The sequence below is a fragment of the Squalius cephalus genome, assembly GCF_949319135.1.
Source record: "Squalius cephalus genome assembly, chromosome: 24".
Classification (NCBI taxonomy): domain Eukaryota; kingdom Metazoa; phylum Chordata; class Actinopteri; order Cypriniformes; family Leuciscidae; genus Squalius; species Squalius cephalus.
Window position 1 is genome coordinate 26,690,914 of NC_137145.1, and position 72,089 is coordinate 26,763,002.

Here is a 72,089-nt window from a genome sequence, read left to right on the forward strand (position 1 = left end):
GTGGAAAGAGAGCATGATTGCGTAAAGAAAGACCTTAACAACTGCTAGATCTGCTTATTTTTCGACTCTCTTTGAATAAACCAAACAGAACCCTAGGTATTTATTTGATACAGAGGCTAAATTAACAAGAAATTAAGCTTCAACTTCTGAAGTTTCCAAACAGCAGAGCAGTAATGGCTTTATGAACTTCTTTACTCGCAAGATTGATAATATTAGGGAGAAAATTATAACTATGCAACCGTCTACCACAGTATCGCATCAGACAGTGCATTGTAGTTTTCCATTCATTCGTTGCTATAGGAGAGGAAGAATTGTCTAAACTCGTTAAATCATCTAAATCAGGGATGGGCAACTTCAGAAAACCCTGAAAAAATTGCCTGCCTGTAATTTTCTAGTAATCCTGAGGACCTTGATTAGCTTGTTCAGGTGTGTTTGAGTAGGATTGAAGCTAAACTCTGTAGGACAGTGGCCCTCCAGGACCGAAGTTGCCCATCCCTGATCTAAATCAACAACATGTATGTTAGACCCTATACCGACTAAGCTACTGAAAGAGATGCTTCCAAAGGTCACAGATCCTCTTCTTAATATCATTAATTAATCTTTGTCATTAGGATATGTACTGAAAACTTTTAAGCTGGCTATTATTAAACCTCTTACTAAAAAACGCATCTTGATCCTAGAGAATTAATCAATTGCAGGCCGATCTCAAATCTACCCTTTCTGTCAAACATACTAGACAAGTATCCTCACAACTATGTTCCTTTTTTAGAAAGAAATGATACCTGCAAGGATTTCCAGTCAGTATTTAGATGGTATCATAGTACTGAGACTGCTCTCATTAGAGTCACAAATGATTTGCTCTTATCGTCGTGGTTGTTTCTCTCTATTATTGTTACTATATCTTAGTGCTGCATTTAATACAACTGACAACAACATTCTTTTGAATAGACTCGAAAATTATGTTGGCATTAGTGGAATTGCATTAGCATGGTTTAAATCATACTTATCTGACCGTTATCAGTTTGTAGAAGTAAATGAAGAGATGTCATATCGATCACAAGTTCAGTATGGAGTACCGCAAGGCTCAGTACTAGGACCGCTGGTGTTCACTCTCTACATTCTACCCTTCGGAGATATCATTAGAAAGCATGGCGTTAGTTTTCACTGTTATGCTGACGATACTCAGCTCTATATTTCTTCGCGCCCGAGGAAACTTACCAATTCACAAAATAAAACTCAGTGAATAGCTGATATTATTGGACAAAAAAAACATACTTACTTATTACGCACACAATAACCCATAATACTGTCTAAGACTTGATGGCTGTTCTGTCAAGTCTTCGTTGTCAGTTAGGAACCTGGGTGTGCTCTTTGATACCAATCTTTTATTTGAAAGCCGCATTTCTAGCATCTGTAAAACAGCATTCTTCCACCTTAAAAATACACGAGATTGCCAAATGTTTTGGAATGCCTGCCTTTACATGAACATGAAATTTGATGACATCCCATTCTTAATCCGTAGGGTTTAATATGGAGTTGGCCCACCCTTTGTAAAGCTTCAACTCTTCTGGGAAGGCTCCACAAGGTTTAGGAATGTGTTTATGGGAATTTTTGACCATTCTTCTAGAAATGCATTTGTGAGGTCAGGCACTGATGTTGGACGAGAAGGTCTGGCTCGCAGTCTCAACTCTAATTCATTCCAAAGGTGTTCTATCGGGTTGAGGTCAGGACCCTGTACAGGCCAGTCAAGTTCCTCCACACCAAACTCGCTCATCCATGTCTTAATGGACCTTGCTTTGTGCACTGGTGCGCAGTCATGTTGAAACAGGAACGGGCCATCCCCCAAACTGTTCCCACAAAGTTGGGAGCATGAAATTGTTCAAAATGTCTTGGTATGCTGAAGCATTAAGAGTTCCTTTCACTGGAACTAAGGGGCCAAGCCCAACCCCTGAAAGACAACCCCACACCATAATCCCCCCTCCACCAAACTTCACACTTGGCACAATGCAGTCAGGCAAGTACCATTCTACTGGCAACCTGACCAACCCCAGACTCGTCCATTGGATTGCCAGACAGATAAGCATGATTCATCACTCCAGAGAACACGTCTCCACCACTCTAGAGTCCAGTGACGGTGTGCTATACACCACTACATCCGACGCTTTGCATTGCACTTGGTGATGTAAGGCTTGGATGCAGCTGCTCGGCCATGGAAACCCATTCCATGAGGCTCTCTACACACTGTTCTTGAGCTAATCTGAAGGCCACGCGAAGTTTGAAGGTCTGTAGCTATTGACTCTGCAGAAAGTTAGCGACTTTGGCGCACTGTGCGTCTCAGCATGTGCTGACCCCGCTCTGTGATTTTACGTGGCCTACCACTTCATGGCTGAGTTGCTGTTGTTCCCAATTGCTTCCACTTTGTTATAATACCACTAACAGTTGACCATGGAATATTTAATAGTGAGGAAATTTCACAAACGGACTTATTGCACAGGTAGCAACCTGAAGTTGAGCTCCTGAGAGCAACCCATTCTTTCACAAATGTTTGTGGAAGTAGTCTGCATGCCTGTGTGCTTAACTGTGGCCATAGAAGGTATTGGAACACCTGAATTCAATGATTTGGAGGGGTGTCCCAATACCTTTGCCAATATAGTGTATATCTAAATTACGACATATGCTCTAAATGCCAAATGTGGAAAAGTTAGTTCATGCGTTCATGACCTCAACGCTGGTTTATTGTAATGCTCTACTGGGCCCTGCACGCTTAATAAACAAACTACAGTTGCTCCAAAACGCAACAGACAGAGTTCAGTCAGGACCACTTTGAGAATGAAATTTATTGACAATCTTTGGATTTGGCAAGAAGCTTAGGCTCTAAGGTGCTCGAGCTGCCATACTAGATAGCTTTGAGATACATCCTTGAGACACAAATCCCCCGAGCCTTTTAATAACCAAATGTTTCTTAGCATATGTTTACAGAAGGAGATACAATGATTACGTACATAGTTTCTATACAGAATCCAATGCTCTATTATGAAGATGCTAGGAGGTGAAGGGGTGGAGGTGGGTGTAAATGTCTGTGCGACAGACTGCAGAGCATTTGTTGAATGAGCTTAAATACTATAGTTGATAAGAGTAGGTGGAGTAACTAATCAGCTGAGCGTCCGCTGATATTGTTTAGCGATCAGTGGTCTGCCTGAACTACGCTTAAATTCCATTCGATCACTCAAGCTCAATTTCTTACTAGAACCAGGAAATATGACCATATTAGCCTGGTTCTGTCAACACTGCATTGGCTCCCTATTAAACATCATATACATTTTTAAATCTTGCTGATTACTTACAAAGCACTGAATGGTTTAGCTTCCCAGTACCCCAGTATGATAATACCTAGAATATCATAATCAACTGCAGGACTGAACTCAGAAAAGGACTGAAATCAGAACTCCTTCTCCTAAGCCCCTTTCACAGTGAGATTCCGGAAAATACACGGATAAAGTGACCTGGGACTTGACCCGGGTTCTTTTGATTTTGGTTCATTCACACTGCCAGTGTTTTTCCAGAATCACAGAGTGCGTTCACACACAACCCGTAAAAATCCCGTAAAGACACGTGACATCGATGTGACTTTAATGTCTCAGCAGCGTCTTAAGTTTGCTTATGAGCTGCGATTTCTCTCTCTCGCTTAAACTACGCTTGTGCATTTTTTTCTCTGATTCGATCATAAACTTGCGCATTACATACCGTTTCACAGCTGGCGAACGATCCTGGCTTCAGCGTCATCACTACGACACGGCATTATTACGGCTTTTGTTCACACAGCGCGCGTTCCGGGACTGAACATGACAATGTTACTAGGTCCCCAACCCGGCATCGATCCCGGAATAAATCCCGGGTCGTGTTTGCGTTCACACAGAAGGCACTCTGGCAATTTGCCGGCAATTTCCCGGGTTCAAAGTGCTGTGTGAAAGGGGCTCTATTTAGCAGCTAAACTCTGGAACAGTTTTCTTAGCATTGTTCGAGAAGCAGACACACTCGGCCAGTTTAAATCTAGACTAAAAACACATCTCTTTAACCTGGCACACACATAGAACATAATCAATTTCTATGGTTCAAATCAGTTAAATGTTTGTTAGGTTACATAAGCTAGGTCAGCCAGAACCGGGAACACTTCCTATAACATTAAATGTATCTACGCTAATATTAGTCTCTCTGTTTATTCCGAGGTTTACTGTAGTCAGCCGGATCCGAGCCGTATCCAGATCAGATGGCTGACCTGCGCCTAGACACGACCACAACACATGATGTAGTCAGCTGGATCCAGGCCGTATCCAGATCAGATGGTGGACCTGCGCCTAGACACGACCACAACGCATGATGTAGTCAGCCGTATCCAGGCCGTATCCAGATCAGATGGTGGACCTGCGCCTAGACACGACCACAACGCATTATGTAGTCAGCCGGATCCGGGCCATATCCAGATCGGATGGTGGACCTGCGCCTAGACACGACCACAACGCATGATGTAGTCAGCTGGATCCAGGCCGTATCCAGATCAGATGGTGGACCTGCGCCTAGACACGACCACAACGCATGATGTAGTCAGCCGTATCCAGGCCGTATCCAGATCAGATGGTGGACCTGCGCCTAGACACGACCACAACGCATTATGTAGTCAGCCGGATCCGGGCCATATCCAGATCGGATGGTGGACCTGCGCCTAGACACGACCACAACGCATGATGTAGTCAGCCGGATCCGGGCCGTATCCAGATCGGATGGTGGACCTGCGCCTAGACACGACCACAACGCATGATGTAGTCAGCCGGATCCGGGCCGTATCCAGATCGGATGGTGGACCTGCGCCTAGACACGACCACAACGCATGATGTAGTCAGCAGGATCCGGGCCGTATCCAGATCGGATGGTGGACCTGCGCCTAGACACGACCACAACGCATGATGTAGTCAGCCGGATCTGGGCCGTATCCAGATCAGATGGTGGACCTGCGCCTACACACGACCACAACGCATGATGTAGTCAGCCGGATCCAGGCCGTATCCAGATCTGACTTCTGACCTGTAATGCTGCCTGAATCATAAACACACACTACTCGTTCGTTGGCCAGAGGAGAACTGGCCCCCGACTGAGCCTGGTTTCTCCCAAGGTTTTTTCTCCATTCTGTCACCTGATGGAGTTTTTGTTCTTTGCCACTTTTGCCTTTGGCTTGCTTAGTTGGGGACCCTTAATATTCAACAATATTATTGATCTGCCTGCATTGACACCATTATATGAGAACTGAACTCAGCCGGACGATGACATCACTGTTTTCGCCAGAGCGGCTGTGTAGATAAATTAACTAAATTAATAACTTTAAATTAACTGTCACTCAACTTATGACACTATTTTCATCTAGATCTGCTGTACAGCCAAAACAAACTTTGTTGCATTATTTTTGTTATCATTGTGGAGCTGCTTTGAAATAATCTGTATTGTAAAAAGCGCTGTATAAAGTTTCAGTGTCTTGACAAATTTAACTCTTTTATTTTATTCTAATTAAATCCTTTTACATTTTTGTTATGAGGATGAAGGATGAACCCAATAGCAGACAGTTTGCAGGACACACAAGGTTTATTATATACAAAAAGGGAAAACAAAACCCACGAGGGGGCAAAACAAGACAAGACTACGAGTGACTAAACTAGACTGACTTGACAAAACTAGACTACAAATAAACAGCTAATACAGAAACAGAACTCTCTTGACAGGGTACTCACAATGAACAAAGTCTCACAATGAATGATAGCAGATGACATGGAACACTCAGGTAGGAATCACAATGATTAACAATGAACCGGCACAGGACAGCAAACACAAGGGGATTAAATAGGGAGAAACTAATGAGGGAAACCGGTGACAAGGGTAAAGCAATGATGACAAAACGAGGATAACAAGGGGGGCGGGGCAGGGAACGAGACAACACAAGCACATGGCCCAAACAAATGGCCATGTGCTTGCACATAAAACATGGGCCTGTCATGATCCTGCCTCAAGACCAGGGAAAATCAGAGACAAGGCAGAATCATGACAGAACCCCTCCCTTAAGGAGCGGCTTCCAGACGCTCCCTAAGGGAACACTAAACACGTGACATGACAGACTGAGACAAGGACACAAAACAACAAAACATGACAAACAACAACAACGGCAAACATGAATAAACAATGACAGGATTAGGGTGAAAAATCAAAAACAATAAACAAGGCAAAGGAGGTGGAGGAAACACAAAGTCCTTGGGGGGCAGTCCAGGGTGAACAGGCGGACTAGGGGTCTTGGGTGGACAGGACGAGGGCTGACGGCGAGGGGTCCGGGCAGACATGGATGGGGACACACGAGGGGATGACTTGGGGGAAACAGTCCGAGGCTGGGAACTCACAGGGGTGCTAGGGGAAACACTAGGCAGTCTGACAGGGGTGGAATCTGACACATGAACAGAAACAGAAGGTGGCAGGACAGGACTCTTGATGGGGGACACAGGAGGCGACACACCAGGAAACAAGACAGGGGATGCTGTAGGTGACTGTGGAGCAGAAGCAAGAACAGAGCTCCCCGCAGACGACTCTGAATCGTCGCTCCCCATCTCTGAACCGGAGAGATCGTCGTCGGCAGCTGACTGGGGTACGGCGCTCACGGCAGCTGACTGGGGTACGGCGCTCACGGCAGCTGACTGGGGTACGGCGCTCACGGCAGCTGACTGGGGTACGGCGCTCACGGCAGCTGACTGGGGTACGGCGCTCACGGCAGCTGACTGGGGTACGGCGCTCACTGACTCAGTGGACTCAGGACAAGACATGACTGACTTGACAGGGACTTCAAGAATTTGGACAAGACGTTTTAAGTATTCAGACATTGTCTCGGCAGCGACGAGGACAGGCATCTTCTGATGAGCAGAAACCGACCGCAAGACAGCTTCAGCAGCTGAATCGGCCGCTGCTCTCTCTGCAGCACTCACGACTGCAGGCTCTGGGACAGCGCTTGCAGTAGCGGGCCCTGGGACAGCGCATGCAGTAGCGGGCCCTGGGACAGCGCATGCAGTAGCGGGCCCTGGGACAGCGCATGCAGTAGCGGGCCCTGGAACAGCGCATGCAGTAGCGGGCCCTGGAACAGCGCATGCAGTAGCGGGCCCTGGAACAGCGCATGCAGTAGCGGGCCCTGGAACAGCGCATGCAGTAGCGGGCCCTGGAACAGCGCATGCAGTAGCGGGCCCTGGAACAGCGCATGCAGTAGCGGGCTCTGGAACAGTGCATGCAGTAGCGGGCTCTGGAACAGCGCCTGGAACAGCGCTTGCAGTAGCGGGCTCTGGAACAGCCTGAGATGAAGTACGAGAGGCTCCCTTTCTCCTCTTCTTTCTCCTTGGCCGCGGAGCAGATGCCATGGACGGACTGGTGACAGGAGAGGGAGGTGAAGCAGGAATCGTTACAGGAACTGGGGAGCCCAGCACAGGCGAGGAGGACTCCGGGCAGGAAGACTCCGAAGCTGACTCCCACGACGGGTGCCTTCCACGCTTACCATGAAGACTTATGGACGTGGAAGGTGTCTCAGGAGTCGCGGCAGGACTGGGTTGGTCCCCAAGTGTAGCGACGGCTAGCAAACGACCCTCAGGGATCACAGGAAGCTTGGCAGAAGGTGGCGAGGACAACCACCATTGTTCCCGGAGCTCCAACTGCCACTTGAGAAGAGACACACTGTCTGCTGGGTTCGGTTTTGGCCGGTTCATTCTGTTATGAGGATGAAGGATGAACCCAATAGCAGACAGTTTGCAGGACACACAAGGTTTATTATATACAAAAAGGGAAAACAAAACCCACGAGGGGGCAAAACAAGACAAGACTACGAGTGACTAAACTAGACTGACTTGACAAAACTAGACTACAAATAAACAGCTAATACAGAAACAGAACTCTCTCTTGACAGGGTACTCACAATGAACAAAGTCTCACAATGAATGATAGCAGATGACATGGAACACTCAGGTAGGAATCACAATGATTAACAATGAACCGGCACAGGACAGCAAACACAAGGGGATTAAATAGGGAGAAACTAATGAGGGAAACAGGTGACAAGGGTAAAGCAATGATGACAAAACGAGGATAACAAGGGGGGCGGGGCAGGGAACGAGACAACACAAGCACATGGCCCAAACAAATGGCCATGTGCTTGCACATAAAACATGGGCCTGTCATGATCCTGCATGACCAGGGAAAATCAGAGACAAGGCAGAATCATGACAATTTTGTTACTTTCACAAGAGTTTTATTCTTTCAAAAGAGTTTTATTCTTGACAAGTTCATCTTGTGTGTTTATTGATTTTATTATAAGTAAATTTATACAGGAGAAGTACTTCATTTAGTGACATCAGAGGGGCCTAACTTCAACATCTGTACATAGTTAATGAATCTGGAGCGCTGTCTTACTTAATTACAAGAAAGACAGGTAGGGGGCGCTACAGTTATATTGTCATTTTCTGCTGTACGGCACTTTGCAACAACCAACCTTGTTTCTGTAGCAACTTTCAGCATGTTTTCTTAACCCCTTAAGTGGGCCCACAGCCATTACATATTTAAAACAGTAATATCCTATACTAAACCTAAACTAATCTTGACAAACTATATATCATTTGAATGCTTTTCAAAATAAATTACAGAGGAGCCGTAATTTATCAATTTGCAACAAGAATATTTTCATACTCCTAAGGCGTGTTCAGACCTTTATTTTAAAATAGTAATGAACATGAAAAATCATGAAAGAATGGTAGAAACCTCAGTTTGTTTTCATGCCAAGATTTTTCATTTCCATTCCATTTTTTTTTTCTCATTTAATACGCTTAATGTGGCTTAAGAAAGTGATATTGAAGCACCAAATTTAGTACACAATATAGGCCTACCTTATTAATAAAGCATACTGTAGAGGCAAACAGATTATGAACAAAACCAATAGAACCACAAAGAAAACTGGAAGTACTTGGAAAGAAGTAGAATAAATGAACAGAATGTGTTTTTCCCCTTTTTGCTTATTACAACATCTATTCTGTTTACTTGATTAATAATAATAATAATGATGATGTATATAGCACCTTCTGAACTGATACGTGTAAATAAAGAATACTAATCTTGTTACTGATGATGGTAATGATGAACCAATAACAGCCACGGAATGTGATGGATAAGGCATATTTAAACTATTTTACAGATTGTTTGGGTCGATTTCCATCCTTTGCAATCAATATTTAAACGGTTATAAATTGTAGGGTATAAAAATATCCTGAGAATAGAATTAGGTTCACAGCACCAGAGAGTAATCTTGACGGCACTCGCAAGAAAATGGACAAGTAGGCTACATAATCAAATTCACAAATATTACACCATTTAAACATTATTAAAAATGCATAGGCTACTGAGTTACTAAAACAATCTTTGACAAATATGTTACGAACCCCTGTTTTTAAAATGCTCGTTGGAAAAGGGGTAAGCAACATAAAAGGACACGCGAGGCAAAGTGCAGTTTAAATATTTATTACAAGGCTAATTAAAGCCGGGGTTCACCGGTGCGTTCCTCATTCTGTTTTACACTCTTCTTCTATACTCAACAGGAGCCATTAGAGCAATGGGGCACAGGTGCGCAGGGGCGGAGCCTAACATACAGAAGAGAAAGAAACCAATCAGAGCACATAAACAGATACACACAAAATACAAATACAATACTCATAAGGCTTAGGCCGTAACAAAGAATATACTTGTTTGTTCACAGTTTAAACATTCTTGTTTCTATTTGTTTAATTTCAAGATCTGAGGTGAATTATCCATTGTTGCTTTTACAGCTACAAAGCTGGAGCACTAATTGGTATTCAAAGTCACATGGCATGCTTTTAACATTAAATAAAGCACATAAACAGTACCTGAGATTATCATTGCCACACTTTGTGCTTGTTGTTTCAGCGCGATGTCGCAGAAAAGTAGAAACCGTTTCTAAAATAGAATCGTTGCGTGTCGCCGTCGTGGCTGGTTAGGACAAAAACTCTGATTAACATGGAAAAGATACCTTTTATCACGCGTTGCGGCATCGCGTGTAGTTAGGACACGGTGTAATATGACTCGGGACTACTGAGTTGTCTCAGAGAGTGATTTGTTCATTTTGTGTTGACCGTGCATGCACAGCATCCAATACGTTCTGTACTGGAAACAAAAATGATTAGTTCATCTCTCGAGTCTTCAGGTTCGGGTCCGAGTCTTTCGTTCTTCCTGTCAGTCCCATAGAGGCTTTGCTGTCGGTACCGGAAAGAGAAATGATTAGTTCACCTCTCGAGTCTTCGGGTCTGATTATTCTGAGTCATTCATTCTTCTGTCATGTGATGAACGAATGACTTGAACCCGAAGTCGATAGACTCGAAACATGAACTTATCAATTCTGTATCTGGTACAGACTGCAAAGCTCAGTTTATGAGGATGTCACGGGATGAACAAACAGCTTCGGGAGGTGAGGTAAATTAACAGACTGCATTGCCTGAAGACCAAGATCAATGAATTAATCGTGTCTGTTTCTCATAATTTGGCCTTTTCCTTGCATTGCAATTTTATTCTTATTCTAAATGCGATCAACATTTGATGTGTTTGGGGAATTTGGCTAACATGTAACATTTTAAATCAGACTGATCTCATGAAATGGCGTATGTATGACACGCCAATTCGTATTTCCATTTTTGGCGTGTTATCAACACGCATAATCGCTTTTCAGCGTGTTTATCAACGCCGTTGATTTACGTTACATTACTGTATATAAATATATATGACCTACCCCAACCGCGTCCCTAAACCTACCCATCACTCGGGTTAATACCATTTATGAGTGTTCCCCTACCATCCTAGGAAAAAAAAAAATTGCTCCCCAGATACATTTTCCTCCGTTTCGCTCGGACATTTAACGGCGTACACATACACGCGGAATCACTCTGACGTTTAACGGCGTACACATACACGCGCGTGGACATACACGCGGAAAGCTCAAAATGCGGATAAATAACACGCCACTTGACTTGAAAGTGGCGTGTATGTTTACGCAAAGTCATGATGTCATGTTGTTTTAAATACATTCTGCTGAAATGAACGAAATTACTCGAAAAAAGATTAGTTCATTTTGATGAACGAGATTCAAAGATCCGAGTTAGTAAAATGATCCGAACTTCCCACTACTACACGAAATAAGGATGCGTTACCTCGCGTAAGAAATTGTAGTCTGCCTCGACCCAGATTCCACTCCAAAATATATTTTAGAATGAGCTCATCCCCAAAATGGCTTAATTATCATAGAGATGAAGGAAGTCAAGTTATATTGTTTCTTCACCATTTGGGCTGATCACATCCTGAGTAAATGGTCATCATCAATTGTAGAATGGAAATGGGTGTGGGACACAGAGAACCTTCTCAGACAATGGGGTGTCACAACTTCATTAACATACAGAGACCACAGCTGTTGCAACAAGAGCAACTTAATTTACATTAAGAACAGGATAAAAGGTTTAAGATTCGGATGTTCTGGGTTCATTCTGACGCCGGTGAACCCAAGGTGCTTCATGTACCTTGCAACTGCTATGCTGTAATAAACTTCATTTTTGAGATCTTCGATGTCCACATAATTTTTTCTTATATTGGCGAGCCAGCCAGGAGGAATTTCCAACAAAAAGTGGGGAAATGTAAGAAAAAGCTGTTCCCTTTCGTGGTCACTACGAGTTACGTCAGTGACGATGAAATGGGGTTTCGCATAGAAAGCCTATCACCTTCGAGATTTAGAAAATGAGCCAATGGCAATGGAAATGCCTTGGGTCTGCGGATTTTGGATGCGTAACTCCGCCCCACCTCGTGGGTATATAAGGAAGTACACTGGCATAGCGCCGTATGTTTTCGCTTCGGAGCCAAGAGCATCTCTTCACTCCACAAACCAATCCTGAGTTTTCATTCTCTTCCTCTTCACCTCTTCAAGACGAGCCACTCTCCGATGTTGGTGTGACGCCGATTCCAGCGAGTTCACATTGCCTACACACGTAACCGAGACGTTTTCTTTCATTTATGCTGTTTTTTGTCAGGAAACTCCCTCGTTTTAAAAAAATCTAGAAAAGAAAATTTTAAGGACAGAAGAGAATTTGGTTTATTCAGTATTAGCAAGAGGAGTTGTTAAGCCAATTCTGTACGATTTTCTTTAAGATTCTAACGGAACTGAATCAGCCCGATGTAGTGTGGTGACAGAGTTGTATTGGAATTGTTGTTTCTAAAGTAACTGAAACAAAGTGCTTAAGTGTAAAGTTTCTAAAGTAACTGAAACTTGGTGTGGAATCTTATAATTTTGTTAAGATTCTAAAGTAATTGATTCAACCCGAAGTAGTGTGGTGGCAGAGTTATATTACATTGGTTGTTTCTAAAGTAACTGAAACAAATGTGTGTTTCTAACGTACTTGAAACTGATTGTGAAGTTGTAATAATTCTGAGGAAATTCTAAAGTAATTGAATAGACCCAACGCAGTGTGGTCACAGAATTATTTCACAACTATTGTGTGCTAGAGAAGTTGATAAGCCTATTCCGTGCAATTTTGTTTAAGATTCTAACTGAACTGAATCAGCCCGAAGTAGTGTGGTGGCAGAGTTGTATTGGAATTGTTGTTTCTAAAGTAATTGAAACAAAGTGCTTAAGTGTAAAGTTTCTAACGTAACTGAAACTTGGTGATGGTCTGTTATAATTCTGTTAAGATTCTAAATTAATTGAATCAACCTGAAGTAGTGTGGTGGCAGAGTTATATTAGATTGGTTGTTTCTAAAGTAACTGAAACAAATGTGCAGGCTATGTTTTTAACGTACTTGAAACTGGTTGTAATAATTCTGAGGAAATTCTAAAGTAATTGAATAGACCAGATGCAGTATGGTCACAGAATTATTTCACAACTATTGTGTGTTCTAGTGTAGATTAGTGAGTCTGACTCGTCGTGACTCAGAAGTTTAAAACAAGAACTCAAAGCAGTGTGGTTTTGCCTGATGTACTGTGGCAGTGTTTTAAATTTGATAAATATTGTTTAAGCCCAAAGTACTGTGCTAAGTAAGTTGTTTTAAGAAAATAACATAAAACCCAATGTAGTGTGGTTTTGTCCGACATAATGTGACAGTGTTCTTTTTTCTTTTTTTTTTAAACAAAACTGTTTTGTGTAATGAAATTTAAGGCCCAATGGATTGTGGCCGAAGTTAAGTTTAGAAGCCTCGGGTAGTGTTGCTATTTTATTCATTTGAGTCCGAAGAACTGGAGCTGTGAATAATTAGACGGATATCTTAAAAGGAACTAGATAATGTGTAGTCATCTAAATCAGACTTTGTGAATAACTATTAGATCACGAGATACTTTTAAAGCCCGATAAGACTTTTGAAAATTGAAGAAATGCTTGTGAAATACATCGCTAAACATGGTTCTCAGGAAATGTTTGATGGAATAGAGAATATTGTTGATTAACCATATAAGTGGGCTATCTTTAAGTTTGAAAATTATACCAAAATGCCTAGGAACAAAAAAAGGAAAAATCGCTAATGCTCTTCAAGCTGTTTGTGCTTAGGAGGAGAGTAGATGAGTTAGAGGCTGAAAATGAGCATCTCAGTTTTGGGCTAATTAAAACAATAATAATAATAATAATAATAATAATAACTACCAGGCTAGTGAAATGATATGCAAAGAAGAAAAGATCAGGAAGTTGATCACACAAAGCAAGACAGTGCCACTTTTCACACAAAAGAAAGATGGGCTATCGTGATTTGCTTAAGAAAACAGGCAATTTAGAAACCCAGTTGGCACTTTTGAAAGGAAATAAAGTCATTTAAACCTTGTCAAACATATCACTGCACCAGCAACATGACTGTAGCTCAGTTAAAAGCAAATGCGGATTCAAATTAGAATTAGTTTTATGATAGTAACACATTTTAGAAAAAGGTTTACTATCAAAAGTGGGGTGATTCTTTATGATTTATAATAAATGTTTTAATGGCATTATGTTGAGAAATCATTTTTAAAAAACATTACCGATGTTTGATGTTTTGAGGTGAATCTTGAGACTTTAATGTTTTGAATGTGAAAAGATTCTTGTGGGGAAAAGGGGGGCAACCTCTTCTTTTGATTGTAGTTTCAGATATAAGCATCGAGATGTTTGTCTGAGATGTGTAACCTCCTGGAGAAATATGATCAGGTCGTTTGAAGGACAAGAAGGAAGTAGAACCACCAGTGGAGCCAGGGGATTTTCTCAAGAAAAATAACAGAATACAGACCTGCAAGATCCAGAATTCCTGACCTAAAAGACCTAGAAACCCTTAGACTCACCATGGGATGGATGGAACTGATGAAGAGGCACAGACTCGAACAACACCAGTGACTGCTTCTTCTAGAAGGACTTACGCTCCAAGTGGAAAAGAATGGACAATGAGAAGAGAAACAAGAGGAGATTTCAGAAACAAACCATTTCAGAGACTACGGACAGCAGTCTTTCCACATAGAGGGAATACAAGTGGATAAAGGATGTCCACACTGAGAAAATGGACACAAAACACATGACAAAATGAAAAACCACATACAAACACACACACATTATGTTGTCTATTGATTGTTGATTGTTTGAGTTATCAAAACCAAACAATATGCTAACATCACTGATACACATTGTGAGAGCCCAACAAGGCCTTCCACCAAACAGGAAGCTGATCTCTGCAGAAACGCAAAACTTCTTAAAATGGTGAGTGTGAGGCTAGCTGTTTAAAACACACTGGAGTTTCATAGCAAAGATTATCTGACTGACCATCTGATCAATACTGCACACAAAACTGGGAAAACATTTTCTTGATCTGGCAAGCTCTGTAATCTAATTTTGAGCATTTTTGAGTGTGAAACTCATGTGATTGACGCTGTTCTCACACTCTCACACCACACTGTCTGTTTTCTCATACAGTGAAAAACATTGCGGAAGTAAAGATGACACTGACAACGTGGCGACAGACAAGAAGTTGACAATATGAAAAAAATTGTATTTAAAGCAAAAGTTTAAACACCCGCTCTAAGTGTGCATGTTTTGATGTCCAAATGTTCTTGTTCTTAAATATTTCTTAAAAATAGCATTTTTTTGAACATATATATAAAATAAAATAAAAAATTTGCCCAGCTCTTTATATAAGGTTGGATATTTAAGCATGTCCATCTTTATTCGCATTCATACAGTATCAGCATAATGTATACAGCAGATCTCAACTGCTTGATTGCCTGTATTGTTGCAAAATGTAAACTATATTATCGCCCAGCTAATCTGATAAATGTGACTATCAGAGGCATGCAGAAATTCAGATATTATAAACATTATCATGATTTTCTGTAAAGCTGCTTTGAAACAATGTGTATTTGAAAAGCACTAAATTTGACTTCAGAATGACCTAAAAATATTATTTTAATATCTAAAAAAATGAAACTTTTTACAGCACAAACGATTGAGCCTATTTTGACGGCGTTTGCGTTGGGTGACTAGCACTGCAATGTGGACCAGACTTTATGCCGTTACTCTACATGAGATTACTTCTCAACTGAATCACACAACAGTAAGTTTCTCATACATCACACAGCTCCATTCGGAAAGCCTCGTTCTTCACAAGCACCCGTCCACAGTCAATGAAGAACATATTGTCAGGATGATGTCACCAGCATTGAAGAACTCCTTGTCCAACTTCATCAAGATGGCTTCGGTTAATTCTTTGTTAAGCGACAAAAACATGCCTTTGTTCAACAGGTTGGAGCATATTTCTGCCATGATATCCTTAAACATAGCACTATTAAAAATTATTTCTATCAAAAAAATACTGTTTGAGCCAAATGATTGTTTGAACAGCAGATAAACTTATTGTGTGTTATCTGAAGTTTATATTTATGAATCAATTAGAAACCTTTCTGAGCTGTTCTGACACTCCGCAATTTCCATCCTTTCCAAACTTCTCTGTTCTTCCTCCGGCCCCAGGGGCCGAGCGGAGCGTGAGGCTGCCTCCGCTACAGCTTCGGTCCCGGCCCAGCTTCCTCTTAACAAGCAAAAACGCTGTTCTCTCTATACTCCGCAACACGATGCCCATCCCACCAAACACTACAGCCTGGGAACCAACCCCAGTAGCCAACAACATCAGAACACAGATCCTCTCAGAAATTCAAGCTATTGGCACCAGAGGCAGACCCATTCCCAACCCCAGTACCTCATTATTCAGAGCTGATATTCCCATAAACCACCCACTGAAAACGCTCCATAACACCTCCCTCAACTACATTCTTCAAGCTGTCTCGCCCAGAACCTTACAATCATATTTGACTGCATTGAGATGTTTTAAGTCATTCCACCTCACTTACAGTCTGCCTTTTCCCAATTTCTCTCTCCTCACCATTACTTAATTTATATCTTATCTAAACGGCTTTAAAAACCTCCAAGCCAGCTCCATTAAGGGCTACCTAAGCGGAATACAGTTCTTCCATAAACTTATTTTCGGCTCACCATCTTCTGAAATAGCCAATTCACAAACATCTCTTTTCATCAAAGGCATCCAAAGAACCCAACCCACCCGCCAGGACACCAGGAAACCCATAACGCTAGACCTCCTCACCAAATCTCCACTCTCCGCCGAGGCTACTACTTCATCAATACAGCACGCACTCTTGATGTTATGTTCATACTGGCTTTCTTTGGTTTTTCTCAGATGTTCAGAACTCATTATCACGTCCAGCTTCAATCCAAAAATCCACCCGACAATGACAGATCTATCAGTGCTAGACGGCGACACCATCTCTTACCTCATTACACAAAGTAATACAGACAAAATGAAAAAAGGCCATTTCATTTACATCTTTAATCTGCCCGCACCAATTCAGCCATACCAAACCCTCTCAGCCTATCTACATTTAAGAAACGCAGAGGCTGAATCGCAATCACTCTTCGTCGATGCCTCCAACCGCCCTGTCACACGTTTTTGGTTCCAAAAACACCTTAAAAACATCTTGATTCAGTCCGGCATTCCAGCTGACCACTTCTCCAGTCATTTGTTCCGCATGGTGCTCTAAGTGATGTTGGGTGACGTCACTTCTTGTTGACATTTAAAGTATTGTCAAACAAAACGGAGGCTAGCTAGACCCTCCCTCCTCCTCATCCGCGCGCTAACCCCCCCACCCCCAAATCCTTCTTGTCGGTGATTGGCTGGAACAGTTTGTTATGTTTCGTGGTGCGGGTGAGCCGTTTGTTTTTCTTGCCGTTTGTGGAGCCTGGGCTGTCTACAGAGACCACGTTTTTTTACAGTGTGTTCAGGGGACAGGCAGCGGATAGTGAGGAGATGTTTGCTGTGTGTGACAAATGTTTTGGCCTAAAAAACGCATGACATCGCTTAGAGCACCTTTAAGAATACTTAAAGTTCAAGTGTATATATACACTTTATGTGGTAAGCATACTAATATTTACTAGTAGTATACTTGTAAGTGCACTATTTTTTAGTGTATAAAGTATATGTTAAAGTGTACTATAAGTGTAACAATAGTAAACTTTAAGTGCACAACTAGTTCACGTTTTTCATTTGTACTGCATCTGTAATACAAGTGAATGTACAGTATAAGTATACTAATAGTTTACTATTTTAACACTTGCAGCACATTTAAAAAATTGTTTAGTTTATGAAAGTCCACTTTGAAGTATACTCTCAGTAACTACTAGTTTAGTAGTTTTATGCTGCAAATACTCTTGCAAGTTTTCTTTAAGTGAAAAATCATACTTGTAGTTTACTATTTATATATTATTTTTGCACTAACTATATTACTATATTCCTATTTAGGTGTTAATTTTTTTTATACTTTAAGTATAACTTTAGCCGTACTCTTTCTATTTTAAAAACATTTTATTCTAGCTTCATGCATTCTTTTTGATCAACACTTGAATGTGGGTGAGTTTAATAAAAAAGCAACATCTTAAACAAAACGCTGAGAACAGTGAAAACACAGATAGCCGGAAGATTGGCAGGGAAAGAGTAGATGTGAAGTAAATTCCTATGCACACTACCAGTGGACTAACCTAAACAGAAACTCAGATACTCAGAATTAGGAACATATCTGTTTTCTTTATTTTATTTTATAAGTTTATAAGACAAAATGTAAAACTATGTGAGAAAAAAAAAAGTAATAGGCTACTCAATCAAAAGAGTAAACACAACTACAAGCCAAGTATACTTAATACTTAATCTTTTGATCAAGATATACTTAAAAGTATAATTGAGTACAAGTAAAGGCCAAATATACTTATACTTTTTTATCAGTACAAGTCAAGTGTACTTAAGCACAATTTAAAATATATTTCTGAATATTACATAGAGTATATTTCTTAGAAGAACATAAAAAGCAGACTGAAAGTATACTTTCTTATTTTTAGTTTAAAAGAAGTATATTAATAGCACACTTGAATACATTTCTTTTTCATAAGGGCATCCATGCAATAAATAAATGCAAGTCCTTGAATGAGCGATGTTTACGCGGGTTGAATTGATGCAGATCAGTGATCATAAGTGACAGGGCAGAGGCAGACTGAAACAATCTGTATTGTAAAAAGCGCTATATAAATAAATGTGACTTGACTTCATGGGCCAATCAGGTTTCAGCTGGATCCACCAGTGATATACAGTATAATATATATATAGAAAATCACATACTACTCTTGCCTGAACTTTTGTAACTTTAATAAGATTTGGTGTATATTCAAATCATGCATATTCATTTTACAATGGTTCAATTTCTCATTGCTTATAATACAACATAGTTTCTCAAAACTTTGTTGTACTAAGTAACAAACCTAGAACCTTGCCAAATTACAGGCAAAGTTACCTACAATCCTGAAGCAGGACTCAACAATCAAGAGAAGCTGCTGTTACAATGGAAATGCATCCAAGCAATATCCATAGATTGAATGTGTAAGCAAAGCCTGAGATGGAAGTAAAGGTGTCTAAAGATGGTAGATAGAAGTGATTGTTTGGTGCCACCAGTGAACCATAAGACTACAAAACATTTGAATAAAGTCATTATTTAACCTGGTATCAGTCATACAAGTGATGCAATGATATAAACATAAGTCACACAGAGATACATGGATACATTTGATAAGGCATGCAATGAAATATTTGCATTTCATAACTGACATTTCAATGTAGTGTTAGTTTTATCCTGGAGAAAATTATCACAAGGAACTTGGAAGCAAGGTTAACTCAAGCAAGGGTTGACATTCTGTAGCATGTTATTGAAAATATAAATATTTGCAATACCAGAATCCATAATACATGTCAGTAACATAATTCACCATGGCACAAAGTGTTCATTTTTCTTCTGAACAACACTGTGTCTATAGTGTGAGCAAGGAAAATTACAATCGCAACTTGAACCTTAGTAAGCTGCCAGCACCTTGCCAGCAACAGTACAATCAACAGGAAATCCATTGGTATAAAAACAGACTTTGATAAGTTTATAGCAAAACAATTTAAGGCAATGCTACAACTATGCATGTGGCTCAAAACAACAGTAACATTTCATTTCAGTTAAACAAGGAAGCAACAAATAGCAACAAACATTAGTCCACAGAAGGCACATGGCAGTGTGACGTCTTGAAGTGCAGACAGCTGCATTGGGGAGCGGTCTAGTGTTACCATACATGTCTGGCGTAAGCTTGCAATCCCATTAAAATGTGAAAGTTCATCAACAAATCCCATTCAAATTAAAGTTCATGAGTTTAGCTTTACTGAGGTCGATAGCCGCTCTGCTGCGGCATGTAACTTACACCAGAGGCAGGCGGGTCCTCCACGATGGGAGACACCTCCTCCTCCTGCACTGGACAGAAAACAAGAGAGCCTCCGTTGGGCTCGTCGCAGTCCTGAGTGAGGACGCCAGCCTCAAGTTCTCTGCCTCGTCTGAAGTAAGAGTTCCTGGAGTGGCCGCCGCTCTCGTTTAGAAGGTCCGGATGTTCCTCGCAGTCCAGAAGCGGCTGGGTGGACTCGGAGCGTGCGAACACAGGGGGCGGATGGTTGGGCGTTTGGCCCTTGTACCCGCTGGCCACCACTGAGGAGTACTGCACGGTGCTGGCCGTGGTCTGGCCCGAGTCGCTCTCGTCGCTGTCCGACACGCTGTGGCGGGGCGACGACATGCAGGACGAGCCTCCGATGCCACTGCTGTGCTCCTCAGAGAGATACTTGTCCTTCTTCAGAGGCAGCACGGTTTTGTCTTCCTCACACAAAGACTTTCCATCAAACACGTCCACTTCCACCACGCTAACGTCTTCTTTGGGCATATCGGCCTGTTGAGAGGTTTACAAGGCATTCGTTTGTTTACCAGGTAGTGCTGGGAATCGAAAATCGATTCCAATTTTGAAATCGAACACTTGCAGTCAGGAATTGGATACTTGTTATAAAACGAAAATTTAGATTCCTCTTATCGATTCCTTTGTGAGCATTTCAATATGACTTTAAACAATTCAAGCGCGCGCAGACATCCAAAGCGCACTCACAGAAAAAGTGATTTTAAACATAACTTTTAAAATTTTAAACAGACATGAACGGACACGTACTGTGCGCACAGAAAAAGTGATTTCAATGTGATTTTAAACCATTCAAGTGCGAGACGACTTGCGCGCTGTCTTCAGTGCTGTAGGCATATGTTACAAAAGACAAACAGAATATTCACTCGTTCTTGACTGAATTACTTTTGTAACTATATTTGTAATGTATATTTTATTTATAAAGTGCAGTGTTATTTTACATTTGATTACAGTTTCTGTAACCTGAAAATCTTAAAACACTGTTTATTTCAATTGTATCTTTGTTCAGTTGTATCTATTTGTTGCTATTGCTATTTTTGTTCTTTTTTAATTACTGAGTGTTTACTTGTCTTATTCTAGTTGTTTTTCTGTGGTATTTTAAAACCACTGGCAAACGTTCCTTGTGTAAGTGTTCTTTGGTCTGTTGATTTTTGTTCATGATATTCTACGTTTTTATTTTATTTTTCCTAATTGGAATCGAAATTAGGAATCAACAAGAATCGGAATCGATAAGCAGAATCGAAATTGGAATCAGAATCGTTAAAATTCAAACGATTCCCAACCCTAGTACCAGACTACTTAAGTATGTCCCCACACACCATAAATGCAGTTTTGAGCAGTATGCCATTATTTGTGTTACAATATACATGGTTTACAGACGACCTTTATATAAGGGTGAATCTCACAAAACTGAACATGAACATGACCAGGTCATAATTAACCACAAAGTCAAAAGAGGAAAAAAATGTATTTCCATTATTTAAAAAAACATATTTAACATGGTTGTACTTTGCCTTTATACTGGTATAAATGAAAATAATTGTATTAGCAGGGTTGCCAACTCTCAAGTACTTGGCATGAGAAACATGTTTTCAGGCTCTCTCACACGCTACCCAACTAAATCTCATGCCAAATAACGAGACAAAGCAAAATAAATATGCTCTCAGGACTTTCCCACAAGCACCAGGCAGTCAGAGAAAATTAAGAAACTGCTGCGAGATGGATGTTTGTGCCCCCAAACCAGGGCAGATACTGGTCTATTTTTCCCAGACCACTAAGGAGGGTTTTCAATCACTTACAGTATTGAAAAATGCATTTGTATTGCAACAGAGAAATATGCACACCAATTTCCATTAAAATAGGAATGCATTTTCATGTATCATAAAATGTACCTAATAAAAAGAAGAGTAACCGTAATGGGATCTTAAAAATGTAGTAGCTTGTCATTTATTTTTCCCGTAAATGTAGGCACTGTTTTTAGACGAGCGAATGTATTCCTATGCTACAGGTGACATGTTTATATTATCTATAATTTAGTGATTTAAAACTTCATTTCCAAGCTTTGCAGCTGTGACAAACGTTTGAAAATCAATTTTTATTGCATTTATTGCCTTAGAGGAATAGTTTACAAATTACTATAAAATCGTTTACTCACTCTCATGTTATTCCAAAACCATCAGCCTTTTTTCATCTTTGAAAGCAAATTTGAGGAAACCTGATAAATGTTTGTCCCTCCACTCAAAGTCCATGCAACCAAAATGTTGCTGCTTTAAAAAGATCATAAAGGCATGATAAAATAATCCTTATGAACAGAGAGGCTCTTTAAATCTCCTGAAGAGAGGATTGCTTTATATGATGAACAGGTCTAATTTAAACTTCTATTCCCTTATAAATATTGACCAGCAGACACACATAGAGCTCATCAAACATGCTTGTTTGAAACTGGAACCAGTGAGGTTTGTTCTCACACGTCAAGGAAGTTTGAATTTCCCTTTAACATGTTTGGTGAGCTCTATATGGGTGTTCTGGTCAGTGTTTATACGTGTGTTTATATGTCTACATTACTTTTATAACGTCTTTTTGAAGCATCAGAGTTTTGGGTAAATTGACTTTCAATAGAGCTGGTAAGTCCTGCCCATCCGTAAAACCCCAAGTGGACCTCTAGGTTGAAAAATCGTCAATGCAAGTGAATGGGAGAAAATAATTATTTTCTGATCCCGTTTGAACTGTGCCATGAATGTGAACATATGTTGTCTGTGAATTTTTAATATAATTTTTCATGTGACGAGTTTGACAGTATATTGTATGATTCTTTGGCTAGCAGTTGTGGAAAAGACATAACGAGAAAGACTACATGTCGCCTATGTGACGTCACCCCATAACACATTTCCCTCCACTTGTCAAATCACGGTGCTAATGCTGCGATAATCTATGGAGACAGATCGAGATGCCTGTGTGTTTTGTACCCAAATGTCAACATTCAAACCAAACGGGCTGTTCTTTCTTCAGATTCGCGTCGAAAGCAGCGAGAGTTGTAGTCCACAAAGTGCTCTCACACAAAGTCTAACCGTATCAAACTTCTACCAGCTAAATTGTAGCATTCTTTACACGAAAAATTATATAAAAAATTCACAGACAACATATGTTCACATTCATGGCAAAATTCAAACGGGACCAGAACATAATTATTTTCTCCCATTCACTTGCATTGACGATTTTTCAACCTAGAGGTCCAGTGGGGTTAGCGGAGGGGGCGGGACTTACCAGCTCTATAGAGGGACAGCAATGTTTAATTTAAAACATTTCCATTTATGTTTTGAAGATGATGGGTTTGAAAGGGTTTGGAATTACAAGAGAGTGAGTAAATGATAAAAATTTGTAATTTAACGTTTAACTCTTTAAATTGCATGAGATCATTTCAGACTCCACACAACAGCAGTAGTTAATCATAAAAAACTGCACAGTCAGCTCTGTGGTTTCTGCTGAGGCAGAGCGGCAATCACGTAGATTGATCTAGCAGAGGAGTTTGAGATGGGCTCTGCCCTTTCTCAGCTCTCACCCGTTGGACCCAGCCCTTTCATCCGGGAACCGGAATGCTTTGTGGTTTCTTCTGCCCCGAGGGAAGGCCCGGTGCTGACGTATCCAGCTCTAAGGAGGTGGATGTGTTCAGCATAGAGGCAGGGAAGACCAGAGACTCGCCACCTCCCTCTCCGGCCTATGAGGAGCTAGTGGAGGTTGTGACTCATGCCGTTGCCAAATTAAAAATAAGTTAGCTGGGCACCAAGGTGTCAAGGTCTTGGAGTGAACCGTTTTCTGCTCTTTTTTTTCAGCCCTTTTTTCAGTGTCTAACTAATAGTAATTATGGGGCTTAATGAACACATTTATGGGTGGAAGAGATGCTTGTGATCTACCAATCCCTTGAGGAAGCATCGTCCCTTAAATCCCTTGAGGAAGCATCGTCCCTTAAGGCCCCGACATTACACTCCAAGCTGTGTAGAACAACTTCGGATTTGGTGGGTAAAGCTTACATACATGTCTGCATACAATGTCAATATTGCAGGCATACGAGGCAGACTTCTCAGAGACTCAGATGAAGGCGAGGGGTGGGCCCAGATACTATTAAAGAGCCAGAGCTATTGGACAGACTATGGCATCCCTGGTGGCTACAGAGAGGCACCCTTGGTTAAATCTGAGAAATGGCCCACATTGCCACCTCTGATGTTTTGGGGCGAAGCGGTTACGAGCGAGTTTTGTTTTAAAAAGTGGGTGGGACGGGGGCGGGGGTAGATGAGGCCATAGATGGGGGCTAACACAATGCTAAATCATAAATCAGATGTATGTACAACAACATTACGATGTCCAGCAATCGATTTAAATAGTACATTTGGTTTAATTTGTCATTTAATGAGGTCTAATATATGTTGTTAGTGGTGAGAATGGTCCAGTGGCAGAGCTTTTGCCAAGCGTGTCAGAGGTTCTGGGTTCTAATCCGCACTCGTATGGGTTTTTTTTTCCTCATCAAAACCGATTATACTTATCAGTGGTTGTATATCAGGCAGGGACACGTTTGTGTGCATTTTGTTTTGTAACATTTCACCGGAACGAATAGAGAGTCTCCACAACGGATTGAAGCGCGCGTCCGAGTGAAGATTGTGTGTGAGCCACAAGAGAACACAGTCTCCGCGCCACTGATCGCAGCGGCAACAAGCACTTTGATCACTTGATTTAAAAAACAACACATTTCAGTGCTAGATCGCCTCTTATTTAACACACGAACTAAATGAATGCTCTGCTAGTTAACTAGAGATGTTTTATTTATTTGTATTGGTACATTTGTGCCGCGAGATGTTTCAAAAGTGGTGGGGACAATATCGAACTTAGTAAAAAGTGGTGGGGGCATGGGACATGTCCCACCCATCCCGCAAATTACGCCTATGGTCCAACATGACTCCTTTTGGCCTTCTGTACATGAGACCATTACAGTGGTGGTTCAACACCAAGGGGTTTTCCTTGACGGGCAACCTATTTCACATCATCAGGATTACGAGCAGATGCCTTCGTACTCTAGTGATGTGGAAGAAGCCTTGGTTCTTGTTTCAGGGGCCTGTGTTGGGGGTGCCTTGTCGTTGCTGAACGCTTATGGCAGACGCTTCCCTCACAGGCTGGGGAGCGATTCTAGATGGATACTCAACTCTGGGTCGGTGGAGAGGCCATCATCTTTCATGGCATATAAATTGCCTGGAGATGATGGCTGGATTTCTAACACTGAGGTACTTCCTCCCAGACCTCAGAGGCACATCCGGACAGAAAAAGACATCAGTAGTCTCATACATAAATCATCAGGGGGCTCTGTGGTCGTGCATTTTTAGCAGACCGGCACACCAAATCCTCCTGTGGCCCAGGGCAAGTTGCTCTCAGTGAGGGCAATCTACATCCCATGGCACCTAAATCAGGGAGCAGACATTCTGTCAAGACAGGAATGGAGACTCCACCCCAAGACAGTGGAGTTGATTTGGGAGAGGTCCGGACAAGCGGAAGTGGATCTGTTTGGTTTGGTTTTCTCTAATGCACTTTGGTTTTCCAAATGCATCCAGCTCCACTGGGGTTTGATGCCATGGTGCAGACATGGACCATGCATCTGTACGCATTTCCCACAATCGCTCTGCTACCGGTAATTCTAGAGAGAGCTCGCATTACAGGGTGTCTGCTGTTATTAGTATGGTTCTCTTACCTAATGTCTTTCCTCGACGGCTCCCCTTGGGAGATTCCTGTCAGGAGAGATCTCCTTTCCCAGGCAGGGGGCACAATCTTTCCCCCTCCCCCGGAGTTTTGGAAACTGTGGGTTTGGCACCTGAGGGGGACCAACTCGTGAACACTGGTCTCTCGACTGAGGTTGTTGAGACCATCTTAAACTCTAGAGCTCCCTCTATGAGGAACCTTTACACCTTTAAGTGGAGAGTCTTCACTTCATGGTGCAGAGAATGCCGGTTGGACCCAGTTAACTGCCCGGTCGGTTCAGTGTCTGAGATCCTTCAGGATTGTTTTTCTCTTGGGCCATCCCCTTCCACTCTGAAGGTGTATGTGGCTTATGAGGCACGTGGCCTTCCTTCACCTCAGTTAGGAGTATGGCGGCCTCTAAGACTTTGTTATCAGGGGTTTCCTTTCAAGAAGTGTGTGATGCAGCGAGCTGGGCCTCTCCGCACACATTTTAAAAAAATGATAGCCTGGACTTGGACTCCACACCGGGCTCTGATGTCCTAAGCTTGTGCTCACCATGATTCATACTAGGACGGGCATTTTTCAGTATGGCCAATACTTCAATATTTCGTACATCACTGTACATTTCACATAACTATTTAATGGGGCACATCTGCATATGTCATAAGACACAATGACATGGCTGCAATTTTATTTACATTTACACAGTACTTTTAACTTGGAGCCCAAGCATGAACATTTCTGAGTGAGAACTTGGTAAGGAGCAGAGTCTTTTGAGTCGTAGCATCAATGACAAACATAATAAATTACACATATGCCTATTAATGGCTAAAGGGGTTTAATGAAGTACAACTTCCGGACACATTACCCAAAAATGTGAGGGTTTAAACTCATGGCATAACTGACATGTCAATTTCATAATGAAACTAAAACTTGATGGTCTTAAAAGGTTTCATTTTCCATATGCAAAATATAATTTCTTTTCTAGACATGTTTTTGTGAGATTCACCCAAAGTTATTTTGATGCTTTATACAGTAGCTCACTGACCTTTACAGGGAAATCAGGTGACCAGTGGGCAATAGAGCTGTCAGACGGGTCTGGGACCTGTGGCCACAACAGCTGCTTAATCCTGAACAGAGGAGAAAAAAAAAAATTCAACACCACACAGCACCATTTACTTCTATTATAAGTAGGGCTAGGTGATATATCCAGAATTCACGATATATTTAGAATGATTTATGGCGATAAACAATATCATAAATGCCATCATGATATTTTTTATTTGGTGCTTTTTTAAGTTACCCAAATATCATATTATTAGACTAGTTTTACAATCCTTCTATGCGGGATTGTGGGATTTTTTGGGGTAAATAATATAACATAACATAGTCTGCAGGACACTTGCACTAAAATATACCTCTATGGCATAACTCTAAAGTCTCATTCAAGCTATCTGAATATGCACATATAAAAATTGGTGCATTGTGATCCGTTACAAGACACATACAGTCGCAATCAATCATGTATGGCATCATTAACATCAAACCTGGTGCAAACCTGACATGATTCGACTTGCCTTATTTAAATATATACAAGAATGAGAATTACGAGCTGTGCCAGAGAAGATTATAAGTGAATAACAACTTCAATTTCAGTTGTTTCCCCACATAAGTCACATGACTCAAAGAAGGTTTGGAATATATAAAATTAATAAAATGTACTAGCTTTATGGGTCCGTGCACCTTTGGATAATTTGTTTTCTCTGGGGGTTTTTTTCTTCAAAACTTTTTTCTTCATTTATCACTTATTCGACCCTTCTCATGAACATAAACTAATCTCATGTGGGTTTGTTCATATTTTTATTTTCGTTTTCAACACTTTGTTCTAATTCACCAAATGGAAACACAATAAAACCAAAATGAATAAACAGCTTGAATATTTGAACTCTACGTGGGCGGAAATGAAACGCCCCTTTCCGCTGATTGGTCAACATCAAACCGTGCCAACAGAATAATAGTACTACGGTCCGCTGCAAGTTGTACGGATTATTAAAGCATTTATTGCATCTACATTTCATCTTTCTCATTAAACAACCAGACTAACTAATGGCTTGGCACAAACTGTACCGGGGCAGAGCCTAGACAGGGCTTTCTTCTGTCTTACATAAATTCACCTACGCGCCGTGAAATATTAATTTATCTCATAAATATTAATTTACTTCGCATCTCCACACACAACTACTCCCAGCCTACATATTTGGCACACTGCCTGTTTATTTAGCTGACCAACTATAAAAGTTAGTGTTTGTGAGGCAAAGCTTACACGGCAGTGGATCGGGCAGTAAAACCAAAAAACATGGTTAACCTGTTAAGCCTCACCAGTGCGTCGGCGCACTGAAGCGTTTTTTTATATATATAGCTCAAAGTTACTATCAGATTTAATGTTATACTTCGACAAACTATACATCATTAAAAAGATATAAGACTCAAGTTTCAGTATTTGACCACTATTGTATTCTGAGAAACTTATAGCGACAGTTATTTCTTAATTTGTGTCAGGAGTTATGAAATGAAAAAATGAGTCGATACCTTTAATATGAATTATGCGCGTCAGCTGCTTTCATTCAGAAAAAACTCCCGTGCTGTCGTCATGACAGCGATACACAAAACAACGTCCCTAAGGGCTTTAGCTCAAAAATGTGCAGATTTGGAGAAATATTGATATATTCTCATAGATTCACATCATATTTCTATAGACAGGAATAATATTTATTGAATTTATACCCAAATGCGTCGATGTAATCATTATGAGCGCGTGCATACTCTGATACTGTGTTTTCAATCCATACCAACAGCCTGAGGGCGCCCTATGTGCACAATAATTGTCCATATATGGAACATGAAGAAGAGCCATGATCATGTGACATTCCAGGACGTCACTGATACACACAAAGCTACAGAGTTCGCGCTGTAAAATGCAGATACAGATGTTTTGAAGATAATAAACATGATTGCAATGATATTTGAGTTACCTGTGTTTTTCAAGACATGCCAGGTATTTTCATAATAATAGATTATATTTATAATGTAATGCTAATCTATATAGACTATCATTGTGCAGAACAGTATACAATAGTATATTTTCTGTCAGATTTTTTTATCTGAAGCCAAATTAGATCACAGAAGATTATTTAAAATACTCCACTTGCGTTATAAAAGTAAGTTTGGAGCACAAACATGGTTTTAATCTCATAAATGGTCTTGTATTGATGGTGTGCTAAGCTAACATGCTAGCTAGCCCTAGGTGCACCTGCAACCTAGAAGTTATACTTTTATGTTTTTTTGAATGCTTACTGAAAGTTTCTTTATTCAAGAATGTTCTTTATTCTTTATTTAAAATGTGAGGTGAACTTTGAGAAAAGAAATTAGGGATTGAAACCCTATGAATAGCTTGTGAATAGCCAGTCGTTAGTAACTATAATGCAGACAAAAGAAATGCATATTTCGAGCCATAACCAGGCTGGAGAGGTGTGAATGTGTGTAGGGGGAGACTGAGATTGAATGGGGCTCGTTTGCACCACAAAACAATAGAGACAATATACTGGATAGATGGTTAGAAGATGACAATAAACATCAGTAGCATGTTAGCGTCAAATCAAAATAAAGTCAACTGACATGGTCTTGAAAAACAATTAACTAAATACAGAGTTTTGGACTTATTATCTTCAGATTTTAAACATAAAATGTTTAGACATGTGGCTTTAGCTGTAGTGCATTTCTAGATTGCTCCAGTGCCAACTTCAATTTTATTTTCATGAGGATGTTTCATAAAAATTAATTTCTAATAACTTTACAAAACTTTGAAGCTATTTATAACAATTTTTGTCATTATGACAATAATTAATTCTACATTTACAATAAACTGCCAGGTGTCAGCTTTCAAATGAGACCATACTTGTGCTTTTAGTACAAAGGGTTCATGAACTGTATCTGTTTCAGTTTGGGTATGTCATTTCTGGGGATTTTTCAAAAGTGGGGTTGCAGCTTAACAGGTTAATATAGTTAAACCATGGTAACCACAAATGAACCATGGTTTTGCTACACTAACTAAAATAAACCCCAAAAAAACAAACGAGTTTTTTATGTTCATGAGAAGGGTCAAATATGTGATAAATGAACGGTTTCATCGTTTTCCTGTTTTGAAGACAAAAACGAGAAAACAAATTATCCAAAAGGTACACGGACGTGTATGGTGCTTTTTGGTGCCTTTGTCTTTTTTGAATGCCTAACAGCACTTGGTCATAATTTACTTTCATTATATAGAAAAAAAGATTTTTTTTGTCCTTTTTGGAGCTCAACAGATGAAACACTATGAACAACACGATGAACGGCCGTTGTAGTGAATAAAAGCTGCATAAAGATATTTGTTAAATGCATGAAACAACATAAGAGTCAGTAATGACATCATAAGTAATGATGGGAGTAAATAACAACATAATTTACCTTTAATAAAGATATGTTTAAATTGTATATTATTTAAACTGCACGTATTATTATATTGTGTAATATAAATAAAAATGCTAAAATATTTTCATCATTTTCTCGTTTTCATTTAGTGAAAATTTAAAATGTGTGACTTTTTTTTCTTTTTTTTTTACTGTTTTTACTTCTTGAATTAATTATATTAAATATACTTCTGAATTGTGTACAGTGTGCACAGAGTTTACAAAGACTGTTTAGGCAATTAGGCACTTTTAAGCAATCTTGTATTAGCATTTCCAGAGCAAGGGCTCTCCGAACTAAACTGAAGTGACGAGTTAAAGTTGAAGTCTTGCTTTGCGTTTCATTTTTAGTGGTGAAAAGTAGTGACTCACACTTCTCTTTTCCGAAGGCAGAGCATTATGATAAAGACGGTCAGGAACAGGAAGCTGAGACAAACCACGACTACAATCACCTCCACCTCTCCATCACCTACAGCCAAGAAACAAATGCACATCAAAGCATCAACGCATGTCACATCCTTTTGTAGCTTAAGCTTGTTTAAAATCACAATAAAACCTGGCATCATTAAGAATTTAATAAGAAATTTATAAAATGAGGCTAAAAGACATACCATACTTCGCTGTTTTGAAATTAAAGTTTGATCCATTTTTGGAGCCTGCTACTGTTGATGCCATGACGTGAACCGCATAATCCATTTCACTGGCCAGATCAGTCAGGAAATGTGAGCGGACATTAGGACCCACCGTCACAGCTGCTAAAAACATTTGATAAAATCTGCTTGTGAAATCATCACACTCATTTCATGACACACTACAAAACCATCATGTGTTGAACATACATTGCCAGTGCTCAGTGTTCCCGGCCCTATAGAATAATGTGTAGTTGGTGATGAATCCACACCGACTGACCAGGGGTATTTCCTCCCATGTCAGCTCAGCAGCATTTTTCTTTGAGAATCCTTTGAGAGTAGGGCCATCTTTTGGAGCTATAAAAAAAAAACACCACACCACAAAGCTGTTACAAGAGTGTACTTCAGTAACTTGTCCTTTATGAGAAAACGGCATTAACTTCACATTAACAACTTAACTTGACGGTGCCATTTGAATTTGTGACACATCTGAGATAGATACCTCCTTGTTGAATGTAGGCTGCTTCGGTCACTGCTCTTCCTGCTTGGATGCGCTTTACTGGTCCTGCTTGGGTGTGAAAGCGCTGCTGGTAAATTGGATACACTGATATGTTGTACCGCTCCAGTTTTACAAAACCTTTAGAAAGGGGAAAAGACTTTGGTCACCTTTAAATGCCAGCTACATTGCTCTCAAACTGCAACTATATGTGTGCGCATTGTGATATATATATATATATATATATATATATATATATAGTTGGCAATGGCACTACTATAATATTTTTATACAAACATAATATTTTGGGCATTGAGACAAGAACAGAGTCAAAACCAAAACTTGAAGTGTTTCTTCCGCAAAACTTCAGCTTAAACGGTGCTGTGAAAAATAGTTTGCCCTGACTGATTTTCTGTATTGTTGAATATCTTTCATGTATTTGAGAAATTTGTAGAGCTGCACGATTAATTGTTAAAAGATTGTGATCTTGATTCAGATCTCATTCCTAAACAACAGGGATTCGGCTGTGTCTATCAAACCTTTGACAAAATCACAGCGAACATTCAGATCTGTGCTTTAAACCGGAGAGAGTCGTTGTCATGTATAGCCTAGGTATGAAACAGCTTCACAAACAGTCTTTTCAACCACACAGTATCATTATTTCTGTGTAACAAATATTCAAATGATCACAGAATAATAATGATAATGATTGTATCAATAATGATTGTATCAATTACATCAATGTGTTAAAAATGCATTTGTGATTGAATCATTCATTCAAACTGATTTTTTTTTTTAAAATAATTCAGATTAATTAAACATTTTAAATAGACTACAGCAATTAACATTTTGTCAAAACCTCTAGTAAATCATATGTTATTTTGTTTAGTTGTCTGTTCAGAATCGTGGGAAAATCGTGATTCTGTTTGAAGCAAAAAAAACAAACAAACATGATTGTCAATGTATCCAAAACCGTGCAGCTCTAGAAGTTTTCATAACACCCCGAAACTCAGTGTGAAACAGTGACTTCCCCTTGCTTGCTGCCACCAACACTGCTGTAACAGCAATAACTGCAAGCAAACCCGCCACAGACACAAGATGCACGAAACATGTCTAATAAGTACAAAGCAAATTTACAATGTTTACTGACAATATTATATCTCACAACTTCTACACACAATATTTGCATTTTAAGGACTGAATTAATGTTGTTTAAATAAAAGGGACAAACTGAACAAAGTAATATGCACAGCTTAAGTCAACATATTTAACATTTTTATTCACCTTTTATTCTATTCATTCAGCTGTACCACCGACAATCAGTGGATTCTAATGTAAATAAATAAGCACAGATTCCATGAAGGCCAGCTTATAAGCCAGTCGAGCTTTAGAAAATATAGCGCAGGTACCGGTTAGTGTGGTGGTGTTGACGTTGCGAGGAACTCTCTTCCAGTTTGGCTGAGGCTTTTCCTCTTGCAGATTCACCCACTCCACCAGGAATTCAGAGAGATGAGCGTTGCCAGGATGAGTCCACTCCACCTGCAGCTCTTCATCACGCACCGACCAGCTCACACTCTCCACGCCAGGAAGCTCTGATGAACCACAAACACATCACACGTTACACCTTTCATATGCCCTATTCTCTTATCTAACCTTCTACAATACAGCACTATTGGATGGACAGACAGACAGACAGACAGACATATAGATAGACAGAACAATAGATAGACAGATACATATCAAATCTATATATATAAATATAAATCTCAGTGGCGGCTGCTGGTCTTTCAAAGAGGGGAAGCTCATTTTTGGCCTACATCATAAAAATTATTCATTTATTTATATGTAAATTCTACGTTCCTTTTCAAGAAAATGCTCTGTGAAAAATGAATGTAATAATATAATATAATAAAGGTATAAATAATAATATAATAAAGTATAATAATAATGCTACTAATAATAAGATGTTTTTTAAATTATTTTAATAATTATTTTTGAATTATTATAAATAATAATATAAAAAATATATAATAAGTAATAATATAATAAAGGTATAAATGTTTAATTGTGTGAAATGTATTATGAAAATTGGCTAGCAATTTCGACAAGCAAATACCAAGAAATAGGTTGCAGCAGTTTGTCTTTGAAAAATCCACGATGGGACTAAGCTCGAACAGCTTCAACATCAGTGACTTTTTATAGTATGAAATCACTGTCAATCAAAAGGAGACGCAGCCTTTCGACAGACCCTCCAATCATCACGCAGAAGCCCGGAGTCCAGGCCAGCCCACTCTTCATTCACCCCCAGAGAAGCTGAGCTTCTGTTCGAAGCAGCCCCATTGAAGTCAATGGAAGCTGGGCTTCAACAGGGAAACGCTACGGGAATGTATGGGAAGGAAATCGAGTCAGCCGACCTGCTGTAACTCGTCTTTGAAATGAACGTTTTCTAACGCATTTTTAGTCAGTAAAATGTTAATACAATAGTACATATTTGACCATTCATTTTTTGACATTATAGGGGAAGCCGAGCTTCCCTTGCAGTCTTAAAGAAATCGACACTGATATATATATATATATATATATATATATATATATATATATATATATATATATATATATATATATATATATATATATATATATATATATATATATATATATATATATATATATATATATATATATATATATATATATATGCTCTTACATTTAACCATTCTATTGTCCTATAATCGTATAATCGGTTAAAATTTTGTGTCCCTTTTCCAAATTAACTTCAGTTCTTTTGGAATTTCATATTTTCTTGTATATCTTAGAGCTAGAATTTTAATTCATGTATATCACATACACATGGCCATTATGATATCAATATGGCTGACTTTTCACATCCATCACAACAAATTAATTTATTACCATTTATATTACACTATCTTTACAAATGAAATGTTTTTTGTTTTCAGTTAAAACGGTGTTGTGTTAGCGACCCCTAAGTTAATGACTAATGATCTTTGCAATGGAAGTGAATCAATCAAAAACTAACTTTAGCTGGACAATAACTTTATTCTAGAGCTGCTGTAAACCCCCAAAAGTCACTGTCACTTTAAAGGGGTGGTATAATGCAACTTTTTACAAGATGTAAAAGAAGTCTCTGTTGTCCCCAGAGTGTGTATGTGAAGTTTTAGCTCAAAATACGCCACAGATCATTTTTTACAGCATGTTTAAATTGTGCCTTTTTGACGGTGAGCAAAAACGCATCGTTTCGTGTGTGTCCCATTAAAAGCAAATGAGCTGCTGCTCCTGGCACAGGGGGCGGGGCTTCAAGAGCTTTTATGTGTGTGTGTCTGTGTTAGCAGCTCCGATTACCTCACGCAGAAAAACACTAAAATGTCAGAAACTGTTCTGCCTTTTATGTTTAAACTGAAGACAATGATGAAGACACTAGAGAAGAAGCGACAACATGTAGAATGCAACAGGACGTTTCCGAATGGTTAGTTGACGAATTTATGTTGCTGATGTGGAGTTAACCATCTTCAAGTCTTTGATCTATTAAATTGCTTGTGTGGGAACTGTTGTAAGATGTCTACAGAGTGATATGCTATTGCATTTGTGTTATGCACTGTATTGCATGTGAAAAGACGAACGCAACAACTTGAGCAGACTCACAAATGTGCTCGAGTACAACTCTTCCTCTTCTCAACAGTGCTTGCATGTAACTTTGCAGATGTTGTTTATGCTCAAACAGCAACATTACACACTGACTAAAGTTAGAAAAGTGAAATCATGATCAACCATCCCTTTTAATTTCTTATTATCACTGTAAAGCTGCTTTGAAACAATATATATTGTTAAAAGCGCTATATAAATGAAAGTGACTTGACTATCTGGTGAAGTCCTACAGGCGTTCTGAAGGCGACAACAGAAGGGTTAAAATGTTACATGTATAATGACATTAAAAAAGTAATAAATTGTTTAAAATAACTAATGAAAAATACTGAAGTCTTTAATATACCTTGATCTGATCTTGGAATGAATAAAGTTGCATTAGGAGACTCTCCAACTGAATTGGTTGCAGTTATTTCAATGGTTGCCTCTTGTCCTGGTGGCAACTGCATCTGATGCATCTGATTATGTGCCATTTCAAGCTTCCCGTTGATATACAGGTCATATTTAATTATTACTCCGTTAGCTTTCACAGGAGGCTGTTATAGGAGACAATATTAAAATGTTTAATATTAAACTTGTCAACAGAAATTGAATATTACACTAACAGAGATTTCCACGCTGTATAAACACTATAAGATATTTTATCGTTTGCCAGGTGAAAAAAAAAAGGGATTTACCTTCCATAGTAATTTGACATTTATATTATCACGAGTGGGCTCGATGATTCTCCACAGATCTGGTGGGCTTGCTGGCTCTGAGGAAATAAGATGGTTTAAAAATTGACTGATAAATATTAATGCAGATGCAGGTTCAATAATACTTTTGAATGTTGGGAAGTAAATAAGCAGTGATTCTGCTAACTTAAATATGCATTTTAGTAGCTTGACAGCAATTCAGCTGCTTTTTTACATCACTTTTTTAATGTCATGCAGCTTGTGCATGCTTTACTGTTTGCACACACTTTACTGTCAAGCAAGTCCAGAGAATAATCAAACTCACTCTCTTATTTATTGCATTGGAAAGTCAGATTCATTCTATTGAAGTGGTTAGTCTCACATTAGTGAGTCAAGTAAAATGGTACGTTCGGATTCATTATCCGCGCATTCCTGTATTTAAAACCGCTGAGAGCGACGTTTAGATGAACGTAAATATGTGCTGCGCGCATTCCTCTCAATAACAAAATAAATACAACAAAAATGACAACGGTGAGAAAACAGCAGTTCAGAAAGCATCTGATCTTAGCGATTCATGACCTCTGCAATTCACCGGCATCATGTCGACAGATGAGTTCATTAAAATTACACTGTTCTGATAGTTTTAGATCTGGCTCTTTATGAGACTATAGTTTGAATTAATCCCTTTTCTTTGCATGACACATTGACATTACAATACAAAATGGCTCTTTCGACATTACCCTCAACATTGTATAAGCATTTGTTTCATGTGTCATAGATATCACATTTTCTGGATTCTCCCGGAAAAAACCTCCAGAGTCCTTCACATAAAAATCAGCCCACAGGATTTCATAGACAACCTAGGAAGTCGGGGAAGGTCTCCTTACAAGCCGTTCATAAATTGGCAATAAAAACACTAGTTGAAAATCGCATGAAAATTCGTAACTTTAACTACTTTACAAATCTACAGCTTCAAAGTAGCTTCCCCGCAACATTGTTCTGAAGTCATCCTCAGTGTTTAGGAATATTTATTTTATTTTGCAATTCTAGGATCCTTCCATCAGCTGTCCAAATAAAAACAACCCTTTCAGAAAAATTAAATAACTTTGGGAATAATACAGGTCATACGGGCTTCTGCAGTGCGAACTGTAGAATTGGCGCTCCAGTCACTCCAGTAGCTTGTCACTCCAACCTGATCTTCAATGCATCGCATCTGTACCACGTATTCAGTGTAAGGCTTCAGCGACTGCAGTCTAAACGACTCCGTGTGCGCTCGGGTGTAAATCTCAGGCACCTGAAAGAGGGATGTGACTTTTTTTTGATGTGAGGACTACATGGAATGCAAGATTAACATAATTCAAGCTTGAACTGCATTGTTTGAAATAAGAAACCCCCACTGAACCATAATGAAATGCTTTGGTAGGTAAATAAAATGTTTGATCGGTCAAAACTAAAGATCACATCAAATTTTCACTAACAATCACTATTCACATAAAAAAAATCATAATTTGTCTTGACCATTTTAAAATCTGAATTGCTTTTGGCTTTCTCGTACCTCGGTCCAAACATCGGAGTCTACTTGGCAGTATCTGATGACATAAGAGAGTTGCATAGTTGACTTTTCAATGGGACGTTTCCAAGTAACCATGAGAGATGTGGAGAAGTTAGCTTCAGCAAGAAGTTGGACATCCAGTGGTGGATTGGGTTTCGCTACAAAACAAATGCAAAAACAAAAAACAAAAAAATAATTACAAAGTGAAGAAGATAGCTGAAGTTACGCATCCATATAGAGTGTATAATAACTCTTTCCTAATGCAAAAGCCCATATCTTACCAAACTTCGAAGCATAGCATTGAAGTTCGTCTGACCGTACTGACCCCAACCCGTTCTTCACTTCAACCCACACAATCACATTCATGTAAAATGGAAAAGTGCTCAGGTTGACGGTGCAACTTCTTGCAAGACGCTGTATACAGCTGTTGGAAAACACTGAATCACCTCTATAAAAAGAAAAAGAAGAGGAAGTAAGTGATACTCTAGTCTTTCATCTTGAATTAAAGGTGTAACAACTGATGCAGTGTTATTAGGTACAACAGCTACTCTTACAGATACATTTTAACACGAAGAGTGTAAGTGGTGTCGAGCAGCGGATCCCGCGATCCTGGATCCCAGGAACATTGTAAGTCAGGGGAAATAGTATTGCCCTCCTGCACAGCAATGCACGTCAGATTCTCTGGTTTCAACGGAGGGTCTGGAGGTCATGAACAGAAAAACATTGAATGTAAACAGAATACCTGTACATAAATGAATAAAATACATAATGAAGTAAAAGTCAATAATACATTAGCTTTTAAATAATGAAAAAAAAAACATTTCTGGCATTTCCCACAACAGAAGGGCTGCTTTTCTCAACAAATGAATAAAAGATTCTTAAAGGGGCAGTTCGCTGAAAACTGAAAATTGTCAATATTAACCAAATGTTCTAAAGCCACACACTAGCTTTCTGTGCGAAATAATGATTCCGTTATTTGCTGAAAACATTCTAGAAATCTCATTTAATTCAAATAGGGTTTTTTGAAGTTGTGTGACCTCAACGATCATGGTCTTTGAAGAAAAAAATAGTTTATTTGAAACTGATCTGAGCGCTACTGAGATCTCATAATCTAAGGCAGGGAAAGCTTATAATGACTGAAATGTCTTTTCCTGACACAAATGTCCATGGAGTTCCATGGAAGAAACAAAGTCAGATTTTCATTTTTGGTGGAACTATCCTACGGAGCCCCTAAAGGGACAAGGTGAAGGAAAAACATATGAGACAGGAGGACAAATTATGCCATTGCTTTTGACGTTCTCTCGCAAACGTTTTTCGTTCCCTGAGAAACACTGCGTTCGCTCGCAAAACTTTTGTGTTCCTCCAAAAAACTCAAAAGTTTCTAAGGGGAAAGCAAAACATTTACGAGAGAATGCAAAAGCATTGACATATAATTTCCTACAATACGTACAACACTAAAACACAACTGGAGTGTGGAAGAATTCCAGCCTTTTAATTAGAAAGTAACACATGATGTGATTGCAGCAAGAAGACACTCACATCCTGGAAGGAGTGAGACTCCATAGGAACACGGTGGTATGTATGACAAGGACCTCCTGGAGGCTATGCACTTCAACCAGCCTTTCATGTCTCTGTTGGCGTTAACAGTAACACTGACGGCCGTGTCATTTATTTTATGATAATGCTGCTTTTCAATGCTGCTGTTATCTTTCAAAAACCATTCAATGTCATCTGAGGTGTAATCAGATCCCTCCCGCAGGTGACATGTCGCAGTGAAGTTTTTTCCCACCTCAACAGGAATACTACTGTTGGAGTCTGGAAGAATTTTTACACAGGTTGTAGTGATTCCTGTGTGGACAAAACACTAAATTGAGTATCACTAAAGAACAATTAAGAAACTGTTAATTGGGAGTAAATGACTTGTGACATGGCTTACCTATTGTACAGTGCAAAAACATCAAGAGTAAGAAGAAATGATGTGAAGCGTCCATTGTCACATCAAAACTGGATATATCTGAAAAAATAAAATATGGACATCAAAAGATATAGATATAGTGAATACAGACAGTGGTAATTCCCACTCAGAACATTTCATATCCCTGTGTAATGTATATGTCTTTAGATTAAACTACATGATTTCACTGCTGTGGGTCGAGAGGATCGCTCCCATATGCTGTAATCAAAAACGTCTACAACTGAAAACTGCCCAGTTTTTAAATAACGCTCCACAGTCAGGAAAAAACCCTGCAAAAAATGTACCTGTCACTGGACCACCAATTTTTCAATGAAGTAAAGTTTTTATCCAAGAAATTAGTAATAAAGAACACTGAAATAAATCAAGAGCAGTGAGTTTTTTTGTTTGGTTTCTTGATTAATTTTCAGGTTAATATTAAGGACATCACTAGCCGCGTTTCCATTACCCTTCAAATTGCGCAAATTGAAATTGCGAATTGAAAATACGCCCAATGGAAACACGTCAATTTCGCAAAAACTCCCATTTATCGCAAAAAAGTTTTTACGCTCGCATGAGGTGGTTTTTCAGGCAATTCGAAAAAAAGAAATATTTCGCAAAACTGCAATGGAAACAGTTTTTGCGCATTTACAGTCACCTGACGTAGATGACGCGGTGTGTTTGGACAGAAGACGAGACCGAGTTCTTCATATAAATTCATATAAGGCAAAATAATTACAGGAATAATGGATTCTAAACCTCAAATAAATGCCACAATTAAGACCTCGAAGCAGATCTGAGGGAGAAACACCCAGAAACACCTCATTTGTGCCGCTCACAAGTATAATAAGGGTCGTTCCTTACCATTAATGCTTGGAAAACACACATACATCTCCTTCCATTAATAATAATGGCTAGTGCAGTGGCTGGGATATAGTACATAAACCTACCAACGTCCGTTGACATGGTTTTTGGAATGACTTTACTTATCGCGAGAGGAAAAAATGTAGTTTTAGTCGCATAACGCCGGTTAATGGAAACGCCGTCATTTCGCAATAGTTTTTTGTCGACATTTAGAAAAAAATAAATAAAAAAAATCGCAAAAGTTTTGCGCAAATCTGTAATGGAAACGCGCCTAGTCTCAGTTAAATCACTGCTAATTCAATTTGGAAAATGTTAAACTCACTTCAGACTGTTTGTCCCGACTCGCAAACATATGCACTATTCTATGCCGTTTTGTTGTAGTGTGTTCACACTGAAAATTACAAAAAGAAAAAGACCACTTTAAATACCCGGATGATGCATGTAATTAACTGGGGGAAAACTGATATAATCTTAAACTTCAAACACTACACTGATGAGTGTACCGTGCATAAGTACATAGAGTATAAGTGTGTAGTGTGTCAGAGTCAGTCAACATTTTTGACAATCAGCTATTTTCACTTGAAGCAACTTGAGTCTCTTAAATTTTAATTACCCTTTTTATGACAATTGTTTACTCTGGCTTACAACTAAACCCACCATTATCTAAAACTTTGAATAACTTTCTTCCAGCTTATACCCGAACATCAGACTTTTCAGACCTTTTCAGGTCATCCCCTTTACTGCAAGCATCTAATCTCATCTACATTTAAAAGTTTGCCAATTTTCAACCAGCTTTGTATTGTTACAATGTTGGTAGTGTATGTAAAAACTCCAGGGCTTTTATGAAGCTCCAAATCAAACTTGCACATTTTTATATTCATTTTATCGGATCAACAGAGGAACGACACCAAAATCAAAAGTGAATTGTGTTGAAGTTTTTGGCAAAACTCTACAGTTCTTTTCTATTACTGAGGAAGCAGACAGACTGTCTGCTAGCGGCCTCGCGTCACCAAGGTCAAATAAATCCTATCACATAGAGCCTCTTTCACCTAGCTATCATCATATAGAGACTGTGTCTGTTCCCCGAATTTGGAAATCCAAAAAACGTTTAAACCCATCTAAGGTTAAAAATTTAATTGATGTTCAACAAATAAAAAACAGCTATATTACAGATGAGCAAATGCTAAAGCTTGGGTTGCTGAATATTCGATCGCTTACTTCAAAAGCACTCGTTGTTAACGATATGATTTCAGATAATAACCTAGATGTGCTGTGTTTGACAGAAACCTGGCTAAAACCAAACGATTACATTACTTTAAATGAATCAACCCCGCAAGATTACTGTTATAAACATGAGCCTTGTCCGAAACGCAAAGGGGGTGGTGTTGCTGTAATTTATAGTAATAGTTTCAAAACCACTAAGAAATCAAGTTTTAAATATAATTCTTTTGAAGCATTGGTGCTTAATGTAAAAATATATAGTGTAAACGATAAATCACGTTTGAGATTTGTGCTGGGTACTGTATACAGGCCACCAGGGCACCATACAGACTTTATCAAAGAATTTGCGGACTTTCTATCAGAATTAATATTGACTGCAGATAAAGTACTAATTGTTGGTGATTTTAATATACACATCGATAATGAAAAAGATGCATTGGGATTGGCATTTAAAGACATTGTAAATTCAATTGGAGTTAGACAACACGTGTCAGGACCTACTCATCGTCGTAATCATACTCTAGATCTAATATTATCACACGGAATAGATGTTGATGCCGTTGAAATTCTGCAGCAGAGCGATGACATCTCAGATCATTACCTAGTCTCGTGTAATTTGCATTTAGCCAAGGCTGCAAAGCCGACTCCGTGTTTCAAATATGTGAGACCTATCACTTCTGCTACTAAAGATTGCTTTATTAATAATCTTCCTAATCAGTTTCATCATCTCAGCATCTCAGATAGCTTAGAAGAACTAGATATTACAACAGAAACGTTTAACTCTCTCTTTTCCAGCACTTTAGACACAGTTGCTCCGTTGCGCTTAAAGAAGATTAAAGAAAATAGTCCAACGCCGTGGTACAATGAGCACACTCGGGCCCTTAAGAGAGCAGCTAGAAAAATGGAGCGCAACTGGAAGAAAACAAAACTAGAGGTATTTCGCATTTCATGGAAGGAGAGCTCTATTGCTTACAGAGAGGCTTTAAAAGCTGCTAGATCTGCTTATTTTTCAACCCTATTAGAAGAAAATAAACATAATCCTAGGTATTTATTTGAAAAGGTGGCTAAACTAACGAAAAATAAAGCTTCAAGCCCAGAAGTTTCCAAGCAACACAGCAGTAATGACTTTATGAACTTCTTCAATTATAAGATTCAGTTCAGTTCAGTTCAGTTCAGTTCAACTTTATTGACAGACTCAAGGTCCATTAGAAAACCATACAACATTCCAGGAACACACATATACAACACAACAACAAACAGACAATTACCAATTATAAAAGACAGTTATACCAGTGCCTCCACAGCTGTGACTGGTATCGCACAACACTTTCACTAGGATTTGCCAGTAACTTAATAATACCATTCTGAGAACCATCCAGCCGACCAATAAATTTGTACATCAGATTTCTCAATAAAGCCTGAAAAGTGTTGACTCTTGCCTTACAAAACAATTCACTTGCACTACACCACCTAGGTTTTTGAAGCAATATTCGCATACAGTCATTATAAGCCACCTGAAGATTGATAATATCAGGGACAAAATTATAACTATGCAACCGTCTACTACAGTATCGCATCAGGCAGTGCATTGTAGTCTCCCTGAGGAAAAATTTGATTCATTCGTTGCTATAGGAGAGGAAGAATTTACTAAACTCATTAAATCATCTAAATCTACAACATGTATGTTAGACCCTATACCGACTAAGCTACTGAAAGAAATACTTCCAGAGGTCATAGATCCTCTTCTTAATATCATTAATTCGTCTTTGTCTCTAGGATACGTACCAAAAAACTTTAAGCTGGCTATGATTAAACCACTTGTTAAAAAGACGCAACTTGATCCTACAGAATTAGTCAATTACAGGCCGATCTCGAATCTACCTTTTCTGTCAAAGATATTAGAAAAGGCAGTATCCTCACAACTGTGTTCCTTTCTTGAAAGAAATGATATCTGCGAGGATTTCCAGTCAGGATTTAGACCGTACCATAGTACCGAGACAGCTCTCGTTAGAGTCACAAATGATTTGCTCTTATCATCCGATCGTGGTTATATCTCGCTATTAGTGTTACTCGATCTTAGTGCTGCATTTGACACTATTGACCACAACGTTCTTTTAAATAGATTAGAACATTATGTTGGCATTACGGGAATTGCACTAGCATGGTTTAAATCATACTTATCTGACCGTTATCAGTTTGTAGCAGTAAATGATGAGATGTCTCATCGATCACAAGTTCAGTATGGCGTACCACAAGGCTCAGTACTAGGACCGTTGCTGTTCACTCTGTACATGCTACCCTTAGGAGATATCATTAGGAAACATGGCATTAGCTTTCACTGTTATGCCGATGATACTCAGCTCTATATTTCTTCAAAACCTAACGAAACTTACCAATTCACTAAATTAACGGAATGCATAGCGGATATAAAAAATTGGATGACTTGTAATTTCCTACTTCTAAATTCTGAAAAAACAGAGTTTCTAATTATTGGACAAAAAACTTCCTCACGTAATAATCTAGAATACTGTCTAACACTCGATGGCTGCTCTGTTAAGTCTTCGGTTAGGAACCTGGGTGTGCTCTTTGATACCAATCTTTCATTTGAAAGTCACGTGTCTAGTATCTGTAAAACTGAATTTTTCCATCTTAAAAATATATCTAAATTACGCCATATGCTCTCATTGACAAATGCGGAACAATTAGTTCATGCGTTCATGACCTCAAGGCTAGATTATTGTAATGCTCTACTGGGTGGTTGTCCTGCACGCTTAATAAACAAATTACAGCTGGTTCAAAACGCAGCAGCTCGAGTTCTTACCAGAACCAGGAAGTATGACCATATTAGCCCGGTTCTGTCAAAACTGCATTGGCTCCCTATTAAACATCGCAACAATTTTAAAATATTGCTGATCACTTACAAAGCACTAAATGGTTTAGCTCCGCAGTACTTGAGCGAGCTCTTAACGCATTATAGTCCGTCACGTCTATTGCGATCTCAAAATTCCGGCCAGTTGATAATACCTAGAATATCAAAATCGACTGCTGCCGGTAGATCCTTTTCCTATTTAGCACCAAAACTCTGGAACAGTCTTCCTACCATTGTCCGGGAAGCAGACACACTCTGTCAGTTCAAAGCCAGATTAAAGACACATCTCTTTAACCTAGCTTTCACATAATACATTATAGACTTCTATAATTTAATGTTAGGCTGCATAGATTAGGTCAGCCGGAACCGGGAACACTTCCCAAAAATCCTGATGTACTCGTTACATCATGAGAAGAATGGCATCTACGCTAATTTTAGTGTCTGTGTTTATCCCGAGGTTTTCCTGCAGCCTGCCGGATCCAGGCCGTATCCAGATCTGACGAAGGACCTTCGCCTGGACCGATGACAACGCAGTGCTGAAGTGCCAACTAGTCTCTCCCTATGGAGGATCCCACTACCACTCTACAGATAAGGCGTTGTCGGGAAAATCCGTTTCGCGTTCCTACCCCAAAGCAACAAAATAAAATAAAATTCTTTATCAAAATTTATAGGGAAAGACAAGTACTTTGTTTAGGCTTGGCTTGTAGGGAATTCCAAACCTGCATATATTCAAACGCACATAACTATAGAACTCATTCTAAATGCTCATGTGAACGCCATCAGTGTTTCTCACAGGTTCGCGTTTAAAGTCTGTGTAGAGGGAATGGTGTCGTCTTAGCGGCCCCTAATTTAATAACAAATGATCATTGCGACGGAAGCAAATCAATCAAAACTAACTTTAGATGGAAATAACTTAACTCTGCTGTAAAGCCGAAACAATCTCTGTTACCTTAAATTATACGCTTATCTCTGTAAAGCTGCTTTGAAACAATCTACATTGTTAAAAGCGCTATATAAATGAAGATGACTTGACTTGACTTGACTATTAATGTAGCATCGTTTCAAAAATGTTTTCACCTTTATACTGAATAGACAGCCGTGTTTTATTTAAGGTCCCCCTGCAGTCAATCATTTTATCCTTTAAAACTCATCTTTGATCACCAAAGTGAGATATTTAAGCGTTTTTCTTCGTGCCTTAAAATATCTTGAATGTAACTCGACACCCTTGCCTCATTTAGTATGCGCGGTTCTATGAATATGCAAATGAGCCCCGCCTCCACTCACTCACTCCCTCAGCTCAGAGATCCACTCGTTGACGATCACACGTTGATCTGATTGGTTACAAGGTAGTTTGTGACAGAAACACCAGCGATTTCACACCGTGTTTTTGAGATTAATTTGTTTGATTTAAAGAAATCAACATGATATGAAAATTTTAAAACAAGGTTAAAAAAAATCTAAATAAACTAAGACGTGCAGCACACGCATGAAAGCTAACTAATCTCTCACTGAGCAACGGCTAACTCGAGCTCCTTATTTCCCTCCTGATAGACATCCTGTTCATTTTCATACCATTATTCAAATAACAGAGTTATAATAAAGAGGGAAGTTATAGTTCCTTTAATACTTCCTTAAATTCCAACACAAGCATTTTCAGTTTTTCCACAATAAAGAAAAGATAAATTCCTCTGAAAATCTATTTTACAAAATGGTAAAATTACCTGAAATTTTGGATATTTGTATCATTTGATATTTTTTTCTTTGTCTACCAAAAATATCAAAATTTATATTAATTTAGAAATTAAAAGCAATATTATCATAGAAGATGTGTATTCAAAACATTGCATGAACAGCACTGTTAACGTATTTTTGGATAAATGAATAGATCTGGGCAAAACATTTATGCATTTTGCACACACACACACACACATTGGGATTTAGTGTTTTACGAGGACTCTCCTAACTTTACATTCTATACCATAACCCTAAACCAATAGAAAACATTCTGCGATTTTACATTTACAAGAAAACATAATTTAGTATGATTTATTAGCTCATGGTGACCAAAATGTTGTTCTTCAACACAGTCTTACATATGACAACCATATTTAATAACAAGTACAACTCATTTATGGAGGACCAAACCTGCAGAAATAAAAAATAAGTAAATATATAGAGAAAATAATAAATGTAATAATAGGACAATCAATAAAGGAATACATGACTTGACTTAACAAATATAAATCATTTTTAATAAAATGTAGCCTAATCTTTTAATTTATTTCTTCTAATAAAGAACAAATTTTTTCCTATTTGAATATATGGAATATATTACCATATATTATTTTCTGTATTTATTTTTAAATGTATTTTTATGTTTTATTAACTTTTATATATTTATTATTTCATTTATTTATTTATGCGTTCATTTATTTGTATATATTTATTTATTCCCACATGTATTTATTTAGTTATTTATTCACTTTTCCGTGTGCAACATGTAAATGAGGGAGGCGGTCCTTGTGTAGCTCCAGTGCATCATTGGTTGAGAGCTCATGTACCGAATAGAAGCCTCAGTGATAGAGAATCATTTTTTTTAATGATTCAAAAACGGTTGTCCACAAACAGAAGCACGAAGCTGCATCGTCATCAAGCCCAGAACTGCAGGATTCAATTTTATTTATTTATTTATTTTCATTCAACTTTTTATTTTATTTTGAACTTATTTCACCCACAAACCAGAGAATACACCAACACAGCCACTACAAAAACTGAACATCCAAAGATGTTAAACTAAATAAATCAATAATTAAAATATAAATATATAAAATAAAAGAACCAAAATGACAGCAAGACAATTTCAAGATAATTCCGAAAGCTTGGATTAAATTGTATTTAAAAAATGTATTATATTTGTTTAATCAAGTAATTTATTCCATTGTTTATTTTCCTTTTATTACATTTCTTTATGTATATATTTATTTATATTTTTTATTTCTGCAGGTTTGGTCCTCAAACCTCCATACAATGGTCGCCTTACATACAGTATTTGAACCAATTATTTAATACAAAATAATCTACATCAAACCCCTTTTCTGTTTTTTCTTATTTTTCTTCAATTTCGGTCCTCCTGTCTCTGTGTGTTCTAGACAGGCGAAAACACACTATCATTTTTGAAACGATTGTTTCAAAATTGTTGTCACAGAATGTAGTTTTGAGAGTTTTTCAGAAGAAAATATAGTTGTTTAAACTTCAAACATGAAGTTTATTAATAAAGATAGCGCCTATTTGAACTTTTGACTGATTTTGATCCTCAGTTTGTGATTTGTTCACAGGAAAGTGACATCAGAAGCGAACAACCAATCATGTGAAACGTGCAATTGCTGAGAGTTAACACCTAGCTGATGATGAAGAGTATGGAGTGAATTATGTGCCATAATTAAACAAACAAATCCAGCATTTTGCAAACAAACTCGATCTACTTCGCAAAGGAAAACTCGACACGCAAACAAACAGAAAGCAATGTGCAAGTACAAAGGTCAGTTTGAGTGAAAATGCAGTGGAGTAACAAATATGTATTGTGTTTTACAAATATAAATAAATGAGCCAAGATAATAGGCTACTTCACAAATAAATACAAACCATCCTACAAATTGTATGTAACCTTTATCCAAATACCACATCAAGTGCATACAAATGCACATCTGTCTGTTATGATTGTGTGACACTTGGCTTTTTATGAGATCTCTCGGCTCGATTTTCTCACAAATGCAGTTGAGCAACTTCCTCTTCTAAAACAGTAGATGGCACTAAACTAGGGGATTAATTTAGCGCTAGTCTCCCGGGAGAAGCACTGATTTGAAACTTGCCTTTGCCGACAGCTGAGGAAAATGACCGGTGAAGGGGTGTGTTTCTGTCTTATTTGATCTATAATTAACCTTTTTGAGGTTTTCTCTTGCAAAATGTTTATTGCATATCATATGACTTAATTTGACTTCATTTCCAGCAGAACTTGGTATCTCTGCCCACACTGCCAAAAGAACCAAAACCTGGTTCAATGACCATGGGATTACTGTGCTTGATTGGCCAGCAAACTCGCCTGACCTTAACCCCATAGAGAATCTATATGGGGCATTGCCAAGAGAAAGATGAGAGACATGAGACAGAACAATGCAGAAGAGCTGAAGGCCACTATTGAAGCATCCTGGTCTTCATAACACCTCAGCAGTGCCACAGGCCGACAGCACCCATGCCACGCTGCACTGAGGCAGTAATTCATGCAAAAGGGCCCCAAACCAAGTACTGAGTACATATGCATGATTATACTTTTACAGAGGGCCGACATGTCTGTATGTAAAATCCTTTTTTTTATTGATTTCATGTAATATTCGAATTTTCTGAGATTTTGAATTTGGGGTTTTCATAAGCTGTAAGCCATAATCATCAAAATTATAATAAATACAGGCTTGAAATATCTCACTTTGCATGTAACGAGTCTATATAATATATTAGTTTCACCTTTTAAGTTGAATTACTGAAATAAATGAACTTTTGCACGATATTCTAATTTTTCAGGTTTCAACTGTACATGGGGAACAGGACTGTAAAATAAAGTGCTACTATATGAAGAATTTAAAGCTACACTGTGTAGGATTTACTCCCATCTAGCGGTGAAATTGTATATGACTACCAACTAAATATTACTTTCTAGCGCCTCCCATTCCAAAGGCATTTTAACTCCTACGGTGGCCCTATTATTTCAAATCTGCCGGCAGTCGCGAGTAATCTCCCTCTCACATTCGTCACTGTGCCACTGCGTGTAAAAACGCGAAAGGCGAAGCTTGTATGTCCCTCTTTGGCCAATGTAGTTTCAAGATGGAGGGGCAACATGGCGACCGGCATTTGAACCCCTCACCCGTATGTACTTTCAATGGCAGATTATAAACTTACGAGAATACTTTATTACTTGAAAGAAGTAATTATACATTAATGAGCACATAGCCTATATTTTTGAAAGAACTAAGTGTTTTTTGCTAAGAATCAACTAAAAAAGTTACACAGTGTAGCTTTAAAGGGTTAGTTCACCCAAAAATGAACGAGAATACTTTTTGTGTGCAAAAAAACCCTAAAATACAGACTTTATTCAACTATTGATTTTCTTCTGTGTGGGCCTCTGAGTTCACGAGAGACACGGCACATGTGCGAGAACTGAGGAGATGAAGATGCTCACGATCATTTGATGGGAAAGTGTGAAAGGTAAGCCATTCATTTTGCGGCATTGATAAGGCACTTTTACGTTTTCTCGTTGGTTTCTCACGATTCGGACAGCCAGGAAATGCACACTTTAGAACCATTGTAAACACTACATCGAGACCCATCTGCGTCATCTCCTCAGTTCTCGCGTATGCGTCGTGTCTCTCGTGAACTCAGAGGCCCACACAGAAGAAAATCAATAGTTGAATAAAGTCGGTATTTTAGTTTTTTCTGCGCACAAAAAGTATTCTCGTCGCTTGATAAACTTAAGGTTGAGCCACTGCAGTCACTTGGACTATTTTAACGATGTCTTTACTAACTTTTCTGGGCCGGCAGAATCTCGCAGCCTATGAAGGAGTGAGCCAGCTCTCAGATTTCATCAAAAAGATCTTAATTTGTGTTCTGAAGATGAACGAAAGTCTTACGGGGTAGAAACAACTTGAGGGTGAGAAATTACTGACAGAATTTACATTTTTGGGTGAACTATCCCTTTAAACACATCATTTACACAGCAAGAGAAAACACTGCTGCTTGAAGCTTGAGAGGACTAGAGAGCAAAATATATAAATCGCTAATACATGCACTTTGTAAAGAACTAAAAAAATGTTTGTTTGTTTTTTTAAACTGTGTCTGGTTGTTATATACAATATAAAATATATATACACAATATTTTGTTATATAAATATACAAATATTGCAAACAGATTATCGTCATTATTTTTTACCAATAAATTATAATATAGCCTAATGTTGAAATTCCATAAGTAATAAAGTTATCTGTTATAGTATTTTCTATTGCAGATCATACTGTTTTGCTACTTGATTTAATTTTAAGTTTATAAAATAAATAATACATAAATAATAATCCAATACATAATCCAACAATTTTTAAACCACAGATCACAATTTTGGCCTCCTTAAACCTACACACGATTATAATAATATAGTATGTATGGTTTTTATTCCAATTATATTACATTACACTTATTTCAGAGGCAAGGAAACCAGCAATATGTCTGTACATGTACAAGCTCCAGAAAATAATTCATATAGTAAGTATATTTACACAAACACAAAAGGTTTATCTTTACGTAGGCTAACATAACTGAAATATCACAGTAACACGATCCCTGTCAACTAACGTACGCGGACGTTGAAAATAAAACTTAACACACTAAACGACATTATAGGATCATAAATGAGAGAATAATAATAATAAAACCAAATTGGAGACATTGTAATGGTTTCCTACCTTCAGAGGTGTTCACATTATATGGTTTACTGTGAATTTAATACTTGGAAGTCATCGCGGAGGATTAAGTCAACATGTCTGTTCTGCCCGTCCTGTGTCAGTTATTTCCGGTTTCATCTGAACAGAGGATTACTTCATCCGGAAAGACCTGCAGGCACGCTCACGTTCACTGGAGACGTTACTGTGTTCTATAGATCGAAGCATTGTGAGCATGCGCAGAACCAAGACTTCCTCGGTACCGAAACTCTTCTCGTGATTGGTCAGCAGAGCGGTCGGTCATTTAAATAAGCCTCGTGATTCATAATCTATTAGATTTCCAGTTAGTCCTCGCCCACTGCCCGAAAACCCTGTAAAATGATCTTGCTTCCTGAGCGTATTTACATAAATAAAAAAACAAACAAAAAACATGAAAATGCTTGACAGACTCATTAATGCTATTTTGAGGGCCTATTCTCGTTATAAAAAACGTTTTCGAATGATTAACTTCAGTTTACCAACTTTATTAGTGCTATAGCTGTCACAGAATTGTGCAATCCAGGGACATTTATATGAACTGGTACTTTTGTTGACAAAAGCCTTTTGTTTAGGACGTGTTATGACAAGCTTAAACGAAAACATTACTTTTCCAAATTGCCCTCAGCACCAGCAGTGCAGTGCACTGGCACATGAATAATGACAGCTGTTTAAGAGAACCATGGATTTGACAGTGAAATTTGAAGATCCCAAATATAACTATGATCTGACCTAGGCTGTGACAGATGGGTTTTGGCTCAGCTATGCTCTAAATCAGGGAAAACAAGTAATTAATTATAGAATATATATGTGTGTGTGTGTGTGTGTGTGTGTGTGTGTGTGTGTGTGTGTGTGTGTGTGTGTGTGTGTGTGTGTGTGTGTGTGTGTGTGTGTTCATGTTTTTCTATCCCGGTGGGGACTTCAACCTGAATGCACACAGACTCATGGGGACTCGTGTCACATTGGGGACCTAAACTGAGGTCCCCATGGGTAAACAAGCTTATAAATCATACAAAATGAGTTTTTTTGGAAATGTAAAAATGCAGAAAGTTTTCTGTGATGGGTAGGTTTAGGGGTAGGGTTAGTGTAAGGAGATAGAATATACAGTTTGTACAGTATAAAAACCATTAAGTCTATGGAGAGTCCCCACAAAGATAGTAAACCAGACATGTGTGTGTGTGTGTGTGTGTGTGTGTGTGTGTGTGTGTGTGTGTGTGTGTGTGTGTGTGTGTGTGTGTGTGTGTGTGTGTGTGTGTGTGTGTGCTTAAAATAGCTCGCTGGCGCCACCAAGCTAAAGTCATGTGTTTGATTCTCAGAAAATGCATAAACTGATAAAATGTGAACCTGAATATTGTCACAAACTGCCTGTTTTTGTTTAACTTTCATGAACTTTCTATTTGTTTTTATCAGTCACCTGTTTTCCTCTGTTCCAGTTTCCTGCTCCTCATTTGTAACTATGGTTTCTGAATAAACAAGTCACCACTTGTTTTTCACATAGGTCAATGGTTCATCATTTGAGTTCAATCACCCTGTCTATTTAAGTTCCTCCTTTTCATTAAGTTGTTGTCTGGTATTGTAATCCTTTTATATTTTTATTTTATTTTATTTTTATTTATTTTTTATTTTTTTGTTATTAAATTCTGACTGTTTGTGTTGTATTTTGTGGTTTTAAAATTTTGTTCTGCTGATTGTTCGTGATAAATAAAAAATGAAATGAAATGAAATATTGTTTGTATAGACACTCAGTTATGTTGCATGCTTGCCTTTGGATTACACGATTCTGTTGTATTAAAGAACTTTTGTTTGTAGAAACCTGTATGAACCTTTTTCATCATCTTCATCTGAACTCCAGTCACAACTAATGTTGTTAACATCTGGACTGAAAGTGCACTGATGAACTTGCAGGGCTGCTTAGAGGCTACAGACATGAATATCTTCAAGGAGGCTTCAGGTGATATTCATGACTACACAGAGACTGTTAGTTTATATTAACTGGTGTACATCTATCTGTGTCCCTTCTAGAACTGTCCGTGTTTTTCCAAATCAAAAGCGCTGGTTTAATGGCGATATATGCTTGAAGATCAAGCAAAGACAGGTAGCTTTCAAAGCAGGGGACAGGGAAGAATATAAGATTAAGAATAAGAATATAAGATATTCCCAAAAACTTGAAAGCCATTATATGCAAAACGACACACGCAGTATGTGGCAGGGAATTCAGTCTGTCACTAATTATAAGAGAAAGCACAAACAGGACTGAGACTAGAGATGCCACCTTACCAGACTGCCTTAACGGTTTTTATGCTAGATTTGATAGACTGAACTGGGACACTCCCTCAAAACTTTGTTTGAACACTGACGATTGTGCGCTCCAGGTCACACAAGAACAGGTTCGGAAGGTTTTTGAGAACCTAAACCCTCGTAAGTCAGTGGGACCTGATGGTGTATCCCCAAAAGTTTTGAAGGTCTGCGGCGAACAACTGGCAGGTGTGTACACAGACATTTTTAATCTGTCTCTTACACAGGGAGTGGTACCACGCTTATTTAAGTCGTCTATTATCATACCAGTCCCATCTTGGATTATAGTTCCGCTTTCAACACGATCCGACCTGGAAAGCTAATTGAGGAGCTGGTCGACCTCGGGGTCCCAACCACCACCTGTAACTGGGTTTTGGATTTTCTTATTGACAGACCACAAAAAGTGAGGATGGGAGGTAACATCTCAACTGAGCTCACTTTAAGCACAGGAACACCACAGGGCTGCTGTCTCAGTCCAAATCTCTTTACTCTAGTCTCTACACACATGACTGTGCCACTAACCAGAACAACACTGCTATTATTAAATATGCTGATGACACAACTGTCTTGGGCCTGATTAAAGGTGGGGATGAGACTGGTTACAGGGAGCTGGTTGACAAAATTCTGGCTTATGGTGATGACAATGATCTAATTCTTAATATAGATAAAACAAAAGAATTAATCATGGATTTTAGAAAGAAATCCTTTCTACAGCCACTGACCATCAAGGGGACTGAGGTGGAAAAAGCTGAGATGTGTCATCAAATTTGAGTTGGACCATAAACACTGCTGTCACAGTGAAGAAGGCCCAACAGCGGCTTTATTTTATCAGGCTGCTAAAGAAGGCAGGACTTAGCCGCAACCCACTCATCCAGGCCTATAGAGGACTTATGGAAAGCATCTAACAAATGGCATCACTGTCTGGTTTGGAAGCACCACCCAGACAGAAAGGAGAGCTCTCCAAAGGGTCATAAAGACCGCGGAGAAGATCATCGGATCGGACCATCCATCTGTGGACACTCTATACACACAACGCTGCAGGAAGAGAGCTAAGAACATTCTCAGGGACACACACCACCCTGCACATTCCATGTTCAGGCCTAAACACTCAATATACAATTTGAGATATGGCAGACCGGACAGTATTATCTCACACAGGGTGCGGTTTTATAACAGTTTTTTTCCAGCCATGGTTAGACTGATGGCAAAGGACATGGCAGAGAGAACAAATATGTCTCATTTTTGTAAAATGACAGATGTTACCTCCTTTTATATAGAGATGTTAGAGGTAGTCTGTGTTGTGTTCATGTGTCGGTCTCTGTTAAATAGAGAATGTTTTATTACAGTAAGTTTTAAATACTTATATTACGTATTATCTCGGGACAGTGCAATAGTTTTTTAATGTGTAATAATCTTAATTTAATCTTAATCTTAAAGTAATAATCTTTAGTGTGTGAGTTTGCTTGACACAGGTTTGTCTCTGCTCTTTGTTGACTGTATCTCTCAAAGTCTGTTTATTGTATGTAGTTTGTTAGTTGGTCTTATATGTTGACTTTTTTTAAATGCTGACTCAACGAGCTCCGCTACAAAAATTCCTATGTACCTGTATAGCTGTACCGGTACAAATGGCAAATAAACTTCCAACTAATCAACTAACTGTGACAAATATAAGTCGCTTGGCAGCGAAATGCAGAAATACAAAATAGCAGTCAAAGTGGTTCTAAATAAACACTAATCAATAATACATTTAATCGTGTGGGTTAAAATGCAGACCAAAAAAAAAAAAAAAAAGAAAAAAAAGACAACCGAGACTGACAAATAAATTTATATCTCTTCAACAATTATTAAGAGATTCTGATTAGATCTTGTTTTATTTAGGCCTTTTTGGTTGGTGGTGTAGGCTCAGTAAGGTTAGGGTTACTGGTTGGATGGGGCAAGCCAACTAAAGGAACGTCTCGGTTACCAATGTAACCCTCGTTCCCTGAAGGAGGGAACGGAGACTTAGTCGATTGTATACCGACTGTATGGGATAACGCCTCGTGAGCCCGATCACTCTGATTACTCTTAAAATCAAGCCAACAAGCTTTGGCAGGTGCGTAATCAACGCCCCGCCTTACCCTGCGGGTATAAACACGAAAGTGGATGCACTTACCAGTTGTTTTTTGCTGAGGAGCAGATCGTGCCCCAGTCAGCGGTGGTCCAGTAGAAGTGGCAAGGGGACTAAGTCTCTGTTCCCTCCTTCAGGGAACGTGGGTTACATTGGTAGACTTAGTCGATCATACCGACTGTATGGGATCCTCAAAACACGCCACTACTACTGCCACCTTCCAGTGCCTAAACACAAAGCTGCAAGAGCCTCCGCATGGCGGATGGTCGAGCTTAGGTCAGGAAGTCACTGCTGTTCCACAGGACCACTAGGAAAGCGTACCTTGAAGGAGAGGTCTACGCTGCGAAGCAACATCTACATGAGAGTAACATGTGGAAAACACATATGGACCAGGCGCCTGAGCTGGTAGTACAACATATGGGATGTCATTGAGGTGGCTCCAGCCGCAGAAGGGGGGGAGACACAACCAGTCAATGGCCGAAGGAAGATACGAGCTTACCGTAGGAAGCATGCCGTAGAGAAATACACATACGGGATCACCGTAGGGATCACAATGTATGGGCCCCACCTAACACAAGTTTCACAAGCATACAAGTGATAGGACTAGTATCAGACGCTCCGCCACGTCTACCGACAGGGGGCTCGGAGGAACTCAATAGGGTTCCGTAGAACTTACCAGAGTAAATGTATGCACTTATCCAGTCCAAGAAGGGGAATGGCGTAGCAAGCCGACACTAAACTCAGGCTAAGTGAGGCTGACTTCAATGAAGGAGCCTACTAAGCCGTGAGTTCAGTACACATTAGTGTAATGTCGCCCAACCCCTAACACAATATCTGTTCAGCGAGGCACCCATGTCGACGCTTAGGAAAGGACACACGCTCCAGATGGAGGGACTCTTAACCCAAGTGGACACGGTGCACCTTGGACTTCCACCAAGATGATGGCCACACATTCCCACGTGGGCCAACCATCGCACAGGGAACCGCCCTCCTTTCTGCTGGTCCCCAAACAGACAAGTAGTTAGTCCGGTACCGAGACTTTGCGATCTGTTCTACCACCGCAGAGCGAGAGAAGCAGAGAAAAGTCAGGGCTGGGTCTGCCTCCTCCGATTTCCCATTACAGGAGAGATAGGAGCCTTGGCATATATCCAGGCCAGGGTCCCCTGCAGGAGTAGCCCTGCCCCGAATCCAGGCACACTTCGTCAACTGAAATGATGCAAGTTCCCACCTTCTGAGAAGTAAAACACAATAGGAGAACTGTTACTTAAAACAGGTTTTTAACTCACTACCTGACTACTCAGGGGACCGCTCCGAGTGCATGGCACTGGAGAAGTCTCCGAGAAGGTAAGAGCTATGCAAGAAGGATGACCCCTTGCATTGCTCAGGAACCAGACGATCAAATTGTACCCCCCTCAGAAGCCGCACCGTGACGTGCCCATGAGAACATCGTCACCCAGAAAGGTGGAGCGGAAGCCGCACCCCACAATTCTAGTGCAGGAGGGAAGTGACAAAATGACCGAACATCTCAGGGGTTCTTATTTCTAAGAACGCCAATGAACCGGTTCTACTTCAGATCACAAGCAGGCCTCCAGTATGGAGGGGGCTCACGCAGAAGTATTAGTATCCATAGCTCTTTCAGAGGTAGATACTGAACCACCACAACCAAGCTGCCGTTTAGGGCTCAGTGCGGGTGCCATCGATGCCCATCCCAGAGGAAGTCAGAAGGCTCTCGAGGAATAAGTCTAGTTGGGCCGGAACGGGGCAACTGAAGACTGTTCCATTCTGACATAGCACGCTGACGTGCAAGAAAGCTCACCGGGGGAATGTCCTTAGCGTGAACCCTGGCGTCAGTTCGTTCCGATACAACCACTATCCCCAGTGAATAGCGAAAAGATAGGGGAATACCCAAAGCAGCACGGATGACCCAGTGCAGCCCCGAGAATCCTCCCTACTGACACCTAGGGGGATGGGGTTTCAACTCTCTTATGGCGTTTGCTATCATGAGGCCCTGCGGCGGCATGATTTAGCAGGCCAGAGTTCTACTGTGGAGAAGCATACCCAGTTTCAGCCCCATCGGGGGTAGTGGCAGGCGAGTTTGGACCAGCGAGGAAGCCCTTGAATTATCCGCGCTGAAACTCTAGGCGAAAAGACGCCAATGTAGTCTGACACGCCCAACTTAACTGACTACATGCCCGTTATACATGGCCCCTGCGCTCATGTCCCCAGATCTGGTCTAGAGTCACTGACTCGAAAACCAAGACCTGTACATGGCTGAGGGTTTGGTAGCACACCACGTGAGTGTGCTACTCTGCCACGGCCACTAGCGAATCTGGTCATAAAGTCAATGCTGAAGCGGTCAACACATGGAGGAAACCATCCAGGATGGCTGCGTCTCACACATGCCCCGGGAGCCTCTGAAATTAATCAGTGGGATCCTTTCTCACCCCAACACTGACCGGACATGTCCCCTGAGGAACATGTAAACCAAGTTCACCTCCAGACTAAGAAAGGTTCCTCTCTGTTTAGGAAAGGAACCTGTAAGGCCCGCTATATTGGTCCAATTGCCGGTTCGCCAATACACGGGGAAGGTATCACGTGTTACTGTCCTTTTCTCATGCAAAGTATTGGTTGGTTAAATGCAATACATTAATCATGTATTCTCTCGTAATTTCATCTGACTCCATAAATGAAAGGTTTTAATAATATCTGTGCCTCACTAAAAGTGAGCGAATGTTTGACTATTCCTTTTTAACCATTAAATGGACAATGTCAAAATCAGTTAGAATAATCACATGTAACAATTTAATATTTCAGATATCAGAGATCAATTCCACAATCAATTCAAATATCTAGAACATGGTTATACATTGGTTACACCAAATAATCTTACCCAGCTTGTACCTGAGATAGAGAGAGAGAAAGGGAAAGAAAGAGAAGAGAGAGAGAGAGAGAGAGAGAGAGAGAGAGAGAGAGAGAGAGAGAGAGAGAGAGAGAGAGACAGAGAGAGACCTATTCCTTTCGTGTCCAGCAAAGAAGAGCCCCCAGAGAGAGCGAGCACACCTTCCTTTATCCCCTTGACCAGGTGACATGGGGGATGGGGGAGGCCACCCTCAAAATGGCTTCTTATTCAACAAAAGGGGGGTGGCATTATCTGGACCAGTTTTCTCTAAACTTCTATAAACCTTATTTCCTTTTATTTTATCTATCTGGATATGAGATATCTGTACCACTCACTTTGAGACATTTCAAATGACACCAAAAACATAACAGTCAATGATAAACATTCACATTAAACCATGTTCTTGTGTGAGTTCTTAGTTGTTTCTGAGAGGAAGTGAACCTCACTTCCTGTATGGGGGAGGTTGAATGTTAATTAGCTAGCAGGGCTCTTTGTCTCAGACCCCAACCAGTATTTTCAGTCTTACAGATTTCCCTCCTTGATCCCGTGTGTCACATTCTGATGAACACTTACGGGGTCACAGTAAGACGTTTGTTATAATCCTTGAAGATGTAGCACAAAAATTGTCTTTTCAATGTTGGCATCTGTAGAAGCTTAGTGGGCTGTGTTCTCCTGCAGAACACCTGTTCTCACCAGGTGTATAGCTTGAGTCCAGCAGGGGGATGAATGCGTTCAGGTTCTCTTCCTGTAATCCTGTGACGTGAGCAAAGTTCAGAGTCAATCTGGACCTTTTGTGACTTGTTCAGTTCACGTGTCATTCCTTCATGGGGAAACTTCCGCTTCCCTGGCACCTTCTCCACGATGATGATCTGACCCTTCTTGACCAACCCTGTCACCTCCAGTGGTGCGGCTGTCTGGGCAGACCTCAGTGGAGGAAGGGGTTCTCCTTTGATTCACACTGCTTTGTGTGAGACACCTGAAAAGCATCTTAAATGTCCGCTTCACGATTGAGCACATATGAACTTACACTCGTAAGGAAATGCATAGGAACACATAATGCAATAAAGCAAAATCATGTCATGTTCAATGTAAAATACCATGTTCATGTCAGCAAATGTGAGTGGTACATTTGGTCTCATTAATTACCTGATTTTTAATTACCACGCCAATAGTACTCATATAGAGGGTCAAGGAAGGACAAAGGAAGATCTTACAAGCTCTTACCCTGTTTCTAGAAACATGTAAATAAATGGCATTCTAACAAAACAACCAGTGCTGGGTAAAACAACATTTCATGAAGAGTGTCAGCAAAATTTTGGTGTAACCAAACATAGAGATTCAATTGAATTGATGTCCAAATACATCGTTGCCAGTAAAATGGACAAAATACAAATAAGCAGAAATCAAAATAAGTTTCAGAAATGTTTGTTTGAATTACTCAAAGGAAATCAAAATAAGTTTCAGAAATGCAGCAAGATGTCGGTGTAAACCAATCAATGGTTTTGTGTGTTTGTGTGAGAGTGTTTTTTAGAATGTCAGAGTGTGTTTTTGTCTGTGAGAGAGAGTGTGTTTTTGTCTGTGAGAGAGAGTGTGTTTTTGTCTGTGAGAGAGAGAGAGTGTGTGTGTGTGTGTGTGTGTGTGTGTGTGTGTGTGTGTGTGTGTGTGTGTGTGTGTGTGTGTGTGTGTGTGTGTGTGTGTGTGTGTGTGTGTGTGTGTGTGAGAGTGTGTGTGTGTATTGATCTGGCTAAGTCACAGTCGATGATAGAGTTGAATTGTAAATTTTGTAATTGATTGAAGCGGTCACACTTCAGATTTTTTCGTTTTTTTATGATGTTTCTGTTATTAGTGGTAAGTTGAGAAATCAGGGGCCCTCTGATCTTCCAACTCCCACCAACAATAGAGTTTGAAATTTAATTTAATTTAGAATTTGTCTTGATTTGTGACTGTAGCCATTCAGTTGTTCATGTGTGTTACATTAGTTGGCAGTTTGTTGTGAATAGCGTATGCTATTCTCTGTGTCTCTGTTAGACCATGCTCATGAGATCATGATCTTCACCACCCTGTGTGTGTGAAGCTATCTGGATCTGTTAGTGTGAAGATGACACATCTTCGTCTGATGTGTAGTGTTCAGCCTGGATAGACTCTATCTACCCCAGGTGATGATGCTGTGAGGGTATAGTGATGGAGGGGTGCGTTCAGTGTTCATGTCTAGGAGATGGGTGGAATCTAGTCTATAACAATTGTGTTGCAAATTTTGATCCAGTTCTAAACTGGGAGGCCATATTTATGCAGTAATGTGATAGTGTGGCGTGTGAAAAGGCCTTTTGTAATGTCTTTTCACCCATCTCCCGAGTCTCAGGTTATGTTCTAACAATTTCGCTGTCCTGAATTTGCTCCAGGTGGGCTCCTGCCCCTCCTGGCATCCGTCTTCCGAGGAATTTGCAGAAGTAAGCCTGAGACAGAAAACAGAGGAGAGCGAACCACAGATAATTCCAATATTTAAAAAACATTAAATTCAGACGTGTGGAATTCTTTTACTTGTTCCATTATCATGTCAGTTGCAATTTTAATTCCAGATGTTTCATTGACCAAGTCTGAATTGTTGCTGTTGTTTCAGTGTGTTGTGACACCTGAAGCTGCTCTTTCAGTTCAGCCTTCAGTCCGTTGCAAGTGCAATGCTCATTGCTTCCTCTCATTACAGCCAGATCTGTGGGTTTGTCACGAATGAGGAGAGGGGACCCAAAAGCAGAAGGCAATTTGACAATGTTTAATGGTCGAGACACAGTTCAGGTAAAGAACACAGGTGGCCGCAAGGCATGAAAATCCAATAGAAAGTCTCTCAGTATTAAATCCAACAGAAGATAATCTCAGCCAAAGGAAACAGAAAGTCTCTCAGCAGTAATGCAACAGAAATACACGGTCTGGACCGGCAACGGGAAAACCCCGGAGGTAGAGAGAGAGGCTGGGTCCGTTGAGAGCACGGGAACGCCAAACCGTGGACCACTCACGTAGCTGGAGGTTGGACAGAGCAGAAGCGAGGTAACAATGCAGTTAGTCAGGAACACGCACCAGACAGGATACGACAAGACAGGGGCGGGTAAAGCTGGCAAACAGGTACGTAACATTCGGCAATAATCTTACGAAGAACAAAGGAAAGGAAAGCCTAGAAATAGAGAGTCTAATGCTGGGTACACACCAAAAGATTTTTTACATCTTATAAGATTTTCAAAATGTGATAGACCACAAACATGAGGACAAAAAATCCTAGATTTAAGCATTTTGCTCCTATAGTGTGTGGTGTGCCATGATGTGACAAAGACAGCACACCACACACAAACAGATTTTCAACCAGATTCTCAACTGTGAACACAGGAAATCTCACAAAGGCTCGCGAGACTTCAGAATAAGCATGTCGGATGATATGCAGGAAGAAATTATGATGATAGTGTTTGGAATGATTTTCACAGAAAATTCACATTAAAAAAAACAAACATTGTACCCACCATTATATATAACCTTTTATACAGAAATATATTCATTCTTTATTGTCTTAATTTATTCTTTATTGTATTTATTTTCTCTTTAGAAAAAGTTAGCCTATTTAATCCCTCACTGAACCCTTATAACACTCAGCTTCCTGCATGTGTGCGTGTGTGTGTGAGAATGACCGTCTTCCATCATCTCACTTTCTGATTGGATATTGTTTCGTTTCACGTGATAATCTCCAGAACGTGCGCGCGTTTGTCCTCGGGGTTCCCCCCACACATCAGGATTTCTGATCGTAAATATTAAACATGTTTAATATTTACGATTCGCGATCGGGGCGGCTCCGACGTTCTTCCGAGCAGGTTCGGACACTCTTAACACACCTCACACCAAGGGAAAATCTGATAAGATAATCTGTTGAACCATCAAGATAATCGGGACATAGCTAGGATTGTCGGAAGGGGGGAAATCGGCCCAAAATCAGCCCGATTATCTTTTGGTGTGTACCCAGCATAATCAGGGAAGGTGGGAATCAGGTGGGTAGAGAGAGTGTAGAGATGAGGTGATGAGGAACAGCTGAGGATGAATGGGATAATGAATGAGGATGTGTGTGCGTGGAAGGATGTAATAATGAGTGTGACCAGAAGAGGGAGGAAGAGTGTAAGAGAAGGATACCAGGATCATGACAGGGTTGTCTGGTTAGCATTTGCTGATTATGGTGTCATTCACATATCATTAGTTAGTGCAGATATTTTTTACCTGCAAAAAACTGTGGTACTTCTGTCTGCTGTTTAGCATTTCACACCCTCCTCGTAAATTTACTTCTCTGATTAGATTACATTTTAGTTGTTGCACAATTTGGTTTGCTATTACCTGTGCCACAATTCTAGCCGTGTTTTCTAACGGTGAAAAATAAAGGTATACCCCTCCCCTTTTTGGCACTGGGTAGCACACAAATGAAATTCTGTTTCAGAAATTCAATTTTAATGACGAAAGTCACACTTCTCCAATTATTGTCCTGCTCGGCAAGTGTAATATAATGTTTATTATAATTCAAGTTATAATATAATTATAAGATCTACATTCGCTGTTTCTCTTTTTTCTTTTCTAGGTTTCAAATACCTTTTCTTCTCATTTAGTCTTTTTAAATGGCCATTTTAACGTTTGATTCTTCTATTTACTCTTTTTAATTGATATTTTACCCGCTCAGTTTAGGAAACTATATCGCTTCGAGTTCCTTACCCAGGTCTCTGGCGCAAGTGGTCAGCCCCGAAGATCAGAAGTTGAGGCAGTTAGCTAAATATCTAGGATTTTGCCGTAATTCCCACGCGCAACAATCAAAGATATATTCAATAGCCCCCTTGGATGCCCTTCAGGAACTTAATTCAATCGTTTTCCAAAACTATTAAATTAGAACAGAAGTCATCGGAAGCGTCCAAGCTAGGTTGATCAACCAGCATCTCGCTGATCCTAGTCGGACTAACCCATCCTCTCATCCAAGTCGCCCGCACACTTCCTGATATCGGTTATTAGCCGTGGCTAATCTCTGACGCAATCTTGCGGTAATATACGAATCCGTTAATCTTATTTGGGAAAAACAAATCTCAGAGTAATTCAGAATAAATTCAAACGTAATAATTTATGATTTTTGTTCAAAATTCAGAGTTGTTACGTTCTCTGACGCGTTGTCAGGAACCAATCAGTCTCAACATCTCTCACCACACAACGATCACTCTCCCCAGAATTCTGATTACTCACACCTGTTCACAATTATCAACCTCATTCCACCAGCACATAAAACACGCGGCAATACCTCAGTTCTTTGTCAAGCCTCCAACAGGAAATGACCCATATCCTCTGTCTCCGATCACTTGAGAAATCTATGACTTCTGAAAGTAAAGTATACTCACCTGTGATTTACTAACCTCTGGCTTCTTGATCTGTAACCTCCAGGAACATTGTCGGTATCCACTTATTACCTGACATCCAGTCATCTCCAGTGTCCCACGGAATCCTCTTGTCACCCATTGACTCAACGCCAGAACCTGTAAGAGAAAAGACCAGCATTAATATCCCAAAACGGATTGTGATTCAATATTCTGGAGTGTTTGAACTTACATGCTGTGGATCCCACGTCCAGTGTTCCCTCAAGTCTTTTCGCTCTTGCTACTCACCATGATTTATGGAAACATCAAATAAAGCTTTGTTATATTCACTTACCTCGATCTCTGTGTGCCTTGTATCCTGACAGAAGGCTTGACCTTAAACCGAAAAATCGACGGTATGGATCCTACACAGCCTACAACCGCTGCCATTCCCGTGCAACCTTCAGCCAGTGCTGAGAATACAACACCACCAGCCGCCAGCGCTTCCGCAAATCCCGCTCCCACGCTGGTCTGCATCGCTAACTCCGCCTCCCGACCAGCGCCGTTCTCCGGCAGGGCGGAGGACTGCAACGGATTCCTATTGCAATGTTCACTCGCCCTCGAACAGCAAGCTCATCTGTATCCTACAGATCGATCAAGAATCTCATTCATAATTCAACAGTTATCCGGATCGGCATTGAGATGGGCTGAGTCATTGTGGCTACAAGAAACTGCGGTTACCACATCATTGCAGAGCTTTGTTAACCATTTTAAGGAAGTATTTGGACAACCAATCAGTGATTCATCCATCAGCGATAAGTTGTTACAGCTTCGACAAGATAAGAAATCTGTCTCAGAGTATTCCATTGAATTCCGGACTCTAGCCTCAGCGAGTGGTTGGAATGAAAAAGCTCTCCTTTCTGTGTATCGCCGAGGTTTAAATCCTGCACTCCGTCTCCAACTCGCTATATATGATGATACCCTGGGACTGGAAAAATTCATACAGCAAACTCTCCGTATACATCAAAGATCTCAAAGTTGTTATCAAGATTCTCAACCCTCTCATGCCAAATTCCATCAAGCTCTCTCAGAATCTGTATCTGAAAACCCAACGGAGAAGATGCAAGTTGACACTCACCGACTTTCCCAGGCTGAGCGCATCCGTCGTAGAGAATTGAAGTTATGTTTGTACTGTGGCGTTGAAGGTCACTTCCTACGTTCATGTCCAACTCGACCACCCCGGCTGACGGTGAGTTCTGTTCGAAATCCTCTCTCTGTATCGACACCGCTCACGATTTCTGTAATTCTGAAATCCCCAAATTTCCACGTCTCTGTAGCAGCCATCATTGACTCTGGGTCAGCGGGGAATTTTATATCAGGAACCCTCTGTGAAAGACTCAAACTCCAGAAGATCAACACTTCAAAGCCATACTCCATCCATGCAGTGACCGGCGAAATTATCAACAAAGGGTATGTTACATCTCAGATAATACCCATCACGTTGTGTGTTGAAAATACTCACCAGGAAATGTTTGAACCTTTTATTCTCAAGAACAGTCAAACGGACATAATCTTAGGTCGTCCATGGCTCATTCACCATCAACCTACCATTAATTGGCAGTCTGGCAAGATTAACAGTTGGGGTTGTCATTGTCATCTTACTGAAATCTCACGTCCTGTTCTACCCAACGCTGAACCACAAGAAGCTATTATCGTGAGTTCCACATCCATCGAAAGTCCCAAAGAAAACCTGTCTGTGAATATTCCCCACTGTTACTCATCATTTGCAGATGTGTTTAACCCGGTTGCTGCCTCCAAGTTACCTCCACACCGACCCTGGGATTGTTCCATTGATCTGGTCCCTGGAGAGTCTGTTCCCAAGGGTCGAATTTACTCCTTGTCAATTCCTGAACAAGAAGCCATGCGGAAATACATCGAGGAGGCTTTACAGCAAGGTTACATCCGTCCTTCCACCTCTCCTGCTGCCGCTAGCTTCTTTTTTGTTCCCAAGAAAGATGGAGGTTTAAGACCATGTATTGATTACAGAGCCTTGAATAAAATCACCGTAAAGTTCAGTTATCCGCTACCTCTTATCCCATCAGCCCTTGAACAACTCAGAGAAGCCAGAATGTTCACCAAGTTGGATCTAAGGAGTGCATACAATCTGGTCAGAATCAGAGAAGGTGATGAGTGGAAGACTGCGTTCATTACTCCTGCAGGGCACTATGAGTATCTTGTCATGCCGTATGGACTTGTAAACGCCCCTTCAGTCTTCCAGAGCTTCATGGATGAGGTGCTCAGAGAATTCCTGGGACGCTTCGTGTTGGTGTATATCGACGACATTCTTATCTTCTCCAAAGATTCTGTTGAACATCAACATCACGTGTCCTTAGTACTCCAAAAGCTCCGGGAATTTAGTCTGTTCTTAAAAGCTGAAAAGTGTACGTTTCATCAGTCCAGTGTTGAGTTTCTGGGGTATCAACTTAGTGAACGAGGAGTGGAAATGGACGATCGGAAAACTGAAGCCATCACGTCTTGGCCAACTCCACAATCTGTAAAGGAACTCCAGAGATTCCTAGGCTTCGCCAACTTTTACCGAAGATTCATACACCAGTACAGCACGTTGACAGCTTCCCTAACCTCTCTGCTAAAAGCGAAACCAAAGACTCTTCTCTGGACCCCAGAAGCTGAACTTGCTTTTCAAACCCTCAAAACCGCATTCACCACTGCACCCTTACTCCGTCACCCAGATCCAGAAAAGGTTTTCTTGGTTGAAGTAGATGCATCCACTACTGGGGTGGGGGCTATCTTGTCCCAGTACTCTGAACATTCCTCCAAGCCCATGCCTTGTGCTTTCTTTTCAAGAAAGTTATCTGCTGCAGAATGCAACTATGACATCGGAAATCGTGAACTCCTGGCTGTTAAACTGGCTTTAGAAGAATGGAGGCACTGGTTGGAGGGGGCAAAACATCGGTTTATAGTTCTCACTGATCACAAAAACCTCCAGTATTTGAAGGAAGCTAAAAGACTTAATCCACGTCAGGCCAGATGGGCGCTATTCTTCACTCGCTTCCATTTCCAAATCTCATATCGTCCAGGCTCGAAAAATGTCAGAGCAGACGCTCTTTCACGTGTCCATGCCCCAGAAGTTCTTATGGAAGAACCTGAAACCATCCTGCCTGAAAGATTATTCGTCAATCCCATTCAGTGGGAAATCAATGAACAACTGCTCGAATTATCACGGCAACAACCTGGAACCCCGGGATGTCCCCCTGGTAAGATTTACGTGCCCGAAGATTTCCGCAATTCCTTGATTGCATCCGCTCATTCATCTGTAGGCACAGGTCACCCCGGAGTAAACAAGACTTACTCCACTCTCCAACTCCGGTATTGGTGGCCCAACATGCAACATGACATCACAGCGTTTGTTCAAGGATGTATTCCCTGTGCCATGTCAAAAGTTCCAAGAAATCTACCAGCGGGTAAACTAGTACCACTTCCTGTTCCACATCGACCCTGGTCCCATATCGGGGTCGATTTTGTCACAGATCTTCCCATCTCTGAAGGTAATACCTGTATCCTTGTATCCATCGATCGATTCTCCAAGGCTTGTAAATTAATTCCCCTGAAAGGTCTTCCTACGGCCTTTGTCACTGCTGAATTGTTGATGGAACACGTCTTTCGAAACTTTGGTATTCCAGAAGACATTGTGTCCGACAGAGGACCACAATTCATCTCCCGAGTTTGGCGAGCATTTTTCACCCTTATGAACGTGACTGTAAGCCTATCATCAGGTTATCATCCTCAGACAAATGGGCAAACTGAACGAAAAATCCAGGATGTTGGGCGTTTCTTGCGTACGTTCTGCCACTCCAATCAAAACATCTGGAGTCATTATTTGATTTGGGCAGAGTATGCACAAAACTCCCTCAGACAGTCATCCACCCAAATGACTCCATTCCAATGTGTTCTGGGCTATCAGCCTCCATTGTTCCCCTGGTCCGGTGAACCATCGGAGGTACCCGCAGTCAATGAATGGTTTAGAGAAAGCGAAAGAGTCTGGAATCAAACCCACCATCATCTTCAGCAAGCAGTAAATCGCCAACAACATTTCGCAGATATTCGTCGCCGTCAAACTCCTGATTACCAACCCGGACAATTGGTCTGGCTTTCTACGAAAGACATCCGCCTACGTCAACCTTGCCGCAAACTCAACCCTAAGTACATCGGACCATTCCCCATCGTCAGACAAATCAACCCAGTTACCTACCAACTTCGTCTCCCTGCTCAGTATCGGATCCATCCCACGTTTCATGTTTCTCTCCTGAAACCACATTACCCACCTGTACCCATCTCCCCAACAGAACCGGCTCCTGATGATAATTCTCCGATACCACCTATTGAACCGGAGTCCATCTACTCTGTAAAGGAAATATTGGACTCTCGACGTCGAGGTGGTCAACTTGAGTACCTGATAGATTGGGAGGGGTATGGACCAGAAGAAAGGTGTTGGATACCTCGGAACGATATCCTTGATCCCAATCTACTCCTTGAATTCCATGCTCAACATCCTGACAAACCTGCACCACGACCCAGAGGTAGACCTCCACGACGTCGGGGTCCAAGGTCCGCTGGCGCGGACTCTGGAGGAGGGGGTAATGTCAGGAACCAATCAGTCTCAACATCTCTCACCACACAACGATCACTCTCCCCAGAATTCTGATTACTCACACCTGTTCACAATTATCAACCTCATTCCACCAGCACATAAAACACGCGGCAATACCTCAGTTCTTTGTCAAGCCTCCAACAGGAAATGACCCATATCCTCTGTCTCCGATCACTTGAGAAATCTATGACTTCTGAAAGTAAAGTATACTCACCTGTGATTTACTAACCTCTGGCTTCTTGATCTGTAACCTCCAGGAACATTGTCGGTATCCACTTATTACCTGACATCCAGTCATCTCCAGTGTCCCACGGAATCCTCTTGTCACCCATTGACTCAACGCCAGAACCTGTAAGAGAAAAGACCAGCATTAATATCCCAAAACGGATTGTGATTCAATATTCTGGAGTGTTTGAACTTACATGCTGTGGATCCCACGTCCAGTGTTCCCTCAAGTCTTTTCGCTCTTGCTACTCACCATGATTTATGGAAACATCAAATAAAGCTGTGTTATATTCACTTACCTCGATCTCTGTGTGCCTTGTATCCTGACAGGCGTCTCTGGAACGTTGAATATGAAAAGGTTTTTGTTTCAGGATTAATGAGATGCGTTCGCTGTTTCTGATTTTCAAATTCATTGTGAATCACATTATAGCAACCAAATTCAGCACAGACACACGCGTTTAATTCAGTTTACACAGGACACATGGCCTAGAATACAACATCTACAACCTTTACCTAAGTGTTCCAAATACACCCACAGCAAAGCAATAGAATACAACATCTATATCACCTTTGCTTAAAGTGTAAGTTGCAGGTTAACCACCACAGTCAATTAATGTGTAAATTAAAGTGCTCTATGTGTATATATTTAATTATTTATAATGTGTTAAAATAACATTTATTGGGGTTTCTTCGAAGGTAGCGTGTTTTTTCAGTTACTGGGTGATGACGTCACAAGAGGAACTCGCAACCCATACTCTGCTAGATTCTTACTGTATTATGGCTATTTGGAGAATGACTGAGGATGTGGGAAACCATCAAATTCTTTATGGACCACAGCCCTACAATTTTTAACCGGTCAGGCGTGAGAGAGGGGAGCCATGGCACTCAAATAGTTATTAATGCTTGGTGTGAGGAGAATTAGTGGAGGGTTGGCCAGGTGTCCCGGTGAGTAACGTTAGCTACGTTAGAGCTAGTCTAGCCTGGTGCAAACTTAACCCGGATAATATAACGGAACAAGCAAGTCTTTTCAAAATATTGCCGCCATGTAGAATAGAAAGGAGGGACAACGACTGAAGACATTATTTACTTACAGTAAGTCAGTCCAAATCAGAGCTGTAACGTTAGAGATGCACACACTGCACAGGCATCAATCGCTAGTCTCATCGACGCCTCAAACGTCATGTAATACCCTTCCTCAATCCACGCGTTATCAATTTCTCACGATTTAATTAGCGATGTTTATTGTCAGAAAAGAAAAAGAGAGATCGATGTCCCCATCACTGTGTTTGTGTGGGCTATGCCACCCAGTTCAGCAGTGGAGAGTATATGTGCTGCCGTGAGGTGAACGCGTTTTGGAGTTTAGTGGAGCAGCTCGACCTGCGACCGGCTGATCTGACGTGCCTGAACCCGTTTGTTTTGCGAATAGCTTATTCTCATTTCAGGCAGGATCACGTTCCCCTTGAAGTCAGCACACACGAGTATGTTTACAATTGAATTATTTTATCCATCATTTTTTTTTTTATCAAATAAAACATACAACCAACTTTTCCGAAGTTATGTAAGGCATCTATAGCTGCTAGCGTACGGTAACTCTACTAGTGAGTTCCTCTTATGACGTCACGCCCCATCTAGTGGAAGGGAGCGGGAGCGGTTAAAACCACTGTTAAAAGTGCCAACTTTTCATATTATTTCAGCATTTTGGTATAAAAAAACAATGGTGGGCGCCAAATATCTTTTGGTTCGAGCTGAAATGCATGTTTTAGACTAACAATGCGTCTCCACCATGGTTCGAATGGCCCTTTCAAAGAGAATGGTCCGATCTCTGCTTTAAACAAGCTACATTCAGTTACTGTTAAAGGACGCCGAATGGTTGACTCTGTGCCGTTTGGGTGCCGTATCACCTTAAGGGCTGAAACAGGCACTTTTTTCATAACTTTATCACATGCTTCCTCTGTCTGAAAAGATACGAGATTATTAGAGCAGGCTGCCTCATCTAAGAAGTGTACATTTTTAGCCCAATCGCTGTTAAGCTTTTTGGGAGACTTGCTTTTAGCATTTAGCTTAGCCTTGAGATCTGCAATGGTCTCTTTGTGATTTTTACATTTTTCAGTCAGGGCTAACTGCTCAGCTAGTAATTTATCTAGCTGTGTTTGAAGATCTTGAATCTTTTCCTCAGACTTTTGTGCCTCTGCATTTTTAGAATGCACTTCTTCACATTTAGCATCCATAAGCGAAGATAGAAATTTTGTTAAATCATTTAGCTGTTTATAACTTATGAAGTTTAAAGCCTCAATTATTTCACCATGTTTTGATTTCTTCTGCTTACTACCCACTGCTTTCCACCAAGTGAAAATTTCATTGTCAGTGGCATCCATGTTAAGACCTTTTCTACTGAGTTTGTACAGTGTAGGCTCAACCTTTTCAGCCCATAATGTAAACAGGACATGATCAGTACACATGATTTCACACTAATGTTTTCAATGTGGCTTTTGGGCCTACCAGTCAGCCAGTGACACAAAACAAGGGTTAAGCGTTTTGGACGCAGCATGGCTTTAGCATTTAGCATTAGCCTCGGGCGCAGCATGGCTTTAGCATTTAGCATTAGCCTTTGAGTGTTTTGAAAACAGCATGCCAATAGCATTTAGCATTATTCTTGATATTTGAGTTTTAGCCTGTAAATCATATCATCCTGTTTTCCCAAAATTTTATTTTCATAATGCATCGATCTGCCTTTTTATTTATAAAATCATGTGTTTTAGAATAATGTAACAATTTAATATTTCAGATATCAGAGATCAATTCCACAATCAATTCAAATATCTAGAACATGGTTAAACATTGGTTACACCAAATAATCTTACCCAGCTTGTACCTGAGATAGAGAGAGAGAAAGGGAAAGAGAGAGAGAGAGAGAGAGAGAGAGAGAGAGAGACCTATTCCTTTCGTGTCCAGCAAAGAAGACCCCCCAGAGAGAGCGAGCACACCTTCCTTTATCCCCTTGACCAGGTGACATGGGGGATGGGGGAGGCCACCCTCAAAATGGCTTCTTATTCAACAAAAGGGGGGTGGCATTATCTGGACCAGTTTTCTCTAAACTTCTATAAACCTTATTTCCTTTTATTTTATCTATCTGGATATGAGATATCTGTACCACTCACTTTGAGACATTTCAAATGACACCAAAAACATAACAGTCAATGATAAACATTCACATTAAACCATGTTCTTGTGTGAGTTCTTAGTTGTTTCTGAGAGGAAGTGAACCTCGGAGGGAGGTCGAATGTTAATTAGCTAGCAGGGCTCTTTGTCTCAGACCCCAACCAGTATTTTCAGTCTTACAAACCCCTCTCAGTTGACCTGTGAACCCCACTGGCTATGCAGCACTCGTAGGGTAAGGACCCATACTGAGACCTCCACCCCAGACGCCAGGCACGGGATGACCCATGTCTCGCGGAAGAGTGGAGCCCAAAGTACTGATCCAGCAGGTCCTTCGTTGCAACCACTGAAGGACTACAGTTTTACCTGCTGTGTGAAAACTGAACGAGGGCTTTTTATCTTCCAAAAAAGGCCCGAACAGTAAACACAGATCCCAATGAACTCACTGTAGCCCAAGTATTACAGAAACAGATCCCATAGAGAACCGTTTCCATATCGACTGGAGGAATGGCCTCACCGCAACCCTCACCAGTGGGAAGAGATGACCATGCTCGCCAGGGTACTACCTGCACACATAGTGACACAGGCAGCACCCGACTGAACGGGTGCCAGACGAACTGAATCGCCTTAGCCGAGTCAAAAATACACAAACCACCTCAGCTAATGCTCAGGGATAAAGAAATTTACTCTTTCTTTGAAAATGTAGGTACCGCTGGCCCCACTTTTACGGGGAGCCAGTGGTGGAACAGACATACACAAACAAAGACTCCCCCTGGTCCTCCACCGAGGGGAGGGAGTGAACCAGTA

At 40.1% G+C, this 72,089-nt stretch overlaps 1 protein-coding gene across 4 annotated transcripts; it reads right to left on the reverse strand.

Moving 5' to 3' along the window:
- Positions 1–18,172: 18,172 nt before the first annotated feature.
- On the reverse strand, positions 18,173–50,718 carry il6st (interleukin 6 cytokine family signal transduce). 4 transcript variants are annotated; one of them, XM_079862184.1, is made up of 16 exons: positions 50,569–50,718; positions 39,096–39,173; positions 38,699–39,007; positions 37,714–37,858; positions 37,441–37,607; positions 37,163–37,317; positions 36,736–36,901; positions 35,611–35,687; positions 35,280–35,469; positions 32,680–32,862; positions 31,277–31,411; positions 30,985–31,131; positions 30,757–30,897; positions 30,518–30,614; positions 26,692–26,773; positions 18,173–20,405 (listed from the first exon to the last, which is right to left on the reverse strand). In XM_079862184.1, the coding sequence occupies exons 2-16, from the start codon at positions 39,148–39,150 to the stop codon at positions 19,851–19,853; spliced, it is 2,604 nt and encodes an 867-aa protein (XP_079718310.1). In that variant the 5' UTR covers positions 39,151–39,173; positions 50,569–50,718; the 3' UTR covers positions 18,173–19,850. The 4 variants fall into 4 exon arrangements, with proteins under 4 accessions (XP_079718310.1, XP_079718309.1, XP_079718312.1 ...); XM_079862183.1 differs by having other exon boundaries at positions 30,757–30,900; XM_079862186.1 differs by having other exon boundaries at positions 37,720–37,858; positions 50,569–50,687.
- Between the last annotated feature and the right edge of the window lie 21,371 nt (positions 50,719–72,089).

What these genes read in the sequence shown, in the direction of transcription:
- il6st (XM_079862183.1), bottom strand. Translation starts at nt 39,150, where the DNA reads ATGGACGCTTCACATCATTTCTTCTTACTCTTGATGTTTTTGCACTGT. An exon ending in AGTTCGCACTGCAGAAGCCC is followed by an intron (nt 35,688 to 36,735) that starts GTATGACCTGTA and finishes TTATTTCCTCAG; the next exon opens with AGCCAGCAAGCCCACCAGAT. An exon ending in GAACACTGAGCACTGGCAAT is followed by an intron (nt 30,901 to 30,984) that starts GTATGTTCAACA and finishes AAATGTTTTTAG; the next exon opens with CAGCTGTGACGGTGGGTCCT.